We start from the raw sequence: 72,089 nt of genomic DNA, 5'->3' as shown, positions 1-72,089 counted from the left end.
TCTGCAGTAAAAGTGAAGAACAGTGCAGGGCCGATTCGATAACATTGTTAAATTTACTAGCCACAAAAGGATACAAGGTGGAGAAAGGTAAGCTGCAATATTGCCTAGCAGAGGTGCTCTATTTAGGACAGCTAATTTCAAAAGATGGAAAGAGAATTTTACCAGATAGAGCAGCAGCAATATGCCACCTAACGATACCAAAGACAGTGAAGGACATGCAAAAATTCCTCAGCATCTGCAATTACTGCCGTGCCTGGATACTTGATTATGCAGCATACACGCACCCACTGTTACAGGCCCTGAAGGAAGCACAAAAGAATAATGTCCCACTAAAATGGACAGACGAGATGATGACACAATATTTCAAATTAAAAGACCTTATTGCACATGCACCAGTTCTAATGAACCCTGACTATGATCGGGAGTTTTACTTGTTTTCCCACTGCAATGGCATTTTAATGACTGCAGTCTTGACCCAGAAAACATCATTAGGAGACAAGCCATTGGCCTACTATAGTGGCACATTGGATTCAGTAATGCAGGGACTCTGCATGTGAACAAGCTCTCGCTGCAGCGGCCTTCACAATAGGAAAAAGCACCACCATTGTGATGGGGTGCTCAGTGAGACTATACGCAGAACACTCACTCTTTGCGATTTTGGAACATTCAAAATCTACAATAACAACACAAAGGGCAACAGCCTATGAAATTATAATATCCAGCCCAAACGTTCATGTGGTGAGATGCAAGACAGTGAACCCAGCTATATTCATTACTGAACCATGTACAGTTGAGGACATGCAGGAGCATGATTGCGCTACATATGAGGGAGAGTAAGATGATATTACCAAGGCGGGTGAAAATGCATTGCAGGAGGGGGAGATATACTTCGTAGATGGGTCAGCATCTATAAACAGTGAGACAGGAGAAAAGCATGTAGGGGTGGCAGTTGTAAGAAAGGAAGAAGAAGGGTATGGGATTATTGTGCAGAAACACCTTCCCTCTCATTACTCGGCTCAAGTAGCAGAACTGACAGCGCTGATTGAAGCGCTGCATACAGCAAAAGGATGTGCTGTCACATTATACTCTGACTCAGCATATGCCACCACAACAGTGCACTTAGGGTTATCACGATGGCGACGAAGAGGGTTTTGAAGGGCAGATGGTTCACCAGTACAACAGGCAGCCCTACTGAACGAACTAATAGGAGCCCTAGCAGAACCATCAGTGGAAGCACTGGTGAAGTGCCAAGCACATACCAACAACACAGATGCGATGTCATTGGGAAACGCAGCGGCCGATGCCTCAGCGAAGGATGCTGCATATTTCAATATTCCACAAGCAATAGAGTGCATTGTTAAAATGCCTAATACAGATGCACAAGAGGTGAGATACAGCCATACACCAATTGCCCAAATAATAGAGCTCCAAAAATGTGCACCTACAGAAGAACAAGAGTTGTGGGGGAAGAGAGTTTGTAAACAGTCCCCGACAGATTTAATATGGCGACAGGAACTAACAGGGAAGGTAGTAATGCCAGTAGAGTTATTAGAAATAGCTTTTCAACAACTGCACTTCCCAACACATGCAACTAAACAACACATTGCAGTTGAGATACAGGAACATAGGTTTGTTCCAAATCTGCAGGAACACCTGTCAAAATTCACAGTAGAATGCACAAAGTGCCAGACATACAGTTCAGGGATGACCCTAAGGACTTTGCAAGGAACGTTACCGCGCCCTGTTGGCCCATTCAGACAGCTCCACATTGATTATGTGGATATGGGAGAAAGATGTAATGGAGTGAGATACCTGATTGTGATAGTTTGCCCATTCTCCAGGTGGGCGGAAGCTGGACCATGCCCTCACCTGGACGCGAAGTGTGCCGCAAAGTTCCTAGTGTGGGATGTTTTCTCAAGGTGGGGCATATGTGACTTAATAAGATCAGACAATTGCACTCATTTTGTCAATGATCTATTTAAAGAAGTGATCACCTTACTGGGTGTTCAGCATTAATTATGTTCAATTTATCACCCAATGACTAACGGAATGCTGGAAAAAATCAACTGCCTACTCAAAAGCAAACTATTGAAGTTGTGTAACACCCTTAAGAAAAATTGGGTGTATTGCTTGCCCCTAGCACTGTTCCAACTCAGAACGCAACCAAGTAAAGACCATCATTTGTGCCTGCACGAGACAGTGACGGGTCGGCGCATCCATATGCCACTTTCCCCAGTCAGAGGAGCATCAGATGCTCACAGAGCTGCCACAGTGCTGGCGGGTGAATTTAAGGAATACCGCACCCACTTGACATGCACAGTGTGTAGCATAGCGACACAGATCGCACCGCCCTTCACACAAAATATTGAAACAGATACTGTAATGCCAGCACAGGACAGCCCAAATGGTCAATTAATGCCAGGTGAAAATGTGTATGTGCAAAGTTTTGTGCGGAGATGGAACTCTCCAAGATTTCATGGGCCTTATGAGGTCATCTATTGCAAACCCACAGCTGTTAAGGTAAGGGGATTGAAATATTGGGTGCATCTGTCAGATGTCAGATGTGGGAAGAGCACGCAATAGTGCAATCCCTCAATGTCAACAAAATAACAGCAACGAAGTTGCAAGTGGATAAAACACAAGTGTGCAAAAAACAAAAGGACAAAAGAGTTATAGGGCTCTCTCTCTCCCTCTCACACTCTCTTCCTTTAACTGTCTCTCTGTTTCTCTTCCTATATCTCGCTTTCTCTCTGTCTCTCGCATTTTCAGAACTGACTTTATGCACGAAAAAGTGGCCATCATTTACATGTTCTGTAGTAAAAGAAAACTGTTTTTGTTGATATAATTTAAATAACAGTAGCTGAATGGAATACAAGTATGCACATTGAAAGTATAATTAATTAAATAGAAGTAAGTGAAAACATTATGTTAATAACAATGATAGAGAAATTAATGCGAGTAATAATGAAATATATACATGCCACTTAACAATTTTATATCGTCCCTGCAGGTGGAAAAACGGCAGAAAGGAGGGCACTTACTGACAACAACACAGATTTAGATAGTTAAAGGGTAGATAGTAGAATAAGTAAATATTATTATTTGGAGTGTGGCCTTAAATATGCAGCAATATTGTTGTCTGTGATGTTGTTTTTTTGCGACAGGGTACTGGATTGTAGCTTTAATAATTAAGGATATGAAAGAGGGGGGCAATGGGGTAAACCTGCTATGAGAGGGCTCAATGCTCATATGGGCTAGAGTTAAAACTGTGTGGAGACATAACCACTCTGTAAATAGCAATTTTACTACGTTGTTCCAAAATCATACTGTCACAGCCCGTCGTTTCTCACTTGTTGCTATTAAACCAAGTAAAGCTAATGAGACTAATCAGTATGATGGGGATTACTCCTGGGAGGGTGAGCCGGACCTCATAAACACTGATATGCAAACAACCACAGAACCACCCACACAAGGCACTACAATGCACTTTAATCTTGTTACTACGATTCAACAAGAAACTCCAGAACCACAGGCCTGGCAAACTGTTAGTAACTCAATGACACAACATGGGAAGATGTCTTTCCCATAAAGTACAGAAGGGTGAAGATGATAAATAATAGGGAAGGGGGGAGGAGGAGACGGAAAAGGGGGGTGGGAGGAAAAAGATATGACGTATACCATGGCCTGGGATTAGATGAAATTGAAGACCCCCGCCACTCAGATCAATCTAACAAATGGTACTCAGACATGAGTGCAACAGCAAAACAAGCCACAAACGAGAGCTGCTATGTTTGCTCTCTCATGCCGCACACATCAGGCACACCTAAAATACTTGTACCTCAAGAAGTCCCCTCGTCGGATGCCCAATGTTTAATTCATCTCATATTGTGTGCAATTCGGAGCAACTTCCAGTCACATACAGTCACAATAGAAATTCTGCAGAAGGAGAAAACTTGCACGAGCAAACCGGAAGGAGTGATTTGCATCAAAGAACCATTTTTTGTCATCAAAGGGACAAGGTTTACAGAGAATAATGGCATGATGAGACAATCACGTGCAAAGATTTTGCACTACGAGGACTAACTGAAGAAAACTTTCAATGGGTCAAAGACACGTGTACTCGTCTGGTCCCAGCACATTGCAAAACTTACATGGGTCACTGCTCTCGAGAAACCTATCAAAACACAGAAAGAAATACTGCACAAACTTTTTTTCACAGCGAATGGAAGGTGCAGATGGGGTCCAACAAACAATGCAACAAAACAATCATCATCCCAGATATGAAAAAGGGCACATCCACACTCATGGACATGTATTGGGTGTGTGGCAAACAAGCTTACCTGCATTTACCGGCATCATGGAACTGCACATGCAGCCTTGCCACCCTGCACTCAGCGCTGATGGTAATCCCAGAAAGCCACATCCAAGGGGGGAGAAGTTCGACTGGCATATCGGCAGCAGGGCACTCGGCTAACAAATCGGCAGCAAGAGATTCGGCTGACACATCGCCAGCACTCCAACCAGCAACCACAGAGCCTTCCAAATACGGCATTCTGTCTGAAAATGAGCTACAAGACAGAGTGTCCCGCAAAAAGGTCAAACTATATCTCCAGCGAGTAATCCAACCTTCTCGCTGAGATTCCTGCAAAATATAAATTGTTCAATTCAGCAGAAACTTTCTTTGCCTCCCTCCTAACACCAGGACTTCAGGCATAAACAAACACCAAATGGCTACAAATATGCACAGGGAGCTGATCCAACTGGCCAACGACACACACTGAAGAAGAGTTCAATGTGATCGAGGTGGAACTTTGTACCTTGTGCCTAATGACAATGCAGAACTGTCCTGGACCTTCTCAAAGCAATGGACAGCAATGTTTGCCGAAAAATCGGGAGTGCATGCTGTACATTCCTACCTTCTGAAGACGCGTTTAATGGGACCCTCTCCCACATCATCTCGGCAGTACACAGCTTGGGGGAGAGAATGCAGAAGGAAGGAGGAATAGAGCCGAGCAACTGGTTTGATAACACGTTCAATTGGATACCATCCTGGTTCAGCATCATGATGAAGATTTTTGTTCCAGTCGTCGTTTTTATTTAACTATTTTTCTGTGTGTGCCAATTAAGAATCCGATGTTGTGCAAAATCAATGCCTAATTCAACAATGATGATGGTAACAATGGGCAAACAGACAACCGTAGCAACCATGATAGATGCACAAATGCAGGCTGGAGAACAAAACACACCAAAATACCGCATGACAGATGTCTATTGGCAACATGGGGATAGGGTGGATAGTTTATATCACACAACAATTAAAGAGCCACTGGAGCTGCAATGGTACAGGGAAGTGAGGGTGGACCTGGAAGGGGATGGAGGAATATATATGACATGCACGCCTGATGAGTATGCAAGAAGAGGGCAGAAATTGAGATGTGTATGTAGGGCTAGGATGCCAATAAAGGGTACACCTGCATGGGACGAGGCAGTAGCAGAAGCAGAGTATTATTGGAATGAGAATAATAATAAAAAGTAGTTTGTTACTTTAGATGTAACAAAAGGGGGGAATGTGTTAGGCCCCCCTCATACATTCAACACGATGTAAACCACTTGCTCGTACAATAATGGGGGACGCTTCCATTTGCTCGCATTCACACTAGCAGTTTCATTGGCAGTGGTAGTGGCAGAGGCGAGGTTATTGTGCGGGACACTTGGCTTCCATTTTGTGTACCCTCGACTCCATCTTTGGACTAGGCCTCACTGTGATAATACGAAAAGGCTTCTCTCCCCTCTGCAGCGTGCACACACCACACTCATGGCCCCAACATTTTCTCACTGCGCTTGAAAGCTTTGCAGCTCCATTCTCATGGCTAAGCCGGAGGCAATTGCAACACATACACCAATGTAACATCTCACTCGTCCTCTGAGATCATTGTCCTATGTGTGAACCGGTTCGAACCATGCCCTGTAGCTCATCCATCTCCACAAACCTGCCCGTGCCCTTTTACCCCCTCTGTAGGAAAATTACTGCCACTACAACCCTGTGTCCCTGCAAGGTATTCTCTTGATGTACCAGACGCGTGACCGCATTGTGAAGCCCATTCCAGTATGCCCCAAATAACACCAGACCTCTGTCACAGTATATTGCACCTTAGAACTAACAAATGTCAGAATGTCTTATAGCCTCTTTGATGCACCTGGACCCACCCCACAGCCAATGTTATCTTACTGACCAGGATCCTAAGCCCGGTACTTCATATAAGTCCCAATGAATAATGCTGTGATTATATGTGCACGATTTATAGATCTATGATGATATACTCAAAGTAACTGTAGTGACCATTATTTAGTGCATGTCTAATGGTAATATCTCATATTAGCTTAGTTAGGGCCCGCCCTACCACACCAAGACCTGACCCTCACCCATCCTGGATACTGGCAGCTGGACCAGGTGATGTTCACCCACCCGCCAACTGGGCAACCAATCTGAAGGAAGCAGTGCTTACACGGACATATGTATCTATATTGTCTATCCAATCCTGTGCTGGTCTAGTACCCTATGTTAGTTGCGTCATCTATTACGCTGATTTAATTTATATTGTCATGTAATTGTAATATTTGCCAGAGCACTCTCGGCAGCGGAGTTCTCTGGATGCCAATTTTACATAAACAAAACTTAACTCTCGCAGCCTGTTATCTTAGTCTCATTCCCCATTGGGGTGTGTCTCATTTATTGGTATTTCACATGCAAGATGGGGAGTGGGCCATTGCACTTGTTACCACCATACCATCACTTCTGGTGGCCTTGTTGCCCCTCTCTGATGCGCTGAGCAGTCACATGACTGCTATATCAAGAAGAACTCCTAGGGCATCCACAGTCCTCAGAGTCCCACTTAAGTGGCTACCTGGAAAGAGCATTGTCTCCCCTGTTTGCCTCTGTTTGTGCATGAACTTGCACCGATTTGCCATCCATTTGCTCCTTTTTCTGCTCATTTCTCTCACTCTGTTTTTCATGTCCTGTCCTATTCCATCTAGGACCTGCAGTGTGGGCTTCCCTGCACTCACTATTACTGTTCTAGTTGCCAGCTGATTTCCTCTGCAGGCTGGATCCTGCTTGCAATCTGGAGACTCAAGAGGACTTTTGTACCCCTGCTGCCATACCATTGCTGCCAGTGCCGTTGTTGGCTCACTTCCACCGGCCCCCTAGACGAGCTGAGTGGTCACATGTGGTCACGTGACAGCTACATCAGGAATCACTCCTGGAAATCAGAGTTGGCACTCTCTGAGAACAGGTTACTACCTGCAGTGTGCGCTGCCCTGCACTCACCATTGCTGTTCTAGATGCTGCCTGATTTCATCTGCTGGCTGGCCTCTGCTTGTGGTCTGTGGACTCGAGAGGACTTTGTCCCCTACCACCATATCATCGCTGCTGGTGCCCTTGTTGACCCTGCTCCCCACCGATGAACTGAACGGTCACGTGACTGCTACATCAGGAAGCACTCAAAGGGCGGCCCCAGTTCTGGGTGTCCCAATCAAAAGGCGACCCTCTAAGGGCACTGTCTCTCCCGGTTTGCCCCTATTTGTGCCTGATCATGCAATGATTTGCTATCCATTTGCTCCTTTTCCTGCTCAATTCTATCCCTCTGTTTTTCATGTCATGCCCTAGTCCATCTCGGATAATCCACTGTTCATTTTCTCAGCCAGTCTCTCCTTGTACCCTCAACTTCTCCATATTATATTCCCTTCCAATCACTGCAGATGCCTTGCCTGTTGTTCACTTTGGTCTTCTCATTGCCCGTTCAATCTGCAACAAATCTAACTCAATACTTGATTGTTTTTCCATTCTAACTTGCACTTTCTTTGTTTATTTGAAACTTGGATTACCCTGACAATTCCTTTAAACCAGCTTTATTTCATACTGCTTCCACCCTATTCTCTCATAGGCCCCTCCCTCTCAGGCACAACAGGTGTACCGGGGTTCTTTACAATTTTTCCTGGACTGTCTTATCTTCCTTTTCTCACCACTTTTAACACTTTTCAATTTAATTTCTCTTCCTTCTCTGGTCCCTTTCAGGTATCGCTTCTTGCTGTGTATCATTCCCCTGGCCCAGCTGGTGATTTTATGGACAATCTTGATCTCCTTCTAACCTTTCATCCTTCATTCTTCATCGTGTTTTTTCCTCTTGGGTGACTTTAATCTCTCGTCTTCTATTACTTCTTGCTCGTTGTTAACTTAACTTGCTGACTCTTTTTACCTTTAGCTGTTTCCATCCCCTCCTTCCCATCAGTCTGGTTCTTCCCTTGACCGAATCTTCTCTTCATTCCTTCACCTGTGCTTTCCTGTTCCTTTTATGTTTTTTTAAGTTATCTTATAGGATATTTATACTGTGCACTGTCACCACCGGAGTGGTCCCCTAGCACTCTGGTGGATGTGAAAGTCAAGAGGGTAGGGAAAGTTAGTAGGAATGAGCAGGAGAAAAAAAGAAAAAGAGAGCTGTCATGTGCTCTTGGCAGCTTCAGTCATTGAGCTAAGGTATGTTTTTCAGTTGGTAGCCTTCATGTGCTGCTGTGCGAGGCTATGTGTGGTTTGTTTTGTTGTTGCTGTGTAGTGAAGCACATGCAGTTTGTTGCTTTTTAGAGGTATGGTTGTCTTTAGTTCAGAGTTTGAGAGGTGTACACAGAGGGTGAGTTTTTTTTATTGCTTCTGATCACTGCTTACTTTCTTTCTCTCTCTCCCTACCCTTTTACCACTTCTCCTCCTGTGACTAATTTTACTTGACGTAATCTTTGTTCCTTTATATCTGGATTTTTCTTTCTTATTTATACTCTTCTCTTCCATCTGTTCCTGCTTTCTCTTCCTTTTCCCCTGATGTGGCTGAGGTTCTATGTGAATTGTCTGCTTTTTGAAAGCGGCATATAAAAAAGACTGATTTATTTTGGTTGTTTATGTGTGGCCCCCAAAAATCAGAAATAGCATGACTTTGGAGGGATTCACCCCCAAACCCCACTTTACTCCTTCCTCCCTGCACCCCACTGACTCCTTTCGCCACACGCATACACACTCAATCGCGTACCAGATTCACACACACATGCAACAAATTACATTTACTCCCTTATCCTCCCCCTTCACAAAAATTCCTTTCATACAATCAGTCTTTTTTTACATCGAAATCAGTATTTGATTTGTTCACTTAGTACTGTGGCTGCTAGTACCCACTGTGATGCTGGAAATGCATTGGAGGGACAGGGCGTCCGTATCCTTGTCCTTTACTGCTTTTTATCGTGTGTTCTGTCATGTTTTCCACACAGGAGTTCATGTGGGACTCCTGGCGGTGCAACTCTCTTTCTTTTGTTTTGGTGAACGGACCCGTGGGATACCCTTATGGAACCCATGGGTGGGGGTACAACCCTGTGCCCCTAGTGTATGTTTTTGGGCACCTGTGGGTGGCCCGCAGAGCAGGGTAGGGGCTGGTGGCAGCTCCATGCTGAGTTTGACAGGTGTGCGGAGTATCCTCCATTTTGGGATACCCCGGCCCTGCCGTTGGGATCAGTTGATTCCTTATGGAAAACAAGATTGCCTCGGTGGCCTCTTGCTTTCTATTACCCATTACCTTGTTTTCCCAAAGTCCTAGGAAGCCCTGACAGTGTCCCTTCCCCCTGACTGGCTGTTCGGTGGAAATGCCATATATGGTGTTGTTGTGAAGGCCCGGCCAGACTAGCTGGAGCCTTCCTGGTGATGTATGTTGTGGTTACCTCTTGTGGGTGGGACCTGGGTGAATGAGTGTGTGACAAATATGCATTCTGTGTTGTGGGTGTCTAGTATCTGGTGGTTGACACAATGACTGAGACAACCCTGCCCGAAACCGGTATGAATGCAGCTTGGAGTGCTGAATGGCTCGGTACTTGTCCCAATACACATAACTTGTTGTGAGTGTCTGAAGAGAAGTGAATGGCCTGAATACCTTGTCTGCCTGATTGGCTGCCTGCCTGCATGAATGCCCGTAGTCGTGATTGGATTCTTGAGTGTGACCCAGCGGAATGAATGGGAGATCAACAGTATATCTGGGGACCTCTCACTGCTAGGAATCGTGTTCAGAAGCTGAAGTCCACTATGACGAGTAACTGGAGTAACTGACGCTTGACCTTGAAGCCCCGCTGGACGAGACGGAGTACTGTGGTTCTCCCTCGCATTTTGAAGGCTGCTGTGTTTCCAAGGACTGACCCAGAGAGGACCTGGTAAGGCGCCCTCTTCCCAAGCTACGAGGGACCATCGTGCACAGCTGATCTTTGCCAACGCTCCCTGGTAGACAGACCTTCTACAGGCTGCCGACCCGATACGGGGACTGCAGTGGAACTCCAAGGAGAAGCACTCGGACTGTTGTCCGCCACTGTCGACGACTGCATCGCTGACCGGAGCCACCGTGCTCCCATTTGCCTAAGAACTTCAATTGATCATCGGACGCTCTCGTCTGCATCGTCATCTGCTTGTCTCCCGCTGGAGAAGGCCTGACCGTAGACGCGCTGAGGAGCACCCACCGGTGGGTTTCCCGCCACCTAAAGACCACAGAGATGCCGATGACTCAACGTCCTTGCTGGGCCACAGTTCTTCATCATCTCTTTGCGGTCCAGAACTATCGTCACCGAGGTGCCCCGCACGCCTCTTCCTTGCAGGACGCCAACGCTCTGTCGTCGACGAGCACCGCTAGGAACGAAGCTGCCACTTCCCTGCCGTAGTTCACCCTGTTCACCTTCGGACGTTCGACGACCCGTGACTCCCGCCTTAAAGGGTGGGCACTCAAGAAGGGCCGTCGATTCCCTGACACCAAACGCCAAGTTCCCCGACACCTCTCGACGATCCGTGGCTCCCGCCTGAAAGGGAGGCACTCAAGAAGGATTGGTCGGCGCATCGTCGGAGAACTCTACTCCACCAGGTACATTGGGGGGGTAAAACCTTAACAGGAAGAAGTAAGACTATTGAAGATATGGACTGGGCTTGTGCTATATATCTTTATTTACAGGTTGCCCAGGTGGGGGGATCTCCACTCAGAACTGCGCCTAGTGGTAGGGGTCAGTATTCTGCCTATTGTTTCAACCATCTTGCGTTCCTTCCTATCTCTATTGCTGGTTTCCTCGTTATTAATCTGTGTGACATTTTAACCGTACAGTTGATGCACTTTAATGAGATTTGATAACACTAGTGGTACCACTTTAGAATTGTATATATTTATCATTATTGACTTCTGAGTACAAAGTGCGTTATTGTGATCGTGTACATACCTTTGAATATTAATTATATAAAGACTGTGTTTTCAGTAATACAGTGTGTGGACATTCCTTTGTGGGGGTTTGGGGATTACACTGTACTTAAGAACCAGCCCGCATAACCTCCTGAGAAGCTAGGCCTTGATTGCTCGTCCATTGCTACCGTAATAGAGAATCTTGGCTGGGGTCTTCTGTGCCTCTCCTCTACCATATAGAGAGCGGAAGTACAGACCCCCCTACCAGTCTTTACACCCACCACTCTACCTTGCTGTCTTTACTTGACTCTTTACTTGACTCTGTTCTCTTCTTCATCCATTTGCTCCCACCTGCAAAACTCTGCAGCCTTAGCTTAGTTCTGATCTCAACTTCCTCCGCTTCTGTCTCTGTGAAGCTGAGCAGCACTTGAAAAAATCTTGATCTCCTTCTGATATTGCTGTACTTTCATCTCTACACTCTCCTTTTGACTCTGCCTTACTTGCAGTGTAAAAATCATATCTCTCAGAACTTACTGTCCCCCTTTCTCACCACCATCGATATCTCTTCCAACTTCTCCACAATAGTCTGTCTCCTAAATATCCTGACCCATCTCAGCTATCAGCCCTCTCTTCATCTACTTTGTCAGTTATTTCACATCTTAAGTTGCTAATTATCATTCTACTTTTGCTTCCTCTCTTACTTCTCTGACTTCTTCCTCTTTTCGTCCACCTTTACATTCTTCATCTTCATTCTCCCCTCTTATTGACTTGGATACTTCTGCACTTCTACCTGTGCTCATTGAACGGTGTCTCCTTCTTATATGTCTATCCCCACCTTCTTCCTCAACTTACTTTACTTATTGATTCTTCTCTCTCAGACCCATGTTTCCCTGCAATCTTTAAGCATGCTCTCATTCTTCCTATCCTACAATAATGACTCTTGATCCTTCCACTCCTCCTAATTTTCTCCCTAAATTTCTTGAGCGGGCCACATACTCTTAGGTTGCTAGTTTCCTAAATCTTCATTCACCCGCTACCGCCTCTCAAATCTGGTTCTGTTCCTTCTTATTCTAATGAGACTGCTCTTTTGCATGTCTTCAACTCTCTTCTGTCTGATCGTCACTCTAAGCCCTCCTCTATAATTACTCTTTGCGATCTATCTGCAGCATTTCTCTCTTTTTCTTCCTATTGGTTCTATCCTGCATTCTACTGTATCAACGTGCCTTCCTGCTGCCCAAACCTGGATGTCTTCTCATTTTATACACCTCAATCCTTCTAAGACTGAGGTACTGTTTAATTATTGTTCCTTCTCTTCCTCCTGCATCTCTTTTATTTCCTCCTTCATCTTGGCCCTTTTTTCCTCCTCCTCGCACAATCTGGGCATTATCTTTGACCCCTCACTTTCTTTTACACTGCATATTTCTTCTATTGCTAGATTATGTTGCTTTGCCATTTATAACATCAACCAAGCTCGCCCTTCTCTTATTTCATGCTACTAAACTTCTTCTGTTGTTCATGGTCTTTCTCATATCGACTACTGCTCTTCTATTCTATTTGGCCTCCCTAACACACATCATCAATCCCTTTCGATCTGTTTATAATTGTTCTATGTGTTTTCTTTTTTCTTTACCTTTTCACTCCACTATTATATCGTCCTTACTGTCTATTTCACTGCTTCCCTTCAAATGATGTCTTCACCTTCATTTTCTTTCAATTGTCTTCAAATGTTCTCATGGCTTGACTGCTCCTTATCTGTCTTTGCTAGGCTCATTCTATTCTCCTTCTCAGACTCTCTGATCACAGAATCTGCTCCTTCTTACCATTCCAAAATCACCATGCACTTCTTTACGTTTCCAATCTGCTGCTCTGCTAGCCCCTAAATGCTGGAATTCTCTCCCTCTTTCTATCTACTCTTCCTCATCTCTTTGTTTTTTTCAGTCTAACCTGAAATCTCAACTTCTGTCCCTTCTCTCAACTTAATGATTCTGCAACTTTCCCCCTCTTTTGTTTTAACTTATTTTTGCATTATCATGTAATCGTACAGTTTTTCTAATATTTTGTTATAGCACTTTTGGTGAAAAGCAATGTATATATTCAATTCAATAAATGAGGGTAGAGCTGTTGCTGATGCTGCAGGGATACTGTGTTTTGTTATGCTACTGTAGTGTCCATTGCTGGTGAAGTGAACTCTCTGCGGTGGGGCCCAAGCTGGCAAGAGATACATCAGAATTAATTAGTTAACTTCTTAAGAAATCCCTGGAACTCATCACCTACAATCGGTGCAGTATTTTGTGCATCAGATGCTGTGGGTGCAGGTGTGAGTGGAGTATGCAGCCTCCTGTCTGTTACTATCTCATGTGGAGTAAGATGATGATCTAACACTGGCTGATTACAAATAGCAAACAAAGCAGACAGTAAAGCCAACACTTTTCAATGTGGTACACTTTTTGTCAAGACATTGTTTCAATAGACCATTTAGATGTTCCACAATCCTATTGGTTTGCAGTTGATAAATTAAGGATAATTTGTGTTTTATGCCCAATAAAACAATCATTTCTTTGAAGAGCTCATTAAAGAATTGAGTCCCATTATTAGATCTGAGGACATCACATGTCCCTGCACCAGGGAAATACTTCACATACTAGACATGTTGCTGCTGATTTTACATCAGGGTGGACACAGTGACCCGCTTCAAGACAACAAGAGAATGGCTAACCCACAACAATTAGATAACAGAAGTTACTGCACCTGTTAACCATGTCCACATAGTCAATGTGGAGGTGATGAAATGGCCCTGAGAGGCGGGGCACTGTTGCGTTCAATGTCTTACGGTTGTGAACAGTAGTGTACATTAGGCATGTAGTATAATTAAGTATGACATTATCAAGATGCTCTTGGAAGTTGGGAATTAACCATTCTTCCGGTATGTCAGCTCCAATGTATTGCTTGGATATATGTACATTGTGTGCAACTGCCCGACTGCTACTGTAAGTAGTTCCTGAGCCATCACCACTTTTTCTGAAATATTCTATCTACAAACTAAATCTGTGGGGGATAAGGAACACCCCTTTTTGATCCATAACTCTTTCTCTTGCTTGGGAGCTTGTCCATGTAATTTGATAATCTGGGTCACTGGGATTGCATTGTAAACACTCTTTAATTCTACCTGCTGTAATATTACCTCACTGGACACTGTTGGATTTGGCACTTCTATATATGCTGCTTCTTTTGCTGTTGGATCTACTGCAGCCTTACCACAGGATCTGGGTCAATATTCTTGGTGTGTGCTGCACATTTTGCTACTGTTACTGCTGTGGGGAGTGATAATGCATCAATTAACCTGAAAAGTAGGCCGGCATGTTGCACGGATGTGCCATCTGATTTTTTGAACCCTCACCTCCACCATCTGGTGAGGCTAGAATGTACTGTCGATGTGACATAAGCTGAATATGAGTAAATGGTAGCAAAACACTCTTCCACTGCTGTTATTAGTGTTATCAGTTCTGCTGCTTGAGCTGAGTAGTGTGAGGGCAGTTGTACCTTAGACATCACTTCATACTCACCACCTTCAATCGTCACTACTGCTGTCCCTATGTGCCTGACCCCAGGGCTCTGATCAATCGTCTATGATCCGTAAATGAAGAGCACTTCACCTTCTTCCAATGCGTCTTCTCTAACATGGGTAATGTCACCTGAAGTGTCTTCATACGTAGCATAATCATGCACTTTGTCACCTTGCTGTTCTGGCCTGTAATAAATGTTGCTGGATTGACAGTGTGACATCTCACCATGTGGATGGAAGAGTTGGACAAAATGACCTTGTATACTGATGTTCTTTGTATGGTGAGAGTGGATTTAGATTTCACCTAAACTCTGTGTCTCACGTATAACGTGACCAGGCATCCCATTGTGATTGCAGATGATTTCTGTATTTCAAAAGCAGCTACTTCTAGAGCCTGCTTGCATGGACAATATCCCTGCATTACTGGGTCTAAGAGGCCACTGTAATAAACCAATGGCTCGTGAGACACGAGCCATTGGCTTATTACAGTTGATGTCTGATATCTGGTTTTGCTAAAATGGGTGCATTACTGATTGCATTTTTGAGTTCCTGAAAAGGCTGGACCATCTCATCTGTCCAGACAAAGGGTCTCTTAACTTTCTGTGCTTCTTTTAACCCCTACAATAGAGGTTTGGTGTAGGTTGTATAATGAAATATCCAGGTCAGACAATAGTTACATAAACCTAGGAATTGCTGAATCTGTTTGAGCATGGTTTGCTGTGGGGTGTGGTATACTGATGTCGCTCATTCGGGTGTTACTATTCTCCCTGCTGCTGATATTATCTGCCATAGGTAAACAATTCCTTGATGGCAGTATTGCAATTTCTCCTTTTCTACATGTCATGATCCCTGTCCCTAACCCTGATAGGCAAAACACTGGAGCCAGGCTACGATCCTCCATATTGGCCTTAAAGGCCTCCCTATCTCATCTGAGACCCTCTTGGAGTCAGTCTTGGTGCCTTTGGCATCAGGCTCATATATGTCCAGAGGAAAGACTTGAGAGTTGAACTTGGTAATGGACTTTCGTGCAATATGGATGACCCCACATAGCTCAGTTCTATGAAATGTGTTATGCGGTCTAGCTTTTTGGGTGCGGTTAGGCATAGAGATACCTGGGATACCTGGAGGCTATATAAACCACGCCCGGGCAGAGAAACGGACTTTGCATTAGTCTGCGCCTGCAGCGTGACACTCACCGTGCTTAGATCGGTCTACTGAGATTCTCGCCTGCCTTCCTGGAACCGCATACCTGAAAGAACAAGAACAACATTAGCACAACACTTACCTCGAGTAGAATCGTGCTTCCATCCATCGCCCCTCTGGTCCAGAGAAAAGCATCTCGGCGGCGCCACCTCCAATTGCGGAACGCCGCATCCTGGGAAGAAAAGAACTAAGGAAAAAAGGCATTAATAAGCATTCCCATATCCGGATTCTGAAAACAGCAAGAATAATCACACGCTTACCTGGATTCGAGCCGCTCATGGTCACATCCATCCCGGAGCATACCATCAACCTACAAAGGAGAAAAAACACAGGTTAGCACATGAAAAGACAAGAAGGCGCTGCACATTAAGCTTTACTCACCGTTAATCACTCTCTCAGCCAGCAGCCATTCTGGGACATTGCAGCGGCCTGCAAGGGAAAAGAGAGACATAGGTCAGCACAAGAAAAGGGCAAATAGCAGCACGCATTGAGCTTTCACTCACCACTTCGTGCTCGGCCCCAAGCAGCACGACACCATAAACGACCTCTTCCAGCAACTAAAGGAAGAAGAGAAGACATTATTAAGGGCAAGAGAAAAGAAGAACAATTCATCAAAACCAACAAACCTACCTTGTCGGACCGGAGTTACAGTAAGTTCAGACTCACAGGGCCCTCACCAATGAAGCAACTAGGTTGCGCCGCGTCCACATCAACAACGCACCCCTGCACTGAGAAGCAGAACGGAGAGCGCATAATACAAGAAAACAAGGCGAGGAGAGGACAAAGGGGAATGTTTGGTCCTCAATGGAGGTGGGAGCCATGCAACAAAAGACAGTAGAGTTAAATCCGAAATTCCAGTATTTCAGGCCCAATCCTCGGTCAAACAGATTCCAAGGGAGGGGTTCGAGATCGTGAGAGGTTCAATCAGGCTGAGTGGCGTCCCTGTGGATATCAGGTGAGCGTTACACTACCTTGTATCCCTTCTCCATTGTACACTCCTCTTCTGTCGTGCAGTACAATAGGAGGTTGTCTAAACACTGGATTACTTTGCTCTGTACCTGTATGTGTTGTAAGTCCATTTGTAATACTCTATTGAAAATGCTTGGGGACTCACAATACCCTGTGGAAAATGAGTTTGTTGGAACCTCTGTGCCCTGTACGTAAATGCTTAGAGATACTGGGAGTCAGGATAAAATGAGAACAAGAAAAATGCATTCTTCAGGTCTATTACTGTGAAATCATTCACTGCAGTGGGGATATTACAAAGGATGGTGGGGGTATTGGAGACCACTGGAAACTCTCCATCTACAATATTATTCAATGGGTGCAAGTACTGAATCATCCTCCACAATGACCCCTTTGCTTTTTTCTATGGGTACCCAGCTGTTTTCCATGCACACTCTGATGGCACTATCTCACCCTGCTGCCATCAAGCCACAATGGTTGAATAAATACCTATATCTGCTTCTCTGGTCATGGGGTACTGCCTGACACAGGGCCACACTGTCCCTGGCTTTAGTTTAATGCAAACTGCCCTTATCCCTTTTAAGGGACCAACGCCATGGGTGCTAATCGTCCATAATTCTTTGGGCACCTTCTCTAAATCCTTCCTCAGGTGTGGTGGCAGTGTCTTAGCAAGGAGCACAGTATGGGGTACTTCTCTCTGTTTGATAATTATTAGACAGCATATACATATTTGAAACACCATCTCTTCTGTGTCATTGGTGTCTTCAAACAAGCTTATCAGACACCTCTTGCAATTACTGTGCTGGGTCAATACATAGCACAGTACGCCATTTGATATAATTCCCATCTGGGCCTGACAGTATTATGTTGTCTGTCTTGGTGATCACTGTGTCTAAATCTAATGTGATAATGGTGCTGGGTGCTACCTCCTAGGGGACGGCTTGTCAGAATAAGAATTCTATTGGTACGTGTAGAGTTTTGTTCTGAATCCCAGCCACCCAACCTAACAGAATTGTTATCCCATAGACGAACAAATCTGGATGGAGGGACACATCCCTCAGGGTGCTGTGGCCACAAAGTACTTGTATTACCGCAGTAGCTTTAGCATGGTATGTGCCTGTGGTACAACACACTATGCCTTCCTCAGTGAATGAAATGCTCATGTTTAACTTTCTCATGTTATCCTTGCCCTGGGTTTCTTGTGAATACAATAAAGGTGCTGCCACTTCTAATGTACGTATGGTGATGGGTACATCTTCAGTGAAATTAACTGATACAACTGCCCCAGAGAATTCATGCATGCCCATTATTTCCCCTGACAGAGAAAACTTCTCTTCCCTAATGGAGGACTTGGTAGCTCCTGTGCTGACCATAAAAAAAAAAGATTGATCCCCTATCTTCACTCCGACTCGGAGTTTCTCTTCTGGGTATGAAGTTACTGATAGTAATGGGAACATCAAAGCTCTCTTTGGGCTGTCCTATTGAGGGTAAAGATTTATTCCTTGGAGCGGGAAAGGATTGCCCCCTATCACACTTTATCCTTTGTAATGAGTTACCGTGCCCTGTGGTTGGGGGGTTTTATCCCAGGGTTGAGCAGGTGACTGTTGCATGCTATTTCTGAGAGAGATTTGGTGTTGGTATTGAATTGGCAGTGGCTGCATTGGACCTCAGGAAGGTTGGAAAACAGGGGGCTGCATCTGGGATGGTGGGTGGTAAGTGAGCCGATACTCTGGACCAATAGAGTAATTGTAGAACAAAGGTGGCCTACATCTGCATACTTGTGCAAAATGTCCTATCATCCCACAAGACCAACGCAGCCCTCCAAACCAAGGTCTCATCGCTCCCAATCCACTACCTTCTACCTCTTTCATAATTGCCCCTTCCCCTCTGGAAACCTTCCATCTCCTGGCCCTTCTGTCCATCCCTGCATGAGGCTCTGCCCCTGCTGCCCTTCTGTGCTGTAAATAGTTACTGCTCCTTCCATGCTCAATTTAGCCAGCTTTTTCTGTAATAGTTTTGCTTTTGTCTTCTGTGCTTGGTCTACTCTCTCTTTTACTTTTGTTGCTTCACTCTTTAATAATGTACTATGTGTGCCTGTATTTCAGGCCATACCTTTGCTTCAATGCCATCCAATATATTCAAATCTGCTTGCACTTCTGCTAGAACAACTTTGAGCAACATGTGGTAAATGTCAGCTAATTTCTTGTCCCATGTCTCATCTGTCTCTAACCACCACATTTCCTGTATCTGCTGAATTTAGTGTGTGGGGTCCTCATCTGCCTTCATTGTGCAGGCCATGATAGAGTTTATGTCAGATTTGTCTGTGTATCTGTCCCTCAAAGCTTTCCATATGTGTGCTTGACAGTTCTTAAATGGTGCCCCATTGTGTGCATTGCTGTTCAGTTTTACTCCTTTATATCCTGCCTTCCTCCATATCTTGTCTGCCTGTTCCCCTAACAGGATGGTGAACAAGCTCTTTATGCCTCCTACAGCTAACGTGATCCCCTGCTGTCTGTTTTTCGAGGGCATAAATCCACTTACATTCTCCCACTGTGAGGGAGGACCAAGTGTACAACAAGTTATCACTATTCATTTGGGTCAAGGCACATAATGTGCTCTCCCTGGCCACTTCTGTAGCAAGGTTTCCCATTTTTTACTCTGGAAGGCTTTCCCCCTACACTTAACTAGGGCAATTTGCCTAATTCTTGGTCTGAGCTGATGGCCCTATTGTGTTATTTCCCCCTGCTCCTCTGTCTCTCACCCATCGTCATCATTGTCTTTTCCCTCTTGAGTGTATACTGGAATCATAGTCTACACTATTACGCCACTCATTTCTTTCATGAGGGTCTTCTGAGCCCTCCCCTGGATTGGGGGATTATCCACTACTGTTTACTTTAAGATCGTTGATAGCTTTACTTTCTATTTTGAAGAGAAACTGTCTCGCCCTCCATTCATCTGTGCCTATCGCTGTGCACTGTCCCTCTCCTTATCCCCTTGCTGCTTTCACTAGCTGCTGTTCGCCTTCTGCAGTGCTGCCTCTAACTCTCTGCAAGACTTATTTTCTGTTTCCATATGTAATGGGTCTCTGATCACTTCCCCTGGTTCCCCTGATGTTCCCTTTGTGTCCTCAGCTGGGGAGGAAAGCAAGCGGTTGGTGCACCCTGTAGTAGGCTGTAAAGGAAAGCACCCATAAGAGTGCAATGCAGTGACCTGTACGCATACTTGATTGGTTCCCTCAGTACTGTCATCAGGGGTGTTATCTTACTCCTCAAACATTGCCCATAATTCAAATATACACTGCCTATTTTTCAGCTTCTTAGCTTTATGCATTCTTTTCAAAACCTTATTTATTATGCACTTGATGAACAGTTACATGGATCACAGAATATCAGCCACAGAGCAGCACAGTAAAATGGAGTCCTAATTAACACATACACTGCTTATGATCACAGTGAGTCTCCTTCCATGATCACATAATCATACTATCCTTCTAGATCCCTCTGATCCTCCAGCTCCAACTCTCTGCTTGTCAAGGGCTTCTCTAAGCAGAGAGGGGGTGGCCGTTCCCTTTCCTCAGCCAGCTCCCTCCTCTGCAAAAGCCTCACCCTTTCTCTCCATCTTGAGCCAGACCTCCTCAAGTTCCGAAAACACCTCAAAACGTTCCTCTTCTCCTCCTCCTTCCATCTCTCCCTCCCCTGCTAAACCCCACAGTTGTTGTGATTAGTGGCCTGTGCCCTTATGTGTCTTTTCTGGGTTCTGGCCTGCTATCCGATCGCCTACAGCATCCGCCCCTGCACTTGCCTTAGGGCATCAGTAACCCTGTGCTGCCTCACAGGCCTGCATTTATTGTATGGTTGTATGGGCTGGCAACCCCCCTTCCATTTAGTGGTCACTGCATGGCACTACTTGTTGCCTTCACAACTGACTTGCACTTACCTGTTGCCCTGCAACTGTCTCTCTGGCACTTCACCCCCCTGTGGATTCTCTATCACTTACCCTTTTCCCCTTTCCACCCTCTCTCGCTTCACTTGCACAATCCAAATGTTCACAAGGCTTAGAAGGACTGCATGTTTTTATTGTATTTTGCATATGCCATTGTCATGCTATTTCCCTTGTTCCCTTCCCTTTGCCCTGTGGGTGCTTTGAAACACAATGTTCTTGATGTACAAGCACCTTACAAATGCCCAATAAAATAAAATTAAAATAAATAACTGGAAGAGGAGCCTTTCGGGCGACAAATGGCAGGCACTGATGTCACATTAAGTTCTTAATTGGTATTATCCAAGATTACATCATGTAGCCAATCCAAAAGCATAGGTGGAGCCTTCCAGGACCAGCACATCGAAATTGCTCTTTTGGCCAGCAACAAACCCATGTTTAATTATTTTCGCTGAACTGTAGCCATTTTACCAGTATACCCGAACATTCAATCTGTAGACTTTAAATGCAGTTGTCAACCTAGTATCCCATCCAATCTCTGACAAACATCCATGCAGTATCCAGATATCCTGGGACAATACCTTAACATGTGCAACAGGTGGGCCTCCATACTGCAGCATCTGGGGCACGCCTGAGCATCGTCCGTCGAAACCTCGCTAGCTTAGCAGGTGTGCAATATAATCTATTAATGACCTTGAAGTAAATGAGGCGATACCTTGAATTTATTGACTCACCCTTCCTCAACAAACAAATGCGTTTCCATTGCAATTCTGTAAATACAGTGTTCAATTCACCCTCCCATGTTGCCCTCTTATTTGTGTAATGTTAAACATCCAGCGTCTGCACCAGCTTGTAAAATATCGAACTTGATTTCTTGCCCCTGGATTTCGACAAGACATATGACAAACATGGTTGTGAGGCTGGCTCAGACGGAAATACCTTCCAGCGTGCAGTGACAGCCACCTTAAGGTGATAATAATATAGCAATTGAAGTGGTGTGTTGCCAATATGCTCCTTAATATCGTCCCATTCATTAAATCGCCCAGCCACAAACAAATCACGTATCATCTGAAAACCAGCCCCGCCCCAGACTCTCTCCACCGACTTATGTGTAGTGAGCTTCACTGCTGTCATTCCCCAGAGGGGCAAACTTTTGTCATACGATGCCAGAATCCCTGCCCGTCTGTTCAATCTATCTCAAGCATCATGTGTCGCCCCCACTGAGTCCAGACTATGGGCCTCATTACGACCCAGGCGGTAAGGGGTTTACGGCGCCGTAAACAGCGCCGACCCTTACCGCCTGAGTACGAGGTCCCTTAGCGCCATGGCGACTTTAACACCTGCTTTTAGCAGGTGTTAAAATCCATGGCGCTAAGGGACCATGGAGTTAATTACGCCACCGTAATTTACGGTGGCGTAATTAACGCCTTCCCCACTCCCATTATGCCCTATGGGGCAAAAATGGGAATGGGGAAGGGTAAATGGGGATTGGGGACTTACCGCCCCGCCAAGGTCGGAATGGGGCGGTAAGTCCGCCAACCACCTTGGCGTAAACGTAGTTTACGCCATGGTGGTAAAGTCACGGCCCAGGCGGTAACTTACCGCCTGGGTCGTGATGAGGCCCTATCTGTGCAGTGGTGCGCATTACCAGTGAGGAAGAACACAGCACAAGAGGAGCCCACCTGTAGTCACTCCAAACGAGCGTGAGGGGTCTCAGGATGGTCCATAATCCAGCAAATAGCACAGTGTGTCTGCACCATCAGAAAATGCAGTTCATTCAAAATTTGGGGTCATAATCCCCCTTCCTCGGAGGGAGAGGCGAAGTGACTCCACCCCATTGGAACCTGAACTTCTGCCCATAGAAAAGAAGTGCACACAACCACGAGTTCTGAGAAAAACATTGGAATGTTATGAAAGAAATAAAACAAGTTTAGGCAGAACAATCATCTTGATCAATGGCAGCCTCCTGCAAGAGATAGCGGAATTTGGCTCCATCTCCGAAACGTTATCTTCAAGCCTACCATATAACTGCCATAGTTCATATCAAACATTAGGGAGGCCAAACGTGCCACTTTAATCCCTAAATGACAAACATCGTTTGCAGCCCATGTACGGGCCAACGTGTCCACCGGTCTTTGTGTGACCTCCGACAGCAGGAATATTTTGGACTTACTATTATTAAGGTGAAGGCCAGAGTATTTGCTGAAGTCCAATACTGCTCCAAGCACCCATGCTAAGTGGACCTCAGGATCCCTTATATACAGCAAAATGTAATCAGCTAATCCCTCTCAGTCGTATGCCACCTCTGCTAAATCTGTCCCAGATTAGGTCTGCAAATGGCTGAATTACCAACACGAACACCGTGGGCACCCCTGTCTCATGCCACCTCCCAGCTTAAGGGTCGGAGAGAACATACCATTTGTATACACCCGGTCGAACTGCTGTGAGCACAGCAGTTGCATCCATGAAATAAAATTGGGGCCGAAGTCATAGTTAGCCATCAATTGGAAAAGGAAAGGCCAGGAGACTGTATCAAAAGCCTTCTGCATATACAGGGATACCGCCACTGCCCGATAATCGTGTGGAACCTGCACCGGCACATTGTGGAAACGTCTTATATTAGATGCTGTCGAGTGATCTGGTATGAAACCCGACTGAGCAATGTGTATCATGATATGATATGATAGGTTATTTATAACGCGCTTAATACCAAGAGGTTTCTAAGCGTGGACCCGGGGATCAAACCTGTTTTGCTCTGTGTCTTGCTTCCAGGGTGAGCACTTTGCCCCCGAGCTATCCTTCCGAGACCATGTGAGGCATTAATGGAGAAAGGCATGTTGCAATGACTTTAGCATACATCTTAGCATCAATATTTATAAGAGATAGAGATCTATATGACCCACACTCACTTGCAGCCTTATGTGGTTTGAGAAGAAGGATGATAATAGCTTCACATAGCGTTTCCAGCAGGATCCCATCCGAAAATGCTTCCGTTCAAACCTGCAACATGTGGGAGCCAGCACATTCTGGAATTCCTTGTATAATTCGGCATTAAAACCATCCGACCCAGGAGTCTTCCCATCACTAAGTTATGTGATATCTAGTTTTTTCCCTTCAATTGTAATAGGAATGATGGCTCAGCACTGGCCTCACCAGACAGCAAAGTCATTGGTATCCTGCCCAGGTAACAGTCTATATCTTAGACAGTTGCAGTGCCCTTAGGTGCGTAAAGAGAAGAACAAAAGTGATGAAATACTGCCGTAATGTCCTCGTCCGTGTGTGTTGTGGATCTGCCACAGCCCGCGATACACAGAATATGCATGCTTTCCAACTCAGTCCTAGTGGTCTGAGTGAGCAATCTTACAAGCCTATCTACCTGCCTATAGCGCCACACCACCATTAGCCTGTCTAGGTATTGCAGCTCTCTGTCAGCTGCTTCCCGAAATGCATCCAGCCTATCCTTTATATCGTATCTCAGAGCGGGAGAGGAATTTTGAGCATACTGTTGTTGAAGCGCATATAACTCAGTTTCATGGAGCCTCATTTCCTTCCTGATACTCCTAAGGACCCCAAACTCAGCTGAAAGCACTACCCCCACATCTATGCCTTAAATGCCTGCAGCAAAGTGACAGCAGAAGTGACCGAGCCTACATTTGTCTCGAAATACACTGCAACGTGCTCATGCAAGTTTGCAGAACAAAACTGGGTTTCCCAGCGCTGCAGCTTTGAAACACCGGGATGCTCGCCCTATACCCTGCTTAACCACATTCAGAGACAGCAAGATGGGGGAATGGTCCGACAGTGTGCGGGGAAGAATTGGGCATCCCCTTGCCCCCATTAGCAACAATCTAGATACCAACAACAGCTTTATTCGAGAATGAATGTCATCAACGTTCGAGTAGTATGTGTTTTCCCTCCCTGTAGTGTTCAATGACCGCTAGACATACAGCAAATCCAGATTGGCCTTGTGGGTGAGAATGGTATGACTGTGTTAGTATGTCCCCTAAGAGTGTCCAAGGTGCTATCAAGCACTGTACATAATATTGTATTGAAATTACCCCCACAAATCACTGAAGCTGGGTATTGTGAGCATAGTCGGAAAACCTTTTTGTAAAAATCGCTGTCGTCCAAGTTAGGTCCATAACCATTCACCATAAGAACCTTCCACCCGCACAGAAAAGCGTGAACAAGCACATAACCACGTCTTCATCCATCCTGGTGTCCAAGTGTACAAATTGTAGAGAGCGATGCACCAGGATCATAACACCCTGTCCCTTTTTGAGTTAGATTTAAAATATCTGTTCTTCCCCATCCCCGGGCAAACTGCTCTGTCTGCCTACCCAGTCTGTGCGTCTCCTGCAAAAACAAAATATTGGCCCCTTTCCTATTTGGATAAGCAACTATCTTTCATGCCTTTATGAGGCTCCCCAAATCCCTGAATTTCCAGCTGAGCAAGATGACTGCTGAACTATACCCACCCTCATGTGCTATAGATGCATAACTTATTTATTTTATTTATTTATTTAATGTGATACAGTCTATTTAATAAACTTTACACATATTAATAAGTAAGCACATATATAGATGCATAACTGTGTCTCACTCCAAGTTGCCACCAAGTGACTTTTCCCATTTCCATCCCAACAAATGAACATACACCCCCCCACCCTCCCTCATAGCCACCCAAACATTGGCTGTGAAATACCCCTCTCCAACCCAAAACCAAACAATTGCACCTGCATTAGTGGGCCATTGTAAGTGCCCTGATCAGGCTCTAGGATGTTCATGTGCTCTCTCCAGCCCTCAACAGAGTGTGATACCATCAAAACGTGTATAGAAGGTTAACTGACCACAATGACTATCAATATTACATTTCTAAGGGGAGCCACCTGGCTAAGGAGCAGTCATTGGGAGCTGTGCCTCAATGAAAGACAATGTCTCTTCTGGCACTGTAAAACAGTAGTATCTATCATTATGTGGGATCTTGAGGAGGGCTGAGAATTACATAGCATAGGCCATGTTCCTTTCCCTAAGCAGCTTCTTCACCCGCAAAAATGTACATTGCTCCTGCTGCACATCCACTGTGTAATCCGTATAAATGTGCACATTATTCGAACCTAGCCTAAACTCCTTTTTATCCCCTGCTGCACGCAATGTTAAGTCTGGATCATGGTAGATCATGATGCATGCTATGCTCGGTCGGGTGGTAATCTCCACGCTTGGGTTTCACAGTCAACCCTCTAGGAGCGTGCTCAACTGTGAAGTGTGGTGACCAGCCAGGGTTATCCATCAGTTCACAGAGCAAATTCTCTACCACTGTTTCCATATTGCCCTGAATCGCGTGCTCTGGTAAACCGACGATGCAAACATTATTTCTGCGGTCTCTGGTGAGGGCGAAGACTGCAGCCTGTAATTCTGTCACATTGTCCTTGGTGGTACTTATTTGACCTTGAGCATCTATTATTCACTGCTTCGCCTTTTCAAGCTGAGCTCCTATGGATTTGCAGTGATGCTGTCCAGCTTGACATTTATTGTTGCAAAGCCCTGCTGCATCATTTCCAGCATGCAGTGGAGATCAACAGGGCCGTCCGCCATCGGGGTCTCATTGGGCTCTGGGGGCTGTGAAGTGTCACTAACGCTTCTTGAGGGTCTCGAGCAGGCTTATCAAAATGATCCATGCCCTCCCGTCCCTTCTTTGCACCAGAGCCCTTGGTCATTACAGCCACATGAAGCACAGTAGAGCTCAATAAAAAATATGTCCACTCCAAAGAAGGATCGACAGAGTTACACTCCAGTGCCGAGATCCCACCACCACAGGCAGGCCACAGTATGTAACAGCAGTAACACTGATGTCAAGGGCACCGGTCTGACCCAGAGGACATGGGAGGCGGGCAGTTTACCACCACAGTCCATAAAGCAGCCCCTTCTTCCTTCCCAGAAGCCCTGCCCAGTGTCCGGGTGCAATCCTTTAATATGAGAACCCCAGCGGAGTGCGTTCCTTCAGCAGGAGGACTCAGCTCCAACCACCAGGACTCGCACTCTCGTGGTATGCCACACCTTAGCAGACTCTCTGCCAATTCAATCGGGCCTCTGGGCTAACTTGCTCGCAGCAGTCCACTTTCAATCATATCTCGGGTGGGACACAACGATACCACCCATTCGGGTCTGTCTGCCATTCAAGTCAACCCAGAGGGGCCGCCTCACCAGTGTGAAGCTCACAGATGGCCCCTATATTCCTACCGTCACAGTGTTCCTCTGTTAATATGTGTCACAAACGTGCTGGCTGCTGCTAGTCTCACATCGCTGCAGCTTCTCTGCTTTACTAAAATGGCATACCCTCATTGGTCAAAATGTTCATGTAATTTCTGATGTGCAGTCCCACCGAAATGCCCCAATCATGTAGTGGGTGTGAACAGTGACATCATCAAATTAGACACAGCAATTTCTTCTCCCATGAGCTCCGCCAATATTGCAATCTCAGGCAGTTCTCAGGCCTTGTAGTAGTTTACTTCTGAAACACTTTTTGAAACTCACATTTCGAAACATGTTGCCATCCCTAGCACATATGACTCCATCTATCTCTTGGAAACCAAGTAGCTTCATAAAAATTGTAACTGAGGCCCCTTCTTTGGAAATTCATTTCTCATAATCATTCCTGCTACAAGCCAATCTAATTCAGGCCCAGTTGTCCCAACACTCCCTAAGGGGCAGTATGACCACAATCTAGATTTGACGCTTTGGAAATCCCTTCACCCAAGGCTTTGTTCACACCAAAATATGTCCTTCACAACTATTGTATTTTATTTATCATTGAGAACACAAACTGTTAGATTACATTTCACTCAACGCTCCTGAGAACACTTGGGCCCTGAAACAATAACTAATATGTGTGCTGCGCCTCACCATTCCTCCACAGACCTTGGCGTGCTGAATACTTGCTGGGGGAAGCAGGAATAATATTTAACAATATCTTTGCTGCCCTCATTCCAACATGTGCTTGGAAGCATAGTGCTCTCTAAAATGTGACAAAACTAAATCAAAATTAAATCCCATTTAAAAGTGGCCTGTAACGCTGTGGTAAATGACAGAAATACACTAAAAATGACTACATCCCCATGCTAATAGAACGTCCACAGTTTGTATTTCCCTACACATTTATGGTGTTGCGCCTGCATACCAACAAGAGACTCCATAATAATTTGGGTAATGAGGAGATATTGTGAAAACATAAAAAATGATATGAGGCTGGGAAGCCCAAAGGAAACACACCAACACAGGTTACAAAGGACATACAAAGTGCTTTATTTAAAAGCAATTGACAAACGGATAGCTATTCGGCTCTCAGAGTAACGTAACAAACTTCAACGAAGGTTCGATGCATTAGTAGAGAGACCGTACATTGGAATACTTGGGCTTTTATATCCTTTATCCAGCCCTTGGCCAACCCCCTCGCGGGTTAACCATTCTCGAGACCAGGCCTAGGGTTCCTTGCCAGGTCAATCCCATAATGTATGCATTTTGATCAGTTCCGCTGATACAGTTGTTCATTTACACATAGGTCAGGGATAGGACAAGGTCTCAGTTCGCGACCCTGACAAGTGGCCTGCAGGCATATTAATTATTTCGTGTGTGTGGAGGTCACAACGGCCAAATTCTCACTCAGAATGTCAATCCGCCTCCATTTTGATGTTCAGGGTGACTTCCACATTACAAGAGAACCTAAAATGGCGGCTAAATCCAAGATGGCGACTTACACAACTTTTCGTTAAGATCAAAACCTTGCCGCGGAGTCTATTTATATGATATTTTTAGACAACTTGGCGTAGGCCAATACACATTCAAATACTGCGATAGGAGGCATAATATTATTTCAATTCCAACAATATCCATACCCTGTTTAAAATCCTTCCTAAGTAATCAAACCAACTCAGTAAAGTTGGGTGAATTGACATCAGCCCTGGTGACTTTGCATACAGGGGTCCCCCAACAATCAATCCTCTCCAACAGTTTTTTTGATAATTACATGCACCCATTAGCATCACTCATCAAACACTGTGTCCCATCGTTGCAGCTCTGTGCAGGCGATACACAAATAGCAATCAATCTTGCAAAGACAGACTAATATCATTCTAACATCACAAACTGTGTAATAGTAGTTCAGAAAAGGATGGCTGTGTACAATCTCTGCCACCACTAAAATATAGCTGATATTCTCTGCCTCAACTCCAAGTCCCTGATAGCATCCCACTTCAATTGAAAGGTGCCTTATGACCCATCCCAAGTATATTCAAGAAAACCTAGGCATCACTTTTGATGACACCATGTTCCTCTTCCCTCAGAGTGAAGAGGTATTCAGAAAGTCCCATATACAGTTTCAAATGCTTAGAAGAATCTGCCCCACCTCAAAATCACTCAACATGCTGACCTCTTAATAGCCCTTGTAATATCAAAGATAGAATACAAACCAAAGAGGCCATTCTGATCATTGAATAATAAACGATTAACGGCCCTCTGGGTCTGTATTCGCCTCACATAAACATCAGACTCACCCCATCGCTACTACAGTTCAGGAAGAAGCTCAATATTTTCCTCTTCAAGGAATGGTTCCTCCTTAACACTTAGGTCCACAAACCCTTCAATCCCCAAACTACCTGCGACTCAGCGATCTGCTCCTGACAGTTTTTTTCCCTGATTGCTTGTAGATCCCTTGCTGTCATTTGCCCGCCCTCCCCTGTTGTTAGCAGATCCCTGCTCCCTTTTTTCTTGGTTTCCCTCAATGTGTTCTTCCCTCTACGATTGTGAAGTGGTCCGTTGCTTCCCAAAGCTTGGTCTGCCCTCAATAAATATTGTAATAATAATAATAATAATAATAATAATAATAATAATAATAATAATAATAATAATTCCAAGATTAGAATGTGGTGGCAGATCTTTAGAATTAGTGGATAGTGGACGACCAATCTAAATCCCGAGAAAATAAAAAAAAAGTAACACCAGTTTCAAACAAACACTTACAGTCTAGGGCCTCATTACGAGTCCCGTGGTAACCCGGCTGGTGCTACCGGTGGGTTGCCGCCAGACCCGTAATATTTTACTGGTGCCTGACTTACTAGTGCCACTGGGACATTACAAGTCTGGCAGCCCGGGAAGTCAGGTGCCGGTAAAATATTAATACCCATTCCCATAGTCCGATAGGACTCTTTGGGAGTGGGGACTTGGAAGCGCCAGCACAGTTACTAATGGTTAGAGCGCTTCCGTGAAGAGCCTGCCTACCGTGGCCGCTATGCCTGACAGGCTCAGGACTGTTGGGCGCAGTGGCCCCGGCAGGCAAATTTGTAATTTGCTAGTCAAGAAACAAGGGTTCCGGTAAGTTTATCAGCATCCTTGTTTCCATACAGACAAACTTGTAAAAAGCTTTCCTTACTACATGCTAACCAGTTAACTGATGTGTAGGTGACCATTGCCGGGACCACAATATGGATTATCTTCCGTTTCACATCAAACCTTTTAAGAATGACCTAGACTATGTAAATACAGTGTTTAGCTTATTTGGCTACACTGTGTGATTGTTATGAATTGCCATGTGGCTAGGGTGAAAAACTCTGGCCTTTTCTGATTTTTAGTACATAAAATGGTGCAGGTGATTCCTTCTCCAAATGGGTAATCTGCTAACAGATTCCCCTTTGTCACAACTCCATGCCAAAAGCATAGCACACTTGTGCTCTACTGCATCAGTAGCCTGAGCCACAGCACCCACACTGCTTGTGGAGCAGAGCCGGTTCAAAGATCACCAGATGCCCACTCAACTGCCACAGATGCAGCAAAGTCACTAGAGCACAGGGCCAACGTTTATGATATGATCCCTGTAACCAAACTACAATGGTCATGAGTAATCCATGCGGATGGCAGGGTAATCTCTAAGAATAAGCTGTGCCTGAGGCTAGGCATAGTGCATGGTGATACTTATGATCATTGCCGCCACTTCCCAATTGATATTGCACAAATGTCAGCTGCTGTGCGTCCCAGTTGTGACACAATTACAGAGGATTTCAAAAATTGTTGGAAACGTTGAACAGTTGGAAGAACCAAGCGTCTTGAGAAACATCCTACTCATCCTACTCATCTATTGCCAATTATATGGACTTGTCACTGTTTTTAAATCAGTCTTTAGTTTAATTGTTTTTAGATCAATGTTTTGCATTGCTCTTTGTTTGTAGATCAATCTTTTAATTGGTCTCGAGATCAATCATTTAGTTGGTCTAAATCTTTCAATAGGTCGACGTAGTACATGATTAATGTCGATTGATTATGTTTCAGCTCGGTAACACCAGATGTTCAACCTTCCTCAGGACCTTTGACATGCTTTGTTCAATCCCAGTGGGCATTTTTCAACTTGATGATCCTAACATAGAGAGAAAAGATTTTTTATTTATGAGGTTTTTAAAAATAATATCATGTGTCTGTCCAATTTCCCAAAAACTCACCTAGTGTGGTGAAGTAAAAACACCTATTGAGGTCATGTAAATATACTAAACATGCAGGTTTTCTTAACTTTATTGCTAGGATTCATCAAACAAAATATTGAAAAGTATTTGTAAGTGACACTGTAAATATTTCTCTTAACCATAATTAGATGTTTATATTTTCTTTTCAACTATCTACAAGAAATATACTAGCATATCATCAACAGTTGGGCATTGGTAGAACAAAGCCATATTTTAATCTTTTGATTGCTAATCCTGATTGCTTGATCATCTATTCTGCAAAATATAGGTTATGATAATATTTTTAAGGATACATTCTTATTGTACCTCTCCTAGAACTAATATCGAACATGAAAGTATCAGAAAAACCTGTTATTATTAACCTGAAAGGCTGGTATATCCTGATGGATTTCATGTTCGGAAGCTATCTCGTGGTTGCTGCCAGTTTGTGTGTTTGTAGTACGTTTCGTGTATTATTTGATGACATCATTATGCTAACATACGCAAGCAATGCTAATAAATCAGTCGTGTTAACCAAGGTAATTTTATTTTTAGTCTATTTCAGAAGCATTATCATTTTCGGGTGGAGGATCATTTTTTACAAAGAATACAATGTTTCTCTCAATTGTTTGAAATTAAAGGAATGAATAGTAATCAAACAATATTTAACTTGGTAGCATAATGGACCATTACGATTGCTAGTTTAGTCCAATGCAGTGTGACTGCAATTTAAAAATCCATAATTGTTCTCTATAGATCAAACTTCTTTCAAGATTAGCCAGACTATGAACTTTGCTTTGTCTTATACCCACTAAATTAAATCATTTTAACTGTGGTTACTTTCACTAATGGTGCATTGATATTCTTGCACGGCTGAAAATAATATAGCCATCATCTGGCCCACCACAGATATAAAACCTGAGATAGCTGAGAGGCCATGATGCCAACATTGCATTGTCAACATGCTATATGCCGTTGGGTCTAGTTTAAAGCATAGGAACACATGTGGAAAAGCAGACGAGTGGGATAGGAGACCAAGCCCTGGAATTAGGCTGTGCTAAATATTTAGGACTGAACATAAGATCTCCCACTAATTCCTAAAGCCTGGAAGTTGCCCCCTTTGTCCCTGTCATCATCCAGTTCATCAACTCTATCCCCACAAATCACCAAGCTGGTACCATTGCTATCATCAAGGGAAAATATGGGTAGGCTCCCTTTCCCAATATCCCCGGGTGATGCCCATGAAACCTCTCTGAAATTCTTAGCTGGATAACCATTCTCCTCCTGGCCAGAGCGTCTGGATAGTGAAATTAAAAGCTTGTTTAAGGACGGCCCTTGACCAGTCCCAGCCTTGGGGTCAGTGGGCTGGGTTGACATGCCACATGCTTCCCTCTCATGCATGGCGTGCTTCCATTTAGAAGGGGCTTCAGACGAACTGGTAGTAGTATCAATGCCCTGCGATCCCTATCTACAGGGAAGAATGAACATCTTAGATAAAACATCCAGTTTGAAAGTGGGTAAGTGCAGTCACGGAAAAAATGAAGCTGCAAGGGAAAGACAGAATCGTTATGGGGATAATCTCTCAGTTAATTCAAACACAGACAAGGGACTTATCACTGTAAGAACTCTAATGGCAGTTAGAAAAGATGGTGCTTTTTGGGTTGATGGCATATGTGTAGGGCTAGCATGGAGCTGATAGACTTAAGTAAGAGCCATCAGAATTACGGGACTGGTGGTGGACTAGGGGAAGACGATGGATCATCCGTTGTTTTTTGTGCGATTCTTAACTCTGTAAAAGGTAAAGAACAGAAAGTTCCTTAAAACAAAACCTCCAGGTCATGCCGTAGCATCTTGCCTAATTTATTTAGTTTTCTGCAAATGATTGACAGTAGAGTCATAGGATTCACACAGCTGCCTGGCGGAGTGTAATGCCATGAACAGTTAAAAACAATTGCAATATCAGTTTGGTATGAGACAAGAGAAGGCAAATATTATCTAATAAGTGTTATCTCATTATCTAGATTTATTTGATAACATCGTATAATTATTTTAAAAGTAGTGTGTAATGTATCTGTTGTGGAATGGTATGATGCCCTCAATAAAATAATACACATTAGTGCTTTTAGTAGGTTATGCACAATACCTGCTGTATCTTACGAATAATTGCAATGTAATCACACATAAATGACTTTCAAAATCTAAATGCGAAGTGAGACCAGCAATTTGTTACACAGACAACCTTTGCGCAGAATGTCAAAGGTCAATAATTGACATATGAGAAGTTAGGCCAAAGTTCTAAACAAGGGTCAATGATTTGGCTAATAGTAGATTTCCAGAAAATGAGTTTGACATTTAGATTTCATGCAGTGGCTATTAAGCCAATTATTCTAAACCTATTTACTGACTTATCTCATTTCCCGTGAACATCAACTTATTCTTAGAAATGTCTCAAGATCATTTTTAATTTGACGTGCTGCATAGCAGCTCTTTTAAAAAAGGACACATTTGCTACCAGTTTTGATTAAGATCCTAATTATTAAGGCATTCCGATACTTGTGGGAATAGACTTCATTAAAACCAGAGAGAATATATAGAGCACTCATGACAAGTAATTTGCAGAATATACTGTGCAATTACATGATTTGCGAATATGACAGCTAATCCTTATTGTTAAGTAGTGTGAGTACTTTGAGGACACAAAATTAAGTTTGCTTGTGTACTTATCGCTGCAAACACATTTTTTTCCTGAGATGTAATCAAAATTTGAATCAGCACTACAGTTGTAATCGTGCAAAGCAGCCAACAACGTTTATTTGAAAGTTGGCAAGTGGTGATGAAACGTTTTAAACAACCAATCATCCTAGGAAATCGACTAACTAGGCAATCAGGCGAGTGAAAGCTGTTGTTTATTATTGCTGAATCCCTAGCAAGGGAACTCCCACAAAGCAAGTTACTATTTGAATTACACAAGAGTGAAAACACCCAGAAATAATATTGCGAGCAAAAGAACATAGCCATGATGCACCCTCACAAAAAAATGACCTTGCGTCTTAATACATTAAGCTATAGGGGAAGAGCCCACAAATATGTTTTAAAAAAAGATACATATTTAGTCCGATAACTAAAAGATGCACACCGTATGAAAGCAAAACACTTAGAAACGAGGTCGGGAAAATGTTAAAAGGTGAGAAGGTTGTTTCAAGCAATGTCTGAGTTGCAACAGTGCACACACCAACTGTCTATCACTAAATGTAACTGGTACCGGTAGCAGCGCCTCGATGCCCTTGGGTTTTTGTGTGCTTTATAAATTAAACAAATAAATAAAATAAACGAGGCATCGTTTTCAGTGCTACTCATAAGCATACCAAGAGACACCGACAGAATGACCTCCTGGTCTTCCTCCCGCATCACTGCCCTCACTTATCTGAGACATCCGTCCAGACAGACCATACCTACTAGCCTTCCAACTACAGATAAGAGACACATTCCCCAGGCTAGTTTTACTGCCATTTCTATCCCTCATCTTTTCCTCACCTGTGGCCATAATCCACCAGACCTCACTCAGCTTTTCCTGTCAGGCCTTTCCCTTTCCACTCTGAGGGTACAATGAGCTTCTACCAAAGTCTTGGGGCATAATTGGGAGTTTCCTGAGGTCAATGATGTGGCAGTCTCTTCTGGAGTTTCAAACGTAATTGTCTCATGGTCTGCTCCAGGATCCCTTCCTGGGATCTGCTTTTAGCTCAAAGCTGATCCACTGGAGAAGTGTCCTTTCAATGTGTTGATTGCCCAGGTGGTCTTTCCGGTTACAATACCTCAGGAAGGTGGGTGTTAAAGTTTGCTTCATTCCTCTGTCAGAAGCCTTACATGCAATTCTTCTGATTTTTTTAATCGATCCTGGCCCTAACTGGCTGCCGTATGTGCCATCCAGCTTCCATGCAACCCAGTAGGTCATTTTGCCATTGTTCCAAGATACAGGGGTCTCTGGTGAGTTTTCTCCTAATCTAGAGATGGCATTGGAATTGCCTATTTTCTTGCAATGGGTATACTATCTTCCAGCAATGGCAGTCTTTATTTTGTCATTGTTGGCACCTCAGAATATGGGCTGATGCATTCCACCTTGACCCTCAGAAGATGGGTTACATTGGCAATATTTATAGCTTTGAGTCAGCTGGGACACCTGTTACTTCAATGTATTCAGGGTAGCTTCAACCACGGGGAATAGCAGCTTTCTGGGCAGACTGGTCTGGGCTTCAATCCAGGACATTTGAAATGTTGCACATGTGGGTATGCCCAAAACGTTTATCACAAATTTCAAATTGAATTTTGGTGGTTCAGCATCACTGGACTTTAGCTCAACGGTTCTGGCATCAACATTGTGCTGACGTTAAATTTGAAGTAAGGGCTAACACTTCATTAAGCTATCTACCACAAATGTGAAACGTTATACTCTCGCTATTATTTCTAATCTTTATGATTATAAGGGGTTGGTCAGCATTGGGCATAAGCAGTGACACAAGCACAAGGTCACTAAGTTGAACACATAAGCAGAATAATGACCACCTGTGACACCCCCTTGGCTTTTAGAAGGCTATGCGGGTCATTGTGAGTTCAGCGGTAAGGGATACCGGGCACCGGTAAGGAGACCAGTGCCGGTAATCCCTTACCACCCAATTCTGTGGTCCCTTAGCGGGAACCGTAAAGGACGTGTGGTCTGACCACACATCCTTTACGGGTCCCGCTAAGGGACCAGGGTGCTAATAACGGGCCTGCTATTCACGGGCCCGTTATTAGCGCCTTCCCCATTCCCATCGAGCCCTATGGGGGCTCAAATGGGAATGGGGAATGGTTGGTTGAATGGGGATTTACCGGGTCCTCCAGGGTCGGAATGACCCGATAAATCCCCATTCAACCAGACCGGACCCAGACCCGGTATGGGATGCAGCCATGGCTACCGCCCAACTCAGAATGACCCCCTATGTCTTAAATAAATAATTTCCAAAAATGAAAGTACTATTCAGTTATTGGTATATATATCCTTTACTGGATTGTCAACGTGTTTTGACCTTATTACTATATACCGGCCACTCAGAGGTGGTAATCTGGAGCCCAGGATAACTTTTGAAAGAAATAGAAATAGAAAACATGACTGTTGCTAGCATTGTCAAGCCTATACTACATATAGTTTGTAATCACTTTCATTTAAAAGTAGGCGAGCCATAGCAATACAACTGGCCTCATTACAAGCCTGGTGGTCCCGAAATAAGGGTGCTGATAGCAGCGTACCGGCACCCTTTCTGGCACGCCGCACTATAAGCATGCCTATAGGGGCCGTTGCTCCTGACAGGTCTGACCTGCTGGGGGCACTAGCCCCTGCAGGCATGGGTTTCACGGAAGCACCGGCACCATTAGATACAGTGTCGGTGCTTCCGTGTCCCCATTCCCGCAGAGTCCATGGGAACGGGGACTTACACTTTCTGCCGCCTGACATCCTTGTAATATCCCAGTGGCACCGGAATTTCACGCAGCGGAAAAGTTTTACGAGCACCGGCGGGTTATTGCTGAACTCATAATGGGGCCCAATGAATACTTTCTCTAATGCAGGTAACATGTTTTGGAATTAGTGCTTTTTGAATTTCATTAGTGAGAAACAGTACTAGAAATAAAATCTAAACAAATTCAAGTACAAGTAGGTTAATGCTAAAAATAATATTTATTGTATTTTTTCCAGGAAACTGCTGTGCACTGCTGGCCGTTCTAAAATAGAAAATAAAAAGGTCTCCCAATAACAATTGAAATATAAGGTGCACATTTTTGTAGGTTCCTGATGGAAATATAAAAAGGCACTCATTATTGATCCACTACGTCTCGTGCTTAATTAGGTAACATTGTGGAATGGGCCTGCAAATCGTCTGTGCCTGCCCCGGCTGCCCTCATAACTCCTTGACCCACCTAGACCGAGTAAGGGAGGAGACCAGAGAAAAGGGTTTTCGAAAGGACATGATTTTCTCAATCCAGCCGTTGTGCTTTCATAGTGCTTTAAACAATGGGCAACAGACACAAGGGTTATTAGTAAAAGCAGGGAAATCAACGACTTCATAGGTGTTTTTTGGTGTGATGAAATCCATAAAAGCAAGCCTCAGTAGGTCTGAATACTTGAACTTTAGGGTTCTAAGTGCGAACATTCGAAACTCGCAATGCGTTGAAGCACATCAGCATGACCAGCTTTACTGAAAGTTGTTTCATGGACAAAAAGGCCATATAAGGCCCATTTCTCGAATAAACTGAGCAACACATCACTGTTCCATGGGCAGGAATACCCAGAGTAGGTGGGGATGCAATCTGCACTCATTTCAATAAATGACACACTTAGGGATGTTCGCCCACTGGGAAACATACCATGAGGTCATGGTATGTCAAGATAGAAGAGAAATATAGACGTACTGTTCTTTAATCAGCCAAAACATTCACCACTCCTGATAGAGGGGCTCGTTCGGAATCGGACCCGCTCAAGAACACCAGCAAACACAGGCATCCCACACCATTATATATGTCCAAAGTGTATTATGAGCCCTGGAGCATTTCATGAGTGCTGTATCTGTGCCAGAAATGGCCCATGGGACCCAACATGCCCTGATATCCGCCAGGCTATTAATCACATGGATACATTTTGGATTTGTGGATGCATATCCCTTGCTGGTCGTTGCAGAATACCTTGGAAAGCTGGTAGCACCCATGGAATACCTATACACAACTAGAATACTAGTGGATATCGTTCCTGGGATGGCCAAAAGGGCCTAGCACTACCATGGTGCACTGTCCCTGTACCTGCAGAAGCACGCTGGGGATTATTGGAAAATGAGGAAAAGCGTGGATGATGCTTCTGCTCCAACTCTGAGAATAAGAATCTGCTGCAACAGCTACTAGATTAGGTATTGTACGAAACTACTACTACGTTACCAGGTATGAGAGATCCTTGGAACTTGTGCCTCCCAATCTGTTGATGTATCACGCTCCTGATTGTTTTTCCATCCATAGACTGATGGAACAATGCTGTTTGTCTTTGGAAAACTCTAGACCTCAAAGTCACCAGAAAGCAGTTCCAAACAGTTGATGAGCCTGTTCATCTCAAAATGGGACCACCAAACTCCAGTAAAACTGGCGCACCATTGATTTTTCCCAGTTTATAAGAAAACTGAGACCAGTCAACAACCAGACTGTACTCTGAAAATGCATGTGATCTATGGTCTGAGAGTGGAATATAATGGGTATATATTACCTTAGTATAGCAAAAGCCAAATACCTCTAAAGACCTAGTGCAACATCAAGGGGCTGAGGAGAAACAAAGGGCAATGAAGAATACCTAAATAGCTGATGGCAACACCGGAAGCACAGAAAAGGCAGTCTTCTAGTGCTGGAAATATTTAAAGAGGCATGGTTGATATGCAGCAGAATCAACCAGTCTCCTAGCCTCAACACATCTCTTAATAACACAACTGTTTTCATCTTGAAAAATCGATGCAGGGCGTACGGATTGAGAAAATGGAGACTGAAAAACAGGTGGAATGACTGATCTTACTTTTGTATCAGACAGATATTGTTGATAAAGTTGTTGCGTGGAGCCCACAACTCAATCACCTTCTTCTGCAGCAATTGACCAATCGCCTGCTGTATAGCCATTTCCTAGGCTTGACCCCACCTGAGGAGAGCTGGGGAGAAGCCCTGGTTAGACATCCTGAGAACCTCTGTATGACATCCCAAGACCATATTCTAAACCCAGGGATCCTTGTACACATTCAACACATTTTTGAAGAACTACTGAATTTGTTCTCCCACCAGAATGTAGAGCAGACGAACAATGAAAACGTTGACATCAGTATGAAGTGCATCTGAAATCCCATTCAGAGGATCCTCTGCTTCACTGACCACTTTGGGGGAAAACGTGAATCTAGAACTATTTCTTACTGGACGGTGTGAGGATTGAGAAAGTTTGCAGGAAGGGTCTTAAAATGGCACTCCATTTTGTGACCTGTGACAGGTCAGCAGAATTACCCTAATTTGACCTGCATGAGTCAAAACCCTGGGCTGAATCAGCTGCCTCAACGAGATCTGAGCTCTTTTCAAAATAGAGAATGTAAATATTTGAATCTCCTTGACTGATGTCAAAACCTCCACTGAGTCACTAGTGAGTGGGCGTCTGCCTGGCTCACTACTCATGGGTTGATTTTCATCAAAATCCTCTTCTTGGATTTCTGAATCAAGTGGACAATAGCATCTCCAATTGCGCACATTTCCTTCTGGGTTCAGCCATAAATTATTTCTGAATCTAACTGCTCCTCTGTTAGTTTAGCGTCTTCCGGGAAGGCATATCTGTATAGCTCCTAAAGATAACAGCAAGCTCTTGAACACTCATGTAAGCCTAATATATATAAAAGAGTATTGTGGATTATGCTCACTTTCCCTTATTTAAATTATCTCCAACAGAGTTTGGGGACTTCAACCCTGAAAGATTCCTTTCAAACTGGGGGATGGCCAGACATATCAAAAGACATGACACATTGCTAAGTGTTGACACCCGCTAGTGACGACACCCACCTCGGGCTTCTACTAAGAGACAAAAGCGGCATAATCTAGTTAAGTCTCAAGTTGCAGATGTGATGAGAGCAGATCATGTCACCTTGCTCTTCCCACCTTCTGCCTGCCACCCACTGCCGACAGCACCAACCTCGGGCTTCCATTAAATGACACCTGCAGTGTAAGCTGGTTCAGGATTAGCAGCAGATGTGGTAAGAGGAAGTCATGTGACCTTGCTCTTCCGCTTTCTGACTGCCAGTGACTCCAGATATATTCATCTCCGGCCCCTGGGACACCAGCTGCGTAAAACTGACGCAGCCACCAGCACCTCACTTGGTGAGAGCAATTCACATGACCTCACTCTTCCTGCCTTCTTCCTGCCATCCACTGCTGACCACACCGACCTCGACTTTTGTTAAGGGACACCAGTGGCATAAGCCAATTTAACCTCAAACAGCAGATGTGAAAAGAGCAGGTCACATACGCTTGCTCATCCCATATTCTGTTCACCATTCACTGCTGACTAATTGTACCCCTGGCTTCTTTTAAGCAGTCTCCCCTAAGCATCCTCATTGGCAGGCATCACAAGTAAAGGAAGTGGGAAGACCAGAATGCCTCCTGTTTGTGCATGTAAGGGCCTGACAAGGGCTGCACCATCTGAACCTTGCTACTAGGATTATATATAACAATGTATATCTCATAAACCCTGATCATCCCAACCCAGTCTCCAAGGATATCCCAGTGAGATGCAATTGTCCACACTACACATTTAACCAAGCCAACCCGTTGCAGCAAATCCCACACATCACTATTCACCATTCTCCAATGCAAAGTACTTGGACCTCATTACAAGTTTGCTGGCACATTTCTACACCAGCAATGTACATGTTTGCCGGGGGTGGCTAATTTATGTCCAGCCAAGAGCTGGAGGTAAGTCAGGGCAAAAATCAGATGGTATCCTGCAATCCCCCATGGAGTCACATTAACAGGGATTAACCACCCTTGCTGCCACTTGTAATCTGCTGGTAATTCTGGCAGACCAAGTGCCAGCAACTATAATTCTGTTTGGTGGTATCCCACCACCAGATTTACCAGCGGGATACCACCAGACCTGTAATGCGGACCCATTTTCTCTTTGTTGCTGATTTATACATACTCAGCCATCCTACATCCTACAGACATTTTAGACTTGATCTCCACCAATAACCTTGATTCTATCTTCATTATCAAAACCTGGTTCACACTTAACTCATCCCACCTCTTCGATGTACTGTGATGCAGCATTCAACATGTTGACTGGTCAAACAGGGGGAGGAGTTGAAGTCATCCACAACATTGATTGCCCTTGTATGGCACCCAATCATTCACCATTAGATTAAATGGGAACTCTCACTTGCCTATTCCCTCTCTCACCCAAGGACGCAGCCAATTATCACCTCAACTGCTTGCCACCTCAATGATGTGGTACCATCCTAGATGAAATATCAAACATACTTTCTACAGCTTCTGTCTCTCACACGACCAACTGTAGAAGAGCAGGTAAACATGTTCTTACAAGTTACTGCCCCCTCACCACCGTTGTATTGGAATAGTCAAAGGAAAGCCATAGATGGGACCACCTGGATCATTCCTATACTGCATCAAGTGTATGAGAGACGTTATGCACTCAGACAGCCATATGGAATGTACCCTTGCACTGAAAGTGTGCAAGGATGTTGCATGTAAGAAAGATACATGGAAGGATGTCACCTGCCAAGATATCAGAATGCAACTTTGAACATCATTGATGGACGTTAAAGTAAAATCTGATAGGATGAAGTGATGTCATGAAGAAAACATATGAACCTATGTTGAAACAATATGAACATATTAAGTAACAATGTAATTGAAGCACTGTGAGTAACACAAACTTAAAATGAAAGTAATCATGGATCTAAATACAGTGAAGTAATTTACTGGGCAATAACTGTAAATATGCAGTAACGCAAGGTAGAAAGACTGAGTATAGAAGCTTGCTATAGAGAAATATCTAAGATGGCAAGGACGGCCATATTAGATGACAGCTCACGTCAAATTTAACCAAGCTACCTCAGAGACAGGCCAAGGCTGTAAGAATCAGGAGATACAGATAGACAGCCCTGTGATCAGACCGATGATAAATCAAGGTTGGGCCAGAGCGAAGATGCTATTTTGGGGCATAAGCGCAAAGAACAAAGGGAGTACATGTATAAGCTCTGAATGTGGAACATTCTCTATTGATGCAAGATGAAAACATCTGCGAAAGCCAAACTCCTGGTCAATCAAAAGTGTATAAAGTTCATATGAGATAGAGTGAGCAAGCCTCTAGAGGCCAAAAATAGCAACAACACCCTGCATAATTAAATCAAATAGCAGTAAATGGAAGGCTGACATTTACAAATGTGTGGCCTTTTCACACGTGACTCAGAAGTCGAAAACAAAGGCTATTCATTAGAGCCTTAACAAAGAGAGGAGTTGAAGTCATCCACAACATCGATTACCCTTGTATGGCAGACAATCACTCACCCTTATATTCAATGGAAACTCTCACTTGCCAATTCCCTCTCTCACCCAGTCAATTATCACCTCAACTACAGGCCACCTCACTGATATGGTAGATTGAATACCAAATTTACTTTCTATGGCTTCTGTCTCTCACATGACCAACTGTAGAGGAACAGGTAAATGTTTCTTGCAAGTTCCCGTCCCCTCACCATCGTCATATTGGACATTTCGAAGAAAAGCCATAGATGGGACAACCTGTATCGTTCCTATACCGCATCTAGTGTATGAGAGACGTTATGCACTCAGACAGCCATATAGAATGCACCCTTGCACTGAAAGTGTGGAAGGATGTCGCATGGAAGAAAGCTACATGGAAGGATGTCTCCTGCCAAGATGTCAAAATGCATCTGTGAACATCATGGATGGACGTTAAGCAAAACATGTGTTGAGGATATTTGTGAATAAATTGGAAATTGGATTATCAGCACATATATGAATTTTAAATTGGATGTTGGGTTTACCTTAAGAAAAGGAATGTCTCATGATGATTTCCAAGCAATTGCAAACATATGATGCTGGACTTTGGGCCATTTTCAGCAAGGGAACACATTTTTTATTTAGCTTTAAGAATTAGACAATTTAAGCAAGTATATGATTTTGAAATTGGATATTGAGCTTTATTAATGAAGATGAATGATTCATGAAGGCATTTCAAGAAGTTGTATGAATTTGAAACTGGGTTTTGATATTCCTTTAAGAAGATTAGAAAACATACTTATGGATACTATGAATATATTTATTTCAAACTGAGGAGTCTTTATGCTATGAAATTAAACCGGAAAACATTATTTTCTTTGCATCGTAAAGTGCAAACCTATTTCCTTTGGCCAATATATTTATGTTTGGAACTGTGTAGATGATGTTCATAGAAATTAGTATGTAGCTTTAAATCAAATCTGATGAATGAGTCAATAGTGCCTCTACTCAACTCTCATCTACACTTATTTGACTATTACAGCATACATCTAATCAGCAAGATAATGGAATGAAGTGAGCCATAAATATTAATAACTGCTTCAACTCTTCTAATAAACAGGTGCAAAGACATTTATGGTGTTGTGTTAATTCAATTTTAGAATAACACTAACTGTGAATTTTGATAACTTTTATGTGACTAACTGGAAATATTAGGCAGAGATGGAACAATGCATTAGCTTTCAAAGCCCTATACATGTATTCATAAAATGGTGCAGAGTGAAATGATTTGCAAATAAGCACCCATTGGATAGTCCATTTTCAAAATAGAAAAAGAGCATTCACAGTTTATATTTCAGAGCAGTGCTTAAAGTGGGCCGGGGCCTGCCGGGGCCGGGCCCCGGCAGTCTCCAAAAAGTCCCAAAAAGTGGGACTGAGAAGGGCCCTGCCGGGGCCCCGTCCTACCGCAACATTGGCGGGATGCGGCCGCGACGGGATGATGCGCCTGCAATGAAGTCAGGCAAGCTGACCGAAGTGGCAGCCAGCCACAGCAACGCTGTGACTGGCTGCCACTTCCGTCAGTCACAGTAACTGGATCTGGTGACCCCTCGCGCGAGAGGTCACCAGAGGCAGTTACTGTCCCTTTGTTTCCCCAGGTCGCCGAGGCGTCTTTAACCCTCGGCGAACCTGGGGATTCCTCGACATATTTCGAGGTTTATAAAAGATGGCTTTGAAAGTACACATTTCAAGCCATCTTTTATAAAGCTTTGCCGACGGACAATTTTGTCCGTAGTCAAAGCTTTATAAAAGATGGCTTGAATTGTGTACTTTCAAAGCCATCTTTTATAAACCTGAAATGTTAGAAAAGATGGCCTGAAAACTAGGCAAACCGTAGGGTATGCACACAAATATATATAAACGTTATATATTTGTGTGCGTACCTTACTATGGTTTGTGTACTTTGCAAGCCATCTTTTCAAAACATAGAAATATGTAACATATTTCTACGTTTATAAAAGATGGCTTGCAAAGTACACAAACCATAGTAAGGTACGCACACAAATATATAACATTTATATATATTTGTGTGTATACCCTACGATTTGCGTACTTTTTAGGCCACGCCCCTCTCACAAGCCACGCCCCCAAACAAGGGCCCCCCCTCGATTTCTTACCCACTTAAAGCCCTGTTTCAGAGGGTGATGAAATAGTAGGCAGTGAATGCAGGACCTAGATGGCTGCCTTATCAAAAGGATTGTAAAACTGCTGGAAGCAGGGAACACACAACTTTAAGTTGACATTTCTAGCTGAGAGTTACATTTGAAGAAAACAAACCTTAATTACATGTAACTGTTCCATGTAATGTGTTCTCAAAGTTAGGCACAGACAGTCTTTTCCATGTCATTTCTTAAAAATACTGTTGTTGTTTTGCATCTTGTGAGATGTTCTTTTACAAACATATTGAAGTGGAAGATAAATAAAAACGATTGAAAAACAGCAGACCATATTTTGTATTTTAATCACACAAATTCCAAAAGTGTGTTTTGCAGCCTATGTCGTGTCAAGACCATGTTTTGAGTTCAATACAACTGCTATGGTATACTGGCTGTAATACAAAGTGACACGACAAAATGTGATCTAAACATTTAACTGGTGTAGCCTCCGTTGTTACCTCCATGTCCATCAAACTTCACAATGGCATCCTGGCTTGCATATAAGGTGACACGTACAAAATACCTGAATCATTTTTAAGGGTGGAATGTCTGCTATTATGTAAATGTGCCTTCTGCTCGAAAATGGATGCCAAGCATATGTACTTAAATCAATCAATTCAAACTTTATACAAACAAAAATCTCTTAATTGAAGTACGCACCCTGTTAAGATATTCAAGGTACAAATTAACACCCTGATTCATGGAATTATTTGCGCGTAAAACGCACATTTGCACGCTATTCTGCCCGAAAATCCCTGTTTGAGGTATGGGAATTTTCGGGCAGAATGGCGCGCAAATGTGCGATTTACGCACAAATAATTACATGAATCAGGCGCTAAGAGTCCAAGCAGTTTGTACATTTTGTGACATACAAATATGTAATATAGCTACCGTAAACGTGTGTATACCCCTTTGTGTAAAAATCGGCTTCAGAAGTCTTCTAATAGACATATAAAATGGACAAAACAGAGAAAGGTGCCCAAAATCTTCACAAGACAGATAATCACACAAAAAAATGTCAGTAAACTTACTTGATTTGTCCCATTGCTCCATGTTTATTCCTAATGGAATTCATTGTGTGTCCATTTAAAATTGTAATGCTCTATGGCAGGATTTATGGAACCAATAAAGATGAGGTCTTTGACAACAGTCCATTTTAATTTTAGATACGAACAACAGTATAGTTACGGATTTTCTTCAGATATTTCAAAATTATGTTCCATTGTATTATTATAAATAAATTGTATTATAATAATTTGAAACAAAATCCCTAAGAAAAGCAATATTCTGGAGTGGCATAAAATTCCATAAATCCTAAATCCATCAGTAAAGACCTACTGGCCTTTAGCAATTTAAGTTTGCATCCAATAGGAGATGCCGTCATATAATGCAAAAGGAAATGTGTTAAATTACTGAGTGGGGCCCTCCTAATCTGACACCATAAAAGAAGAGGTGCATGCTCAAGTAGCAATTTTAGTAGAACCAAGCATTTAAGATAATACAGATTGAAGTGTTTTTTGGAAGCTGGCAGCAAACTTTGTGCACATTGATTTTGGGCTGTGGGATGTTCTTACCCATGCATCCGAGCCCTACCTCAAAAACTGTGCAGTACTGGCATTGAAAACATCATGACGGCCAGAGCTTCCCAGAAAATGCACAGGGAAATGCATGAAGAATAGGCTGCCACTCATTTTTGCTGATGTTATGGGCACAGAAGGGCACTGCCTAAAACCACCATTGGACTACCCACACAGTAGCCTGAAACCATTGGGAATGGCAATGCTGATTGCCAAAAGCAACCTAGAATTGTGGGGAATTCATTTTCTTAAATCCCAAAAATGGGTGCATTACCAGTACTCAACACTATCAGAAAGCCGGCGTTTTAAAACAACACCAGACTTTTTCTTTTTTGTGTAAAACTGAATAAATGAACCCAAAGCAGGCCAAAGAAAGACTTACTGAGAGGTGGATCCAATGTAAAGTTATATTCTGAAATGACTTGAAGGTTTATAACAAGACTGGCTGAGCTGTGGATTTCAGCAGTTTAAGTAAATTTGGACTGAAAGACACTAAAAATTTAAATGTTTAAAAGAAATGAGTGACCTACTTTTGAGTGTCACATAGGTTGCAATTGTTTAAATGTCATAGTTTTAAACTTAGAATCAGCATTCTAGCTGCATATGTAAAATGGTTAGTTTTATTTGAATGCAGAAAACTGGGTAACTAAAAGTGACATTAGCTGGGGCCTGGCTTAAGGAACTGAATTCTGCCTACCAGTTACCCCCGACAGGAGTTGAGACTTGCACAACAGCTGTGTTCCCAGGCCTACCTGCCTTTTGCTGCTCCCACCAAAAGGGATATGACACTTCTCTGATTGAATTACCTGGGCTCTGCAGGAAATTGAACAAAGCCCTGTCCTGACTCAGGCAAATGTTTTATTATGGGGGCCGTAAAAGTGGCTTCCTCCTGGAAGGAAAGGGGAGGAGCACTGCCTGTGAGAGCAAGCTGGCTTGGCAGAACTGGAAAAACCAGAAATTCAACCTTGTGCTGGGGGGAAACCACACCCCAGTAGCCAGAATATGGTTTTAGAAAAAGATGAATAACTCATAGTACGGACTTGTGAAAATTATTTAAATGATACCATAATTCTTGTGATTTTTCTGCCCACATTTTAAGAGGTTTTTAGAACCGGTGGCATGATCTGGGGGCAAACTAGCAGTTAAGAGGGTATTACTTAAAATGTATGCATGTTAAAAATCTGACACTTCATCAAGTAATGTCCATACTCCTTGCGCACATGTGTATAAATTTGGGGTAATGTCCGATATTACGAAACCAGTTAAAAAGTGCAAATGTTGCCATTTCTGAATGCAAGCTCCCAGGAAGAGCAGATTTGGACAGGGTATACCTCCTGTGATATGTGATGGGTGCATGTAATTTTAAACAAATGTGTACCTGTGCAAATATGTCTTTTGGGTCAAAATATAGATTGTGTGTAATTTGACAGGGGTGGGTTCTCTGTACCATAAACAGACCTCATCATGATGACACTTCATTTCATTCCCCCAATCAAGGGGAAGAGGATGAAGTGGCCAATGACAAGTGGAGAGGGGTAGGGCCTAGGAAGCTAGCCTTTCCACCCATTTTCAAAACACATAAAAGCAGACAGACAGGACAGATAGGGACTTTCAATTCCATTTGCTGCGGGACGCTCTGCCGGGAAAATCCATACTTTACCTCCATCAACCTCCAGAGAGCCAACATAGAGACTTCAATCTATCCACCTTCAGAGACCAAGACTTTACTTCAGAATTTGTAGCAGAGAGGTCAACTACAAGCTAAATCCCTCTTTAGCAGGCCTCAAATCATTGCCACTATTCACAGCCAGGCGAGTTGTTTGAATTCTTTGCAAGAACTCTTGCCATTTGCCAGAGAGCAGTGTTGTATCCAGAGAGAAACCAGCTGAACCAGAGACCGCTGCATCCGGACCCACAGACCTGATCAGAACCAGAGACCCAGACCAGACCAGCAGAGTAGAGCTGACCCAGACGCTGTGCGCAGAGACCGTTCGTGGCGAGTGAAGAAAACCTGACCAGATCCATGGCGAGGCCCATTCTATTTCTAAATATATTGTGAGTACCTAGCAGAACTGTGCAGAACCAATCTCTTAGTTAAAATAATATAATTCAATCTATTTTAATCTGAGTAGAACTGCCTCCTAACTGTCACCTGTCATTTCTAGCTGCTAGCTGTCACTTGTCACTTTGAACTTTAAAATTTCAAATCTGAAAAACAACCTTTACCATATCGCTCATATCTCCGTGACCGTTTGTCTTAGAAACTTGCAGTAACTTTCCTCTGAAAGCTGGGAATCTTCGATTTTCAACGAACCTAGAACCGCATTCCTATTCCATACACTTTTGCCGCAATCGCGAAAAACGCACGCACAAATTTTACCGCGATTTGAAAATTCCTCCACGTGTGAAAACAGCAGCTTCTTGCTAGAACTGGTAGAAAGTCGTTTGCAACCTGCCAATCATTCCTAGAACATTGCTAAAGTAAGCCTGAACTAATTTAAACCAACTAATCCTCAACCTGAACCTCCAGAGGGAATTAAAAGCATTTTAGCATATTTTTCACTTCATTGCCAGCACATATAAAAGCATTTTGGGCCTGCGTTTCAAACTTCTGTAGTCTAAGCTTGCTGGGGTGAACTGAATTACATTTGATTGCATTTCTGAGAACTGTGTGCTTTCCTTCCATTTCCTTGCATTGCATAAAGGGAGGAGGGGATTGCCAGAGAAAAGTGATTACATTGTTTTGTTGAAATCATATTGAGTATTTTCTGTATTGCATTTTCATTCAACATTGCATCCATCTGAACGTATATAAAGCATTCTCTACCACCTTAGTCTTCTGTTCCTATTCACAAGTGTGCTAGTGCCAGACTATCCATTATTGATTACTGCTCATATTAAGTGTCATATTCAATTATTAAATTATTATAAAGTGTGATATATATATCTATTGTTTAAATTATCAAATAAACCTTTTAACTTGCAAAACAGAACTACTTCTTGGCTCAGTGGGGTCAGAGGGATTCCAAGAGAGGGGTGTTATATAGGGGTAGTCATCCAGAACGCATGAACTGGACATAAAGATATATCAATAAGAGTTTCCATTCAGTATCCCAGACTAGGCATTGACTTAGCTGTAGTGTTGAATTGAATCCTCTTACAGGGCTCTTTGTAAAATTAGTCTTTTTGCAGGAGGAGTCATATCCGCTATATCACTACCATAAAGAGCCACAGATTAAATGTTCATAATACATATTCTAAGAGCCTTTTCAACATAAAGCCTTCAATTTTGTTCACAGAACCTTTTAAGGTAATCAGCGATATGGGAGATTTGTTCTTCTTGGGCATTTATGTATTGAAGACAAAAAGTTGTATTTGAAAGAGCCCCCCCAAATATGGGAAATAGGCACCCATTTCAATTTATTTGTTAACATTATTTTTTATAAGGTCTGTGGGAGAAGCCTAGACACATCATTTTAGACTTTCAGACATTGGGTCTCATTACATGTGTGCCGGTTCGGAACCAACGGTGCTGATAAGCCTACCGGCACTGTTGTTTCCGGACTGGCACACCACAACTCTGGGGAGAGGTGCCGTCCCGCCCTCCAGGGTCAGACCAGCCGGGCGGGATGGCACCCGCTCGCAGAGTTCTCACGGAAGCATTGGCACAGTTGTTAACGGTGCCGGTGCTCCCGTGTCCCCATTCCCATGGAGTCCTAATGGACTCCATGGGAATGGGGACTAACAAAATTACTGCCACCTGACTTTCCGGCTACCAGACTCAGAATTGCCCAGTGGCACCGGGAAGTCAGGCGCCAGTATTTTTTTTGGGTCTGGCGGAAACCCGCCGGTTTTATCGGCAGGGTTATCGCCAGACCCATAATCAGGCCCATTGATTCTAAGATGTAACTTATCCATGAAGTCTGTATACACTGGGCCTGATTCACAGAAGCGTTTTACAATGGTGCAATCCCAGTGGAACACGCTCTGTGAATCAGGCCCACTGTATTTAATGCCTGCAAAGACCTTGGGGTCTTCGCCAATGAGACTACATCATCGGCATAAGCCAACTTGCAAAACATCTTATAACCAAATTAGGGTCAATTACTGGATGCAGTTAAAGCAATATCTTTAATTTTAAGTCATTAACATGTATGTTAAAATGATGAGGGGTCCAAACACAACCACGGTGCACCCCTTTATTTGTAGGGAAACAGTCTGTCACTGAACTATCAAACAGATATCTACCCTTAGCCGACAGATTATTATGAAGGGGATGAAGAATATTCCCATGGTCAGTGGGCACACCCATGTTTAGTAAAACTTCTCATAGTTTACCCCAAGTCTCAACTTCAAAGGCATTAGAAAAATCAATAAAACCATGTACTATGTACTGTAATGTAATTTGTATAGTGCTTTTTCCATTGGTTTGGCTTCAAAGCGCTGTAGGTGAGCACCTTCGGAGGACCAAAGTCCAAGGTATTAGAGATTTGTCCAAGAAGTGTGAATGTGCATGTGCATTTTAGCCAATACAAAGGTAGGAAGAGTTGGCCAAGTCCCTGCTAGGGACCCATATCAAGATGGCTTGTGGATGGGTGCTGTGAAGTTGTTGGGAGAATATATGAGTGCAGGAGACGTATTAAGTGTCCAGCTAGGGTGTTTGTTGTGGGACATAGTTGCATTGTAATGGCAGTGGTGTTGTGTAAAGTGTCTTCAAATAGTCTATGACAGTAAATGTGTGTGGGTGGATGGCCGTGCCTGCGGCTATCTTCCATCAACTTGGAGTGCAATAAGTACCCATGTGTCCTAGCTGGTTTCTTGGTTTCGTAGACGTGATCCGGTTTCTGTCTTGTGGTCTGCTGGCGTTTATACTCTCCTTCGAGGTTTCTGTCTGGTGGTCTGCTGGCGTTTATGCTCCCCTTCGTTCAGTACCTTGTATGAGGGGTTTATTACTGCTTCGGCCTATCGGAGAGGGGTGTTAAATAACCCAAAGTGTGGCATGTGTTCGTCAGGATGGATGGGGAAGGCTGGTCTTGAGGAACTTCCGGAAGGCAAGGTGATTCTCTAGGCAGCAGATGCTGAGGGGAATGATTCTAAGTGATCCGAACGCAGCTGATTGTGACGCGGCCGGAATGTTCGCATGAGAAAGGTGTGAACTACCAAAAGTTTGCACCTTTCTCATGCAAACACACTTACATACTATGGGGGCTGCAGGGGTTTCCCCCGCAACCCCCACTCACTATACTTAAAGTATAGTGAGCGGGGTGTTGCAGTGGACACCCATGCAGCCCCCGTTTTTATGGGGGTTTTTTTGCGGGTGTACTGCAGGGGTGTCTCCCGCAACTCCCCGCTCACTATACCACACAGTATAGTCAGCGGGGTGTTGCGGGGGACACCCTTGCAGCCCCTGCAGGCTTTTATTTTTACTTACCTGCAATGCTACCACCAAAGGTTCGAACTTTTTGTGTTCGAACCTTTGGTGGTAGCATTTTTCGGTTGTTTTGTACGATCTGACCTTTTTTTTCGGTCCTATCATACAAAACCAGGGGAATTACGTTCCAGATTGGGGGAGCTGGGACGCAGATGGATTCCCCCATTTTTGCTGTTTTGAGGGGAGGGATGACGAGAAGGAATGCAGTGCCTGATTGCAGTTTTCTATTGGGATGGTTTAGTTTAGTTTAGTTTAGTTTATTATTTATAGAGCACGCCAAACCCTGGGGCATCAGGGTGCAAAAGACAGGAATATGATCAACTTAGTTACAAGTCCATGGTAAGTAAGAAAGTACAGGGACATCAGAAATGTTACAGTAGGCAGGCAGGATCAAGGTCGAGAAACAAAATTACAGGGTGCATGTATGCTGGATAGTGATAGGATTATAATATACAGTTATATACAGTGTGAGAACATTACATTGCAAAAAGAGAAAACAAATTCAAATATCATAGTAATGAGGTGGGCACAGAACTTCAATCACATAGTGAGTAAGTTCCGGGAGCAGAGGGTAGGCGTCAAGGGAGGTGTGTCAGAAGAGTCGTGCAGGTCAGGGTAGTTAGATGTCATTTGCTCTCAGCCACTTGGTCAGGTTCTGTCTGAATTTAGCGAAGGGCTAAGGTTCTCTAATGCCAGGGGGTAGGGAGTTCCACAGCTGCACAGCCTTGACTGGGAAGCTGTGTACTCCTATAGCAGAGAGTTTGAATCGCGGAACTTGGAGGCAGTTCGCGTTGGCTGTTCTTGTTGGTCTGGACGAGGTTCTTTTACATATTCTGTCCGTGATGTAGGGTGGTGCTTTATTGTTGAGGCACTTATGGGTAAGGGAGGCGATCTTAAGTTGAATTTTATCAGAAGTGGATAGCCATTTGTATTCTCTTCTTACAGAAGATATATGCTCATTTCTTGGTAACGGGTGAGCTTGAGTTGAAAGGAATTCTGGGCCTGTCTTGGGCAGGGCACGGATGGTGATAAACATGGTTCTGAAAGTGGACTGTCGCCTGACAGGCAGCCAGTGGAGGACATGGAGGACAGGTGTGATGTGCTCTCGGTCCCAAGAGCTAGGAGGAGACTTGCTGCAGTGTTCTGGACCTGTTGCAGTTTTCTGAGTTGATATGCGGGCGCCCAGGTAAAGGGAGTTAGCATAGACCAGATGGGGGAGGAAGGTATTCATAATTGCTGGGACTCTGTGAGCTTCGGAGAAATAAGGGACGATGTGTCTGAATATGCAGAGTTGAAGATAGCAAGATTTAGACACATGGTTGATGTGAGGTGAAAGGGTCGGATCTGAGTACATAGTACAGCCAAGGTTCTTTACTGAGTTGGATGCAGTGGGAGGAGGTCCTAGGGTAGATGGCTAAGGGATGGGTTGGGAGAAAAATGCCATCTTCCTGCAGATTTTGATTTAGGTTTTCCAGAGTTGAGGAGAAGGTGGTTAGGGGCCATCCAGTGGTTGATATCTGTGAGGCATGCAGTGAAGTTGGGGTGGGGGGATGGAAGAGATCGTAGGGATGTTGAAGATGATATGGGTGTTGTCTGTGTAGTTGTAGCCGGTTACGTCTTGTGAGTGAATAAGAGCAGGGAGGGGGCTCAGGTAGAAGTTGTAGAACATTGGGGTTAGGGGGTTCCCTGAGGTACCCCGTTGGTGACAAGGCAGGGGGGTCAAGGAGAAGGGAGTAATGATGGTGATTTGTGATCAGTTAGCAAGGAAGGAGGAAATCCACCTTGGTGCTGTGACCCTGATACCGAGCGAGTGGAATCAGTCTGTGAGGATTTGGTGGTCGATAGTGTCAAAGGCCGCCCAGAGATTGAGGAGGATAAGTGCGGAACAGCTTTTTGAGTCTGTGGTTCTTTTGAGCAATTCCCAGATGGAGACTAGCGGTGATTCATTTCCACGAAGGGCTCTGAAGCCGAACTGGGTGGGGTCGAGGAGGATGGATTTGGTGAATAGACCTGTTCGGTCAATAAGCTTGGAATGAAGAGGTTGTTAGAGATAGATCCAGAAGTGGTTGGAAAGAGGGGGTCAATGAAGGGTTTTTTGAGCAGGGGCTTGAGGTGCAATGCCTTGAAAGCTGCTGGGAATATGCCTGAGGTGATGTAAGATTTAATGATAGATCTCGCAATGCTGCCTGGACAGGTTGAGGAAAGGATATCTTTAAGGAGGGATTGATGGTATGGATCCCCTGGGGATCTGGACGGGCAGCTGCTAGCAAATAGCTTCAGGTATTAAGGTAAAGAGATAGGAGAGGAGGAGAAAATAGGGTGGGTGGAGGGAGGGTTAGTGTGGGTTAAACCAGGGTGCACATGAACGGGGCGGGAGCACTGCTAGTTTAGCACTGATGTTGCGGTTTCTTTCTACAGAAATGTTGCGGAAGTGATCTCAGATGGCATCATAGAGTGCTTGGGAGTTTGGGGAGGGAGTGCAGTGGGGGGCCTTGAATTCTAAGATAATCTTGTGGAGTTCCTGGTTTTACCATCATTAGAGATTATGTTCCAGAAGATTTTAATTTTCCTTCAGGAGAGAAGGGTTGCCATTTGTGATCGAGGCTTTGGTTAAGTGTTTTGAAAGATAAGATGATGGAGGGCAGACCTCCCTAGAAAGGAAGAATGGGGAGGGAGGCAAGTAGGGACTCAGTCAAGTCTGGAGTTACTATGGCCTTGTTCCACAGCAGGAAGCAGGTGGACTTTCCAGTGTAAGTCAAATGTGGATGGGGGGGCTGATAGTACTGTTGATAGCGAGAAGATGACTGCATTGTCTGTCTAGATTAGGGGTCAGGAGGAACCTTGGAGATCAGATTGGAGGAGCTGAAAATTGCATCTACAATATATCTGTGGTGTGTGTGTGGCACATAAAATCAGTTGAGCCATGTTGAGGGCTTCCAGGTTGTCCAGTCGAGGTTGTGTCATGTGGTTATGTGGGTTATCGAACCATACATTGAGATCTCCTAGCATGGTGAGAGAGGGGCGAGCGACCGGGGTGGCTTTTTTAGGAGTCATTTAGAACATCAGCAAAGTTTCTGTTACAACCGGGAGGTCTGTAAATGAGTAAGAAGCTGTGGGTAAGAGAGGGGTTGATGAGGATTTTCACTAGAAGGGATTTGCAGTCTACGTTGCAGACTTGTTCCTTGGGGTGCACAATGGTGAGGTGTAATTTGTGGAGGATGGCAATAATGCCTGATTTTCTGGCTCTGTTGTACATGATTAGTTTGTAGCCTGGTTGAAAGGCCTCATGTGTGTTGGGTCCGAAAGTCATCAGAGAATCAGGTTTCTGTGATGAAAAGGATATCTGGGATTTCAGAAGAAATTAAGTCATATATATTGTGTCAGTTTTTGGCAACAGATCTGGCACTAATTAGGATGCATGCCATTTGATTAGATCGATGGAGGTTGTTGAGAGGGGAGTGGTGGAGCGTCAGCATTGGATGATTGAGGGCAGGGACAGGGATCCCCTGGAGAAGGATCATTGTGAATTGAAGGGTGTTTATGGTGGGCGGAGAGGGGAGCAGTGAGGGGCATGGTAGGAGGGGTGATGCTTTTGGGAGATGGTGAGTTGTCTCTGTTGTAGGGGAGAGGCTATGAGCAATCTTGATTGTGTGAGAAGAATGCTTCTGATGTGTGGTTCCTTAGTGGGAGGTTGGAGTGTAGTGGACATTTTCTTCAGAGGGAATTCTAGAGGAATCCCTCATAACAGGTCTGGAGTCATGGTGAGAGAGTGGGCAGGTGTGGGTGAAGGGTGGTGACTGGGGTCACTGAGAGGTGTTGTAGATGAATGGAGGTGGACAGGAAGGGTGGGTGTAAGATCAGAGATGGTGTCAGGTTGCTGATTTCTAGAGGATGATTTGAAGAGTGATTTCACTGGGTTGGGTGAATTGGGGAAGTTATAATGGTGTACGTGAGAGGTGCAGCATGGATTGGGGGTAGGGTGAAGTGTTCAGAGAAGAAAAGATACAGGTGTTGCGGATTCTGTGTTTTAAAGCAATCTTGGGTGCCTGTGGTGTGTGCGTGAGAGTTGGCAGGACAGCCGAGAGTGGGGTGTTGGTGAGGTTAGCCCAGGCAGTGCTTACAGATGTGAAGACTGTGAAGGGTTGGGGTTTCAAGGGCAGCAAGGATGCAAGGATGGATGTGGATGAGCTGGTAAGGTTTAGGGCAGAGGTCTGTGAGAGTGGTGCAGAGGGAGGTGCCTCGGGTCAGTGGGGAGTATTCCCACAGAGGACTGGACATGTGGAGGGTGTGAAGGGATGGGGGGAGTTGGCAGGGAGAGGGTTTGGCCAGGTTCCTGTTGTGCCATAGTGTCCCTCTAAACTTGTAGCTGCTTGGCATGATGGATAGTTCGCTGCATCTGCTCTGGTGGCTAGAATTGCGATTATGGGCCTGGAACACTATTGGTGCACTTGAAGGCAGCTAGATAAAAGATGGTGGTAAGATTCAAAGCGCAGCTGCATTAAAAAACTGTGGCAAAGTTCAAATCGTGGCTAGATTTGAAACCAGTGCTACACTCAAAATGAAACTGGATTCAATGCAGTGGCTACATTCAAAATGCAACTCAATTCGAAGCAGTGGGAACATTGAGAGTGCAGCTAGAATTAAAACAGCGGCTACATTCAAAATGCAAACCAGTGGCAGGGTTCAAGCGAGTCGAAAAAACAATGTTTACACTCAAAATGCAACTCGATTCAGCACAGCAGAGAAATTCAAAGGGCAGCTAGAATTAAAACAGCGGCTACACTCAAAATGCAACTAGATTCAACACAGTGATGAAATTCAAAGCAGAGCTAGATTTAAAACAGTGGGCCTCATTACAACAGTGGCGGCTACGGTATGAACGGTGCCGGTAAGGCACCAGCACTATCCATACCGGGCCGCCACATTACGAGTGCTGCTCGCGGGTGCCGCTCTGCACGCCTGGTCAGACCAGGCGTGGAGAGCGGCACCCGCGAGCAGAAGAGGGGGCTCAAATGGGAATGGGGACGCACTGGCTCCGGGTCCCGCGAAAGGAAATTACTATGCCCGCTGAGGTCGGAATGGCCCAGTAAGTCCCCTTTTGCGGCACCCGGACCCGAGTTTGGGGGTAGCCATGCCCTTACTAAGGGCATGGCTACCCCCAAACGCGTAATGAGGCCCAGTGACTTAATTCACAAAATGATATGATATGATGTGGCATTTATAACGCGCCAATACACAAGTGTTTCAAGGCGTGACGAGGCAAGGGAGGGGAACAGGGGGAAGACAGAGACAGTGATCTTACTAGGCGAGGTGACATTGAGATCGCACAAGTGCAGGGGAGGGGGGAAGGGGAAAGTGTGAGGGGGAAGGGGAGGGGAAGTGCAGTACATAGGATAAACAGTAAATAAATAAGAACAATAAATAAGAACAATAATAGGAAGTGCGGCCAGCTGGTGGCAGGTGCAAAGCTAAGTGCAGACATCAGTTGTTGAGTACTTGTAGGGGCTGTAGGGATACAGAAACAGCCCCAGAGTGCAAGGGTTGCCAGGGGGCAGTGCAGGTGTGCAACTGGCGAGGAGGGGACCTGGGCCAGGGAAGAGAGGTTAGCCAGGTGACCAGTGCAGTTTCAGTTTCAGCCATGAGTTCAGCAGGGGAGAGGAGGAGAGAAATCACAAGCAAATAGGAAGGTCTAGAGGTGCTTCCAGAACCTGAGATGGTTCTCCTCAGTTTTCAGAGAGGCTGTTCCAGAGGGAGGCCCCAGCCGAAGAAAGAGATCTTCCACCAACTCGTTGCTTGGAGAATTGACTGACCTTGAGGGAGTTGGAGGTGGATGAGCGAAAATCTGGAGAAGGAAGATATTTACAAAGAGAGAGTTGAAGGTATTGAGGCCCCATGCCCCAGGAGGCCTTGTGGACAATGCAGAGGGTTTTGAACTTAATCCTCGCCGCAAGTGGCAGCCAGTGCAGAGATTTCAGTCCTGGAGAGATACGATCCCTGGGTTTGAGGCCATGGACAAGTCTCACAGTCCTGTTTTGGATGAGTTGCAGAGGGCAAAGAGTAGAGTCATGCAGAGTTAGAAAGAGGCTGTTGCAGTAGTCCAGCCTAGAGAGAGCCAGAGCTCTGGAGACAGTGAGCTTCTGGGGGAAAGAGAGGAAACAAAGAATACCTCTGAGGAGGTGCAGCTGGTAGTGTGACTTCTTAGAGATGTCAGAGATGTGAGGAGAATGCAACTAGATTCAGCACAGGGGTACAATTCGTAGTGCAGCTATATTTAAAGCAGTGGCTACTGTGATGAATCTGATGATGTCATCACTCCATTCCCGGAGGTAGCCCCTTCCTATGTGGCCAGAGGACAGCAACCGCCACCTGATCCTGACCCTGAGGGCAGGTATATGAGAGAGAACTACATAGTGGGAGTTGACCCTCAGTGGGGGAGTCAGGCGTCATCATGGTACCCCCCATTTTCATTTAGGCATACCCCACCAATTCTCCATGCCCTGATGGCATACTGTAAAAATCCTCCTCAACAACCTACAAAAAGTGCTGATAGCATTTAACAATATCCTGAAAATAGAATGACAAAAACTAACTATAAATCCCATGTATAATGGGACATGGAGCTATGAAGACACTAGAGCAAAGAAGCCCACACTGCACTCTAGTTGTTGGAAGGAGACATGCAATGCCAGGACATTTAAATTCCACACAGCTGATGTAGGAAGGAGAAAAATACCTGACACGAGCAGGTGGCTCACTTCAGAAGAAGCTCAAAGAGACTTTGGTGGCAGGCGAAGTTCGGTGAAGGGGGGTGGGGAGCAGACAAATTGCTGCCAGGTGCTAAAGGACTGCCAGTATTCACAACGGGAAGGAACTGAAGAGCTGCTGCTCTGCCCTGGAAGGGCTTAGAGCAAGAGGCTCTCCTTTGACCGTGGTGACCAGACAGAGAGCGGAGAAGAAACCAACTGTTCTCCCGATTGACCAGTGAATGGCAGCATTCACGGCACGGTGCAAGGAAGAACGAAGCAGTAAAACACAGCAGTGAGCACAGCTGGGGAAAGTGAGGCACCAGGGACATTGGGAGCATTGCAGCACACTGGGGAAAGAGCTGAAAGGCCCCTTGGGAAGGGCAAGAAGCCCTGGAAGAGAGAGACTGTTGAATGCATGGAAAAGGTTGTTGCCTGAGAAACAGTGTTGGGACCTTTAACCATATTGAGAGAGAAATGAATTGTATGAGAAGTCCCTGGCAGGAAAGTATACCAGACAAAGTCACATGTATTAAGAGAATTCTGGGGAAGACCCACGCCGTTGGGATTGTGAACTGAATAATATGAGAAAGTCCTGGCAGGAGAGCATACCATGCAAAATCAGGTCTATGAAGAGAATCCTAGGGAACACCCATGCCCTTGGGACTGTAAATTGAACTATTTAGGAAAGTCCTGGCAGGAAAGTACACCAAGCAAAGCCAAGTCTGTGAAGTAAATTGCAAATACAGAGAGAGGGAGTTGTCTCTTGGCCTGTAAAGAACTTGGATATTCTTGTTGAAATAATGTTTGTGGTGGAGAAAAACCTGAGAAAGGGAGCCATCCCCTGGAACTGTGAACACTATCCATTTGGAACATTTGTGTTGGATTCACCCTTTTCTTTTGGAACTTTGAACATGTGTGCACTTTCAAGTCCAAACCAATACTCTTAGCACCTTAGTGTTTATTTTGGAATGTGAGAGCTAGGATAGAATTTCAGACACAAAACATTTTGCTTTGGAAATCTTGATGCAGGACAGACCCTTAGTTGTTTTGGTTGAATTAGGGACATACCTTCTAGAGCAGGGACAGTGAGGCATTTTCCAACTCCTTTTATGCTGAATAAAGTTTTAAAGCAATCACTATGAGTCGTCTGTGTCTACGTCTCATTCCTGGTTCATCACACTACCCTCAAAATGCATCTTGATTCAGCACAGAGGTGCATTTCATAGCACAACTAGATTTTAAACAGTGGCTACCCTCAAAATGCAACTAGATGCAGTCCAGCGGTGAAATGTAAGGCATATCTAGGGTGAAAACTGTAGCAGGGTTCAAGCACAGCTAGATTTAAAACAATGGCTACACAAAATATGCAACTAGATTGAACACAATGGTAAAATTCGCAGTACAGCTAGGTTTAAAACAGTGGAAAGCACAGGCGGATTAAAAACAGTGGCAAAATTCAAAGCACAGCTAGATTTAAAACAGTGGGCAAATTCAAAGCACAGCTAGATTTAAAACAGTGGCAAAGTTCAAGATAGCTAGATTTAAAACAAGTTACTACATTCAAAATGCAACTAGATTCAACACAGTGGTGAAATTATGGATCTATGGAGGCCTACCCAGGTGTGATAAAAAATGACCACATCTTTGGCATACGTCATCATGTTTAGAGGCTTACCTCCCCATATAGGGACCCAGCTCTGTTTATTGCACTTTTATATCAGCAGTGTAGAGGTTGAACAGCCACAGCGCCAACACAAAACCTTATTTCAAGTCAAAATTGCTGTACACAGGTTTAGTGAAATGATTGTCGCCATCCAGCCTTATTCTGACTTGTGTATCATGGTGTGACTGAATTATCATGTCTAATGGGTCCACATCCCCATCAATCCACCAACTTCAGCTTTTCCCAGAGAATGGGTCTATTGACACGATGAAAGGCCTTACTAAAATCAACAAATCCCACATATAAAGGTGGGCCTACACCCGCTCTTGCTTGTGATGTTAAAATTCACAGGATTAGTATGTTGTATAATGTTGGGCAATGTTTTCTAATTACTGTTCGACATACATCAAGCTAATTTCTCCTAGTATCCTGATCCCTCAATTCTTGTAAAGGAATAGTAGCAAAAACATTACTGATCACATCTAATAACGCTAAGAGTCTATAGTTATCAGGATTCTCCCTACCACCTTCCTAGTAAACCGGGATCAGCAAGGAATGTTGCCAAGGTCTAGGAATCCTATTATTTATCCTTACACTTTGGAAATAATTTGCTAGAAACCTATCCCAGGTAATCTGAATTAAGGTCTCCATAGACAGTGCCCACACACTACCTTCTCTGCTCCCCCACTTACCAGAGCTGAAAAGATCATAGTGAGGGGGCAGACCATATTCAAGTGACAGACTGGTGGACACACAAGACTCCCAGCCTGGCAGTGAAACATTTAACAGTACAACGGAGGTTGATGAATTAAGTACTACTAAAATGGTGGGCAACATGGACACCCATTAAGAACTGCCAAAAACAATTCAGTTTGTTGAGTGCGTAATATATACAGCTGGATTGCACCTATGACAGCTTAAATCCCCTGGTAACTTGGTGCCATACACAACATACACAAAATTAACTGTGTTTGGGAATGGGGAAAAGGGGAACAAAGGAGGCATCATTAAAAGTATGATGTAGCACATTTAAATGAACAAAACGTTTGACTCTGAATGTACTAACTTGATTTCCCTAGAAGTAAATCCTGCTTACTAGGTGATTCCAACACCTAGAAACTGGTTTTAGTGCCTGGTTTTCAGACCTTAAATTCAAATCGTGATATGGTAAATAGTGTATTGCCTACTATGTGATCTCTGTGCTGGAGCCTTAACGTCTGTTTCCCAGCACAATTCTGATAGATAAAGGTACCCAGCTCAGAAACATAATCACTCTCCTCAGTTACAATCATTTCTTCGTAGATTAGGCAGGTTTGTGGCAGATAGGAACCAGATGCTAGTTTGATGAAAAGGTCCACAAGATTTCTTGGTGGCAGGAGAATCTAGGTGTTCAATGGATTAACGTAAGATTTACGCAACTGAAGGTCAAAATAAGCTGTCAGGAGCTATCACCAATCTCAACAATTTACATATATTTATCTAAAACCTGCTGATCCAAAGCAATCCCTTTCTTAAAACAAAATTGACATTCATCCAACATCAACCATCCCAAATAAATGCTTTAATAAAATCCTTTCCATCAATTTTGATAAAGAGTCAATTAGAGAAAAGGTCTTGGATTTAAGACCTCTTTTGAACAAAGGAACAATAATAGCAGGAAGGAGGAAAAGTGGCAGATGAAACATATGCATTTACTATTGAAGAAAATCAATCAAAGACCAAAGGAATACTGATATCCTGTTGTACTGGATCCATAAATTACATGGCCATGGTAGTGGCCATGTAGCTATGATTAGGTTGCTGTTTCCATAGGAAGAGCACTTTTTGGGCGGCTTATAACTTCGCTCCCCCTAGACGAATCCTCACCAAACTTTGCAAAAAAAGTATATGGCCCACTCTGAATTATTTTTGCAAAGTTTGGTGAGGTTTGGTCCAGGGGGGCAAAGTTATAGGGGGGTCCCAAAACTTTTTTTTCCCCCATAGACATAATGGGAAAAAACTTTGCTCACGCCTACAGCCCAAACCGCTGGATGGATTTACACCAAATTTGCAGCAGGAGCGGTGGCTTGGTCTCGAAAGTGTGCTTTTTTTTATTTGGTGTAAATCCGTCCAGTAGTTTTTTAAAAAAAGACAAACATGTAAGTGAAAAAAATGTGTGATATCTGTGTCCGCTTTGCGGACACACTTCCCTGTTCGCTCCGCCAACAGGACAGGGATTAGGCAAGCGACTTGCGTGATGTCCGCGGACATCTGAGGTGCTCTCCCATTGGCTGCAGTAAAGCGTGCAGTGCATCTTATTTTCAGAGACGGCCCCCATCTTAGTTTATTGTTCGTATATTGGCATCTGTGGCAAGCTCTGCGGTGACTTCAGACTTCACAACAGATTATCACAACATAACAAGCGAAAATTCTGATGTGATAAGATCAGAGGACAGTGGGGCCTCCAATGGGGCTGTGTGAGGTTCATGTGGATTACACTTCCTGAACATCCCAGGCTGCTGCAGGCTTGCAGGAGACACGCCATCGTACACGATGGCTTGCGGAGGACCAAGGAGCGGATATCGCGTCCCCCCCACCCCCGCTCATTACCCGTGTCTCCTGCCTGTATCCTCCCACCCCCCCGCTCATTACCCGTGTCTCCCTCCTGTATACCCCCACCTCCCGCTCATTACCCGTGTCTCCCTCCTGTACCCCCCCACCCCCGCTCATGCCCGTGTCTCTCTCTTGTTTCACCCCACCCCGCGCGCATGCATGTGTCTCTCTCTTGTTTCCGCCCACCCCCACTCATGCCCCGTATCTCCCCTGTTCCCCCAACACCCCGGTCATGCCCCGTGTCTCCCTCGTGTTCCCCCCACCTCCCGCTCATGCCCCGTGTCTCCCCTGTTCCCTCCCACGCCATGTCTCCCTCCTGTATCCCCCCACCCCCGCTCATGGCCCGTGTCTCTCTCCTGTTACCCCCACCCCCACTCATGCCCCGTGTCTCCCTCTTGTTGCCCCCCACCCCCTGCTCATGCCCTGTGTCTCCCTCGTGTTCCCCCCACCCCCCACTCATGCCCTGTGTCTCCCTCTTGTTGCCCCCACCCCTGCTCATGCCCCGTGTCTCCCTTGTGTTCCCCCACCCCCACTCATGCCCCGTGTCTCCCTGCTGTTGCCCCCCACCCCCGCTCATGCCCTGTGTCTCTCTCCTGTTGCCCCCCACCCCCTGGACATGCCACGTGTCTCCATGCTTTTGCTCTCCACCCCCCGGTCATGCCCCGTGTCTCCCTGGTGTTGCCCCCCACCCCCTGCTCATGCCCCATGTCTCTCTCCTGTTACCCCCCACTGCCCTCTCATGCCCCTTGTCTCCCTCGTGTTCCCCCAACCCCTGCTCATGCCCCGTGTCTCCCTGCTGTTGCCCCCCCTCTGCCCATGCCCTGTGTCTCCCTCCTGTTGCCCCCTATCCCCCGCTCATGCCCCGTGTCTCCCTGCTGTTGCCCCCACCCCCTGCTCATGCCCCATGTCTCCCTCGTGTTCCCCCCACCCCCCGCTCATGCCCCGTGTCTCCCTTCTGTTGCCCCCCACCCCTCGCTCATGCCCCGTGTCCCTCTCCTGTTACCCCCATCCCCCGAATCATGCCCCGTGTCTCCCTCTTGTTGCTCCCCGTCACCCCGTGTCTCCCTCGTGTTCCCCCCACCCCCGCTCATGCCTTGTGTCTCCCTCTTGTTCCCCCTACCCCCACTCAAGCCCCGTGTCTCCCTGCTGTTGCCCCCCACACCCCACCCATGCCCTTGTCTCCCTGCTGTTGCCCCCCCACCCCCCTCTCATGCCCCGTGTCTCTCTCTCCTGTTTCCCCCCACCCCCTCTCATGACCAGTGTCTCTCTCCTGTTGCCCCCCACCCCCCGTCATGCCAGTGTCTCCCTTCTGTTGCCCCCACCCCCGGTCATGCCCCGTGTCTCTCTCCTGTTACCCCCCATCCCCCTCTCATGCCCCCGGTCTCCTCGTGTTCCCCCCACCCCCCGCTCATGCCCCGTGTCTCCTGCTGTTTCTCCCCACCCCCCGGTCATGCCCCGTGTCTCCATGATGTTGCCCCTGCTCATGCCCCGTGTCTCCCTGCTGTTGCCCCCCACCCCCTGCTCATGCACGTGTCCTCTCCTGTTACCCCTCACCCCCCTTGCATGCCCCGTGTCTCCCTCGTGTTCCCCCCACCCCCCGCTCATGCCCCTTGTCTCCCTGCTGTTGCCTCCCATCCCCCTCTCAAGCCCTGTGTCTCTCTCTTGTTACCGCCACTGCCCTCTCATGCCCCGTGTCTCCCTCGTGTTCCCCCCACCCCCGCTCATGCCCCGTGTCTCCCTGCTGTTGCCTCCCACCCCCCGCTCATGCCTTGTGTCTCCCTCGTGTTCCCCCCACGCCCCGCTCATGCCCCGTGTCTCTCTCCTGTTGCCCCCCACCCTCTGCTCATGCCCTGTGTCTCCCTCCTGTTGCCCCCCACCTCCTGCTCATGCCCCGTGTCTCCCTGCTGTTGCCCCCACCCCCTGCTCATGCCCCATGTCTCCCTCGTGTTCCCCCACCCCCCGCTCATGCCCCGTGTCTCCCTTCTGTTGCCCCCCACCCCTCGCTCATACCCCGTGTCCCTCTCCTGTTACCCCCATCCCCCGAATCATGCCCCGTGTCTCCCTCGTGTTCCCCCCACCCCCGCTCATGCCTTGTGTCTCCCTCTTGTTCCCCCACCCCCACTCAAGCCCCGTGTCTCCCTGCTGTTGCCCCCCACACCCCACTCATGCCCTTGTCTCCCTGCTGTTGCCCCCCACCCCCCTCTCATGCCCCGTGTCTCTCTCTCCTGTTTTCCCCCACCCCCCTCTCATGACCAGTGTCTCTCTCCTGTTGCCCCCCACCCCCGGTCATGCCAGTGTCTCCCTTCTGTTGCCCCCACCCCCGGTCATGCCCCGTGTCTCCCTGCTGTTGCACCCCACCCCCCGCTCATGCCCCGTGTCTCTCTCCTGTTACCCCCATCCCCCTCTCATGCCCCGGGTCTCCTCGTGTTCCCCCCACCCCCTGCTCATGCCCCGTGTCTCCTGCTGTTTCTCCCCACCGCTTGGTTATGCCCCGTGTCTCCCTGCTGTTGCCCCCCACCCACCGCTCATGCCCGTGTCTCTCTCCTATTACCCCCCACCCTCCGCTCATGCTCTGTGTTGCCCTGCTGTTGCCCCCCACCCCCGGTCATGCCCCGTGTCTCCCTGATGGTACCCCCCACCCCCCGCTCATGCACGTGTCCTCTCCTGTTACCCCCCACCCCCCTTGCATGCCCCGTGTCTCCCTCATGTTCCCCCCACCCCCCGCTCATGCCCCTTGTCTCCCTGCTGTTGCCCCCCATCCCCCTCTCAAGCCCCGTGTCTCTCGCTTGTTACCGCCACCGCCCTCTCATGCCCCGTGTCTCTCTCCTGTTGCCCCCCACCCCCCGGTCATGCCCCATGTCTCCCTGCTGTTGCCCCCCACCCCCGGTCATGCCCCGTGTCTCCCTGCTGTTGCCCCTCACCCCCCGCTCATGCCACGTGTCTCCCTCGTGTTGCCCCCCACCCCCTGCTCATGTCCCGTGTCTCTCTCCTGTTAGCCCCCACCCCCCGCTCATGCCCCGTGTCTCTCTCCTGTTATCCCCCACCCCCTCTCATGCTCCGTGTCTCTCTCCTGTTACCCTCCACCCCCTCTCATGCCCCGTGTCTTTCTCCTGTTACCCCCACCCTCTCTCATGCCCTGTGTCTCCCTGCTGTTGCCCCCCAACCCCCGGTCATGCCCCGTGTCTCCCTGCAGTTGCCCCCCACCCCCGCTCATGCCCCGTGTCTCCCTGCTGTTACGCCCCACCCCCCGCTCATGCCACATGTCTCCCTCCTGTTCCCCCCACCCCCCACTCATGCCCCGTGTCTCCCCTGTTCCCCCCACCCTCCGATCATGCCCCGTGTCTCTCTCCTGTTACCCCCCACCCCCGCTCATGCCCTGTGTTTCTCTGCTGTTACCCCCCCACCCCCCTCTCATGCTCCGTGTCTCTCTCCTGTTACCCTCCACCCCCTCTCATTCCCTGTGTCTCTCTCCTGTTACCCCCACCCTCTCTCATGCCCCGTGTCTCCCTGCTGTTGCCCCCCACCCCCCCGCTCATGCCCTTGTCTCTCTCCTGTTACCCCCCACCCTCCGCTCATGCTCTGTGTTGTCCTGCTGTTGCCCCCCACCCCCAGGTCATGCCCCGTGTCTCCCTGATGTTGCCCCCCACCCCCCGCTCATGCACGTGTCCTCTCCTGTTACCCCCACCCACCTTGCATGCCCCGTGTCTCCCTCGTGTTCCCCCCACCCCCCGCTCATGCCCCTTGTCTCCCTGCTGTTGCCCCCTATCCCCCTCTCAAGCCCCGTGTCTCTCTCTTGTTACCGCCACCGCCCTCTCATGCCCCGTGTCTCTCTCCTGTTGCCCCCCACCCCCCGGTCATGCCCCATGTCTCCCTGCTGTTGCCCCCGCACCCCCTCTAATGCCCTGTGTCTCTCTCCTGTTACCCCCACCCCACGGGCATGCCCCGTGTCTCCCTGCTGTTGCCCCCCACCCCCGGTCATGCCCTGTGTCTCCCTGCTGTTGCCCCTCACCCCCGCTCATGCCACGTGTCTCCCTGCTGTTGCCCCCACCCCCTGCTCATGCCCCGTGTCTCTCTCCTATTACCCCCCACCCTCCGCTCATGCTCTGTGTTGCCCTGCTGTTGCCCCCCACCCCCCGGTCATGCCCCGTGGCTCCCTGATGTTGCCCCCGCTCATGCCCCGTGTCTCCCTGCTGTTGCCCCCCACCCCCCGCTCATGCACGTGTCCTCTCCTGTTACCCCCCAACCCCCTTGCATGCCCCGTGTCTCCCTCGTGTTCCCCCCACCCCCCGCTCATGCCCCTTGTCTCCCTGCTGTTGCCCCCCATCCCCCTCTCAAGCCCCGTGTCTCTCTCTTGTTACCGCCACCACCATCTCATGCCCCGTGTCTCCCTCGTGTTCCCCCACCCCCGCTCATGCCCCGTGTCTCCCTGCTGTTGCCTCCCAACCCCCGCTCATGCCCTGTGTCTCCCTCGTGTTCCCCCCACGCCCCACTCATGCCCCGTGTCTCTCTCCTGTTGCCCCCCACCCTCTGCTGATGCCCCATGTCTCCCTTGTGTTCCCACCACCCCCCGCTCATGCCCCGTGTCTCCCTTCTGTTGCCCCCCACCCCTCGCTCATGCCCCGTGTCCCTCTCCTGTTACCCCCATCCCCCGAATCATGCCCCTTGTCCACCTCTTGTTGCTCCCCACCCCATCACCCCGTGTCTCCCTCGTGTTCCCCCCACCCCCGCTCATGCCTTGTGTCTCCCTCTTGTTCTCCCACCCCCACTCAAGCCCCGTGTCTCCCTGCTGTTGCCCCCCACACCCCACTCATGCCCTTGTCTCCCTGCTGTTGCCCCCCTCCCCCCTCTCATGCCCCGTGTCTCTCTCTCCTGTTGCCCCCCACCCCCCGGTCATGCCAGTGTCTCACTTCTGTTGCCCCCACCCCCGGTCATGCCCTGTGTCTCCCTGCTGTTGCACCCCACCCCCCGCTCATGCCCCGTGTCTCTCTCCTGTTACCCCCATCCCCCTCTCATGCCCCGGGTCTCCTCGTGTTCCCCCCACCCCCTGCTCATGCCGCATGTCTCCTGCTGTTTCTCCCTACCCCTCGGTTATGCCCCGTGTCTCCCTGCTGTTGCCCCCCACCCCCAGCTCATGCCCGTGTTTCTCTCCTATTACCCCCCACCCTCCGCTCATGCTCTGTGTTGCCCTGCTGTTGCCCCCCACCCCCCGGTCATGCCCCGTGTCTCACTGATGTTGCCCCCCGCTCATGCACGTGTCCTCTCCTGTTACCCCCCACCCCCTTGCATGCCCCGTGTCTCCCTCGTGTTCCCCCACCCCCCGCTCATGCCCCTTGTCTCCCTGCTGTTGCCCCCATCCCCCTCTCAAGCCCCGTGTCTCTCTCTTGTTACCGCCATCGCCCTCTCATGCCCCGTGTCTCTCTCCTGTTGCCCCCCACCCCCCGGTCATGCCCCATGTCTCCCTGCTGTTGCCCACCCACCCCCTCTAATGCCCTGTGTCTCTCTCCTGTTACCCCCCACCCCCCGGGCATGCCCCATGTCTCCCTGCTGTTGCCCCTCACCCCCCGCTCATGCCACGTGTCTCCCTGCTGTTGCCCCCCACCCCCTGCTCATGCCCCGTGTCTCTCTCCTGTTAGCCCCCACCCCCCGCTCATGCCCCGTGTCTCTCTCCTGTTACCCCCCACCTCCCTCTCATGCTCCGTGTCTCTCTCCTGTTACACTCCACCCCCTCTCATGCCCCGTGTCTTTCTCCTGTTACCCCCACCCTCTCTCATGCACTGTGTCTCCCTGCTGTTGCCCCCCAACCCCCGGTCATGCCCCGTGTCTCCCTGCAGTTGCCCCCCACCCCCGCTCATGCCCCGTGTCTCCCTGCTGTTACCCCCCACCCCCTGCTCATGCCACATGTCTCCCTCCTGTTCCCCCCACCCCCCGCTCATGCCCCGTGTCTCCCCTGTTCCCCCCACCCCCCGATCATGCCCTGTGTCTCTCTCCTGTTACCCCCCACCCCCCGCTCATGCCTTGTGTTTCTCTCCTGTTACCCTCCCACCCCCCTCTCATGCTCCGTGTCTCTCTCCTGTTACCCTCCACCCCCTCTCATTCCCCGCGTCTCTCTCCTGTTACCCCCACCCTCTCTCATGCCCTGTGTCTCCCTGCTGTTGCCCCCCACCCCCGGGTCATGCCTGTGTCTCCCTGCTCTTGCCCCCCACCCCCCGCTCATGCCCCGTGTCTCCCTCCTGTTCCCCCCACCCCCCGCTCATGCCCCGTGTCTCCCCTGTTCCCCCCACCCCTGTTCATGCGCCGTGTCTCCCTACTGTTCCCCCACCCCCGCTCATGCCCCGTGTCTCCCTATTGTTGCCCCCCACACCCCGCTCATGCCCTGTCTCTCCCTCGTGTTCCCCCTAACCCCCTGCTCATACCCCGTGTCTCTCTCCTGTTGCCCCCCACTCCCCGGTCATGCCCCGTGTCTCCCTGCTGTTGCCCCCCACCCCCTGCTCATGCCCCCTGTCTCTCTCCTGTTACTCCCCACCCCCCTCTCATGCCCCTTGTCTCCCTCGTGTTCCCCCCACCCCCGCTCATGCCCCGTGTCTCCCTGCTGTTGCCTCCCACCCCCCGCTCATGCCCTGTGTCTCCCTCGTGTTCCCCCCACGCCTCGCTCATGCCCCGTGTCTCTCTCCTGTTGCCCCCCAACCTCTGCTCATGCCCCATGTCTCTCTCCTGTTACCCCCAAACCCCCGCTCATGCCCTGTGTCTCCCTCTTGTTGCCCCCCACCCCCTGCTCATGCCCCGTGCCTCCCTCATGTTCCCCCACCCCCCGCTCATGCCCCGTGTCTCCCTCTTGTACCCCCCACCACCCACTCATGCCCCGTGTCTCCCTGCTGTTGCCCCCCACCCCCCGCTCATGCCCTGTGTCTCTCTCCTGTTTCCCCCACCCCCCGTTTATGTCCCGTGTCTCCCCTGTTACCCCACCCCCCGATCATGCCCGGTGTCTCCCTCGTGTTCCCCCCCACATCCCACTCATGCCCCATGTCTCCCTCCTGTCCCCCAACCCCTGCTCATGCCCCGTGTCTCCCCTGTTCCCCTCCACCCCCGTTCATGCCCCGTGTCTCCCTCCTGTTCCCCCCACCCCCGCTCATGCCCCATGTCTATCTTTTGTTGCCCCCCACGCCCCGCTCATGCCTTGTGTCTCCCTCGTGTTCCCCCCACCCCCGCTCATGCCCCGTGTCTCCCTGTTGTTGCCCACCACCCCCCGCTCATGCCCCGTATCTCTCTCCTGTTGCCCCCACCCCGGTCATGCCCCGTGTCTCCCTGCTGTTGCCCTCCACCCCCCGGTCATGCCCGTGTCTCCCTGAGGTTGCCCCCCACCCCCTGCTCATGCCCCGTGTCTCTCTCCTGTTACCCCCACCACCCTCTCATGCCCCGTTTCTCCCTCGTGTTCCCCCCACCCCCCGCTCATGCCCCGTGTCTCCCTGCTGTTGCTCCCCACACCCAGCTCATGCCCCGTGTCTCCCTCCTGTTGCCACCCACCCCCCGCTCATGCCCCGTGTCTCTCTCCTGTTACCCCCACCCCCCACTCATGCCCCATGTCTCCCTCTTGTTGCCCCCGACCCCCCGCTCATGCCCCATGTCTCCTTCTTGTTCCCTCCACCACCCATCATGCCCCGTGTCTCCCTGCTGTTGCCCCCCATCTCCGGTCATGCCCTGTGTCTCCTTACTGTTGCCCCCCACCCCCCGCTCATGCCCTGTGTCTCTCTCCTGTTACCACCCACCCCCCTCTCATGCCCAGTGTCTCTCTCCTGTTACCATCCACCCCCCTCTCATGCCCCGTGTCTCTCTCTTGTTACCCCCCGCTCTTGCCGCGTGTCTCCCTCGTGTTCCCCCCACCCCCAGCTCATGCCAGTGTCTCCCTTCTGTTGCCCCCACCCCCGGTCATGCCCCGTGTCTCCCTGCTGATGCACCCCACCCCCCGCTCATGCCCCGTGTCTCTCTCCTGTTACCCCCCGTCCCCCTCTCATGCCCCGGGTCTCCCCGTGTTCCCCCCACCCCCCGCTCATGCACCTTGTCTCCTGCTGTTTCTCCCCACCCCTCGGTTATGCCCCGTGTCTCCCTGCTGTTGCCCCCCACCCCCCGCTCATGCCCGTGTCTCACTCCTATTACCCCACACACTCCGCTCATGCTCTGTGTTGCCCTGCTGTTACCCCCACCCCCCTTGCATGCCCCGTGTCTCCCTCGTGTTCCCCCCACCCCCCACTCATGCCCCTTGTCTCCCTGCTGTTGCCCCCCATCCCCCTCTCAAGCCCAGTGTCTCTCTCTTGTTACCGCCACCGCCCTCTCATGCCCCGTGTCTCTCTCCTGTTGCCCCCCACCCCCCGGTCATGCCCCATGTCTCCCTGCTGTTGCCCCCCAACCCCTGCTAATGCCCTGTGTCTCTCTCCAGTTACCCCCCCACCTCCCGGGCCTGCCCCATGTCTCCCTGCTGTTGCCCCCCACCCCCGGTCATGCCCCGTGTCTCCCTGCTGTTGCGCCTCACCCCCCGCTCATGCCACGTGTCTCCCTGCTGTTGCCCCCCACCCCCTGCTCATGCCCCCTGTCTCTCTCCGGTTACTCCCCAACCCCCTCTCATGCCCCTTGTCTCCCTCGTGTTCCCCCCACCCCCGCTCATGCCCTGTGTCTCCCTGCTGTTGCCTCCCACCCCCCGCTCATGCCCTGTGTCTCCCTCGTGTTCCCCCCACACCCCGCTCATGCCCCGTGTCTCTCTCCTGTTGACCCCCACCCTCTGCTCATGCCCCGTGTCTCTCTCCTGTTACCCCCACACCCCTGCTCATGCCCTGTGTCTCCCTCTTGTTGCCCCCCACCCCCTGCTCATGCCCCGTGTCTCCCTCATGCTCCCCCACCCCCCGTTCATGCCCCGTGTCTCCCTCTTGTACCCCCCACCACCCACTCATGCCCCGTGTCTCCCTCATGTTCCCACACCCCCCGCTCATGCCCCGTGTCTCCCTCTTGTACCCCCCAACACCCACTCATGCCCCGTGTCTCCCTGCTGTTGCCCCCCACCCCCCGCTCATGCCCTGTGTCTTTCTCCTGTTTCCCCCACCCCCCGTTTATGTCCCGTGTCTCCCCTGTTACCCCACCCCCCGATCATGCCCGGTGTCTCCCTCGTGTTCCCCCCCACATCCCACTCATGCCCCATGTCTCCCTCCTGTCCCCCAACCCCTGCTCATGCCCCGTGTCTCCCCTGTTCCCCTCCACCCCCGCTCATGCCCCATGTCTCTCTCCTGTTACCCCCACCCCCGCACATGCCCCGTGTCTCCCTCTTGTTGCCCCCCACACCCCGCTCATGCCTTGTGTCTCCCTCGTGTTCCCTCCACCCCCGCTCATGCCCCGTGTCTCCCTGTTGTTGCCCTCCACTCCC

This window comes from Ambystoma mexicanum, chromosome 4q (genome assembly GCF_040938575.1).
Source record: "Ambystoma mexicanum isolate Mex_15411 chromosome 4q, UKY_AmexF1_1, whole genome shotgun sequence".
NCBI lineage: Eukaryota > Metazoa > Chordata > Amphibia > Caudata > Ambystomatidae > Ambystoma > Ambystoma mexicanum.
This window is presented reverse-complemented; position numbering follows the sequence as displayed.